At 32.3% G+C, this 66,480-nt stretch overlaps 2 protein-coding genes across 2 annotated transcripts; both read right to left on the bottom strand.

Annotated features, from left to right (window-relative positions):
- Positions 1-7,348: 7,348 nt before the first annotated feature.
- On the bottom strand, positions 7,349-22,325 carry LOC132713194 (uncharacterized). Its single transcript, XM_060695680.1, has 16 exons — positions 22,211-22,325; positions 19,637-19,722; positions 18,697-18,903; positions 17,993-18,229; positions 17,226-17,386; positions 16,982-17,098; positions 15,589-15,697; positions 13,256-13,416; positions 12,440-12,541; positions 11,813-11,881; positions 11,348-11,468; positions 10,672-10,796; positions 9,336-9,402; positions 8,714-8,826; positions 8,363-8,471; positions 7,349-7,923 (listed from the first exon to the last, which is right to left on the bottom strand). The coding sequence occupies exons 1-16, from the start codon at positions 22,225-22,227 to the stop codon at positions 7,775-7,777; spliced, it is 1,950 nt and encodes a 649-aa protein (XP_060551663.1). The 5' UTR covers positions 22,228-22,325; the 3' UTR covers positions 7,349-7,774.
- A 1,825-nt stretch (positions 22,326-24,150) lies between these two features.
- On the bottom strand, positions 24,151-38,921 carry LOC132713193 (uncharacterized). The gene is made up of 16 exons (XM_060695679.1): positions 38,822-38,921; positions 37,891-37,976; positions 35,487-35,693; positions 34,865-35,101; positions 33,765-33,928; positions 33,018-33,134; positions 32,541-32,649; positions 31,748-31,914; positions 30,873-30,974; positions 28,666-28,740; positions 28,179-28,299; positions 27,695-27,819; positions 26,795-26,861; positions 26,107-26,219; positions 25,702-25,810; positions 24,151-25,001 (listed from the first exon to the last, which is right to left on the bottom strand). Exons 1-16 carry the CDS (start codon positions 38,836-38,838, stop codon positions 24,856-24,858), a joined length of 1,962 nt encoding a protein of 653 aa, XP_060551662.1. The 5' UTR covers positions 38,839-38,921; the 3' UTR covers positions 24,151-24,855.
- Positions 38,922-66,480: the final 27,559 nt, after the last annotated feature.

The following is a 66,480-nucleotide window of genomic DNA, read 5'->3' as shown; positions in this document are numbered from 1 at the left end:
AAAATATCAGTTGTCTCATTTTTTTATCTTTTAAATGCTTTAAATAAGGAGTCACAAAGGGTTTACTTTTATCATTTTCATTTTCCAAGCATATCCTTGTGCGTTTCATCGCCGGATAGCCACTGATAAACACTACCTATCTTGATTACATGTTTATCAACCGTGAGTATCCGACGATGCATGCGTTTATGCTTGGTTTTTTTTGGTTCTTTTTTGTTGTTGATTTTTTTATTGTTGTTTTCAGTTTTTATATGATCTGACAAAAAATTTAAAAAAAGATGATGGGGGCTAGCATCATTTACCTTTTTTGTTCGCCTTTGATACGTTATTCTATCAATTTTTTAACTTTACTTGCCTGTTTTAATTTTTTAAAGTCTTTTTTTTTCAATTAATTAATTAATTAATTAATTGATTAATTAATTAATTATTTAATTAATTAATTTATTTATTAATTTATTTATTTATTAACTTACTTATCTTTATTTATCTATTTATTTATTTATTTATTTATTTATTTATTTATTTGTTTTGCAAATTACACCAAGCGAAAAGGGAGGCTACTTGTTTTAAAAATATAGATTGATCTCCCCTGAAAATTCAAATGATAAGAACGGACCAAAGGAGACTTCTCTTCATTAAAACAAGTATAAAATGATAAAAAAGTCGTTTTCCCGTCAGTTTACACTCCATTACCACTTGTTATTTTTTTAACTGATAACTCTCACACATCTTCTGCACTAACATTAACTTTTGGGGAAAATGACTTTCATAATGATACTGTAAAACTTCGAACAAAAGTAATAACATTTGGTTGTGAAAATTTAGCGCAAAAGGCATTATGTTTTTTTATATCAATAGGGAGAGAAGTCGCCTTTTGTCTTTCACGTCATTTCAATTTTCAGGGGAGGTTACACCGTTACTTAAATAAAAATGGTCGTCCTTTAGTCATACTTGCTTTGACAAATTCTTCTGCAATACATGAATTGAATTTAACATCAAAACAATTTAAAGGAACACACTATAGTCAAAATTGGTTTCTTCCTTTTTTTAAAAAGTATACAGAAACATGAAATATTTCAACCAATTTTAGGGTAGATTTAATGATTTTAATCTTTTCACTTAGTAAATATAAAAATATGAAAACACTATAGACCTAGTATCTTTACTTATAGAATCACGTTTTTTTTCAAGTATTATTTAAAATAGTTGACTATAATAATTATGTGTCACGGGTAAACAGAGGGTAAACCATCAAAGTTTTGTATACTAGTTTATATATATCTGGAATATTTTAAAGAACAACATTTGACATTTTAAATATGTCTTGTATCTTTGAAACATTTTTGCGTTTGTAAATTTTTCTTTAAAAAGATTTTAAAAATTGATTTCAGCTCTGGAATATTTAAAGTATCTCAACATTCTTAAAATTCTAAATAATTCTAACGATGTCCTTTCGTAGTTTGAAACATTAATATATTTGTTAATATTTGGGGGAAAAATTGAAATTAATTTGTGTCGTGGGAACTGCTTTACTATCTAAACGTCCATAAATGAAAAAAAAAAGCTTAGTTTAAATGAAGACCACTACTTGAAATAATATAACTTGTGTCTGGAAAATCACTTGAGATATCTTAACTAAACTTAAAATATCTTAACATTAGTTGAGTTATGAAGAATAATTGAAATATCTTAACTTAATTGTGTCTCAAACAATAAACAAAATTTGAGTTTTGGACAATACTTGAAATATCTTAACTTAGTTTGAGTCTGAAACAATATTTGAAATATATAAAATAAGCTTAAGTCTGGAACAACACTTGAAATATTTTATCTAAGCTTGAGTTTTGAACAATTCTTGAAATATCTTAACTTAGTTTGGGTCTGGAATAATAATTAAAATATCTTAACTTAGTTTGAGTTTGGAACAGTACTTGAACTATCTTAACTTACTTTGAGTCTGAAAAATACATGAAATATCTTAACTTAGTTTGAATCTTGAAGAATTCTTGAAACATCTTAACTGAGTTTGAGTCTGGGACAACACTTGAAATTTCTGAACCTAGCTTCTGTCTGGAACAATACTTTAAATATCTTAACTAAGTTTGAGTCTTGAACAATACTTGAAATATCTTCACTTAGTTTGAGTCTTGAACAATATTTGAAATATCTAAACTACTTTTGAGTTTTGAAGAATACTTCAAACATTTTATCTGAGTTTGAGACTGGAACAATATTTGAAATATTTTAACTTAGCTTGTGTCTGGAACAACACTTGAACTATCTTAACCTAGTTTGAGTATTGACCAATACTTGAAATATCTTAACTTCTCTTGAGTCTTGGACAATACTTGAAATATCTTGACTTAGTTTGAGTCTGAATCAATATTTGAAATATCTTAACTTAGCTTTTGCCTGGAACAACACTTGAACTATCTTAACTTAGTTTGAGTAATGAACAATACTTGAAATAACTTAACTAAGTTTGAGTCTTGGACAATACTTGAAATTTCTTAACTTAGCTTGTGTCTGGAAGAATATTTGAAACATCTAAACTGGGTTTGAGATTGGAACAATACTTGAAATATCTTTACTGAGTCTGAGTCTGGGACAAAACTTAAAATATCTTTACTTAGCATGTGTCTGGAACAATACTTGAAATATTTTATTGAGTTTGAGTCTGGAGCAACAATCGAAATTTTTTAATTTAGCTTGTGCCTGGAACAACACTTGAAATATCTTTACTTAATTTGAGTCTTAACTTAGTTTGAGTCTGAAAAAATAATTGTAATATCTAAGATAAGCTCAAGTATGGAAAAATACTTGAAATATCTTATGTAATCTTGAGTCTCGAACAAAATTTTAAATATCTTCACTTAGTTTGAGTCTGGAACAATACTTGAATCATCTTCACTAAGTTTGAGTCCGGGACAATACTTGAAATATCTTGACTTAGTTTGAGTCTGAATTAATATTTGAAATAACTTAACTAAGTTTGAGTTTTGAACAATACTTGAATTTTTTTTAACGGAAGAATATTTGAAACATCTTAACTGGGTTTGAGATTGGAACAATACTTGAAATATTTTAACTGAGTTTGAGTCTGGAACAACAATCGAAATTTCTTTACTAAGCTTGTGTCTGGAACAACACTTGAAATGTTTTTACTTAATTTGAGTATTAACTTAGTTTGAGTCTAAAACAATAATTAAAAATATCTAAAATTAGCTCAAGTATGGAAAAATACTTGAAATATCTTATCTAAACTTGAATCTGGAACAATACTTTAAATATCTTAACTTAGTTTGAGTCTGGAACAATACTTGAAATATCTTCACTAAGTTTGAGCATGGAGCAATACTTGAAATATCTTGACTTAGCTTGTGTCTGGAACAACACTTGAAACATCTTAACATAGTTTGAGTCTTGAACAATACTTGAAATATCTTAAATAAGTTTTAGTTTGGAAAAATACTTAAAAAATCTTAACTCAGCTTGAGTCTTGAACAATACTTGAAATATTTTAACTGAGCTTGAGTCTGGAATAACAATTGAAATTCCTTAACTAAGCTAGTGTCTGGAACAACATTTGAAATATCTTTACTTAATTTGAGCCTTAATTTAGTTTAAGTCTGGAATAATAATTGAAAAATCTAACTTAGTTTGAGAATTGAAGAATACTTGAAACATCTTAACTTAGATTGAGTCTGGGACAACACTTGAAATATCTTAACTTAGCTTGAGTCTTGAACAATACTTGAAATATTTTAATTGAGTTTGAGTCTGGAACAACACTTGAAATTTCTTAACTAACCTTGTGTCTGGAGCAACACTTGGAAAATCTTTACATAATTTGAGTCTTTACTTAGTTTGAGTCTGGAATAATAATTAAAATATATAAACTTAATTTGAGTCTGGAACAACACTAAAAATATCTTAACTAAGTCTGAGTCTTGAAGAATACTTGAAACATCTTAACTTAGTTTGAGTCTTGAAGAATACTTGAAATATCATGACTTTACTAAGTGTGAGTTTGGAACAATAATTTAAATGTCTTAGTTTGAGTCTGAAACCATACTTGGAATATCTTTACTTAGTTTTAGTCTAGAAGAATTTTGAAATTTTTTAACTTTGTTTGAGTGTGGAAATTTTTTTCAAAAACTTAGTTTGAGTCTTGGACAATACATGAAACAGCTTAACTTAGTTTGCATCTGGAACAATACTTAAAATATCTTACCTTAGTTTGAGTCTGGAACCACACTTGAAATATCTTAACTTGGTTTGAGTCTTTGAGAATACTTGAAATATCTTAAATTTACTAAGTTTGATTTTTGAACAAAAATTTCTTAGTTTGAGTCTGGAACAATACTTGAAATATCTTTACTTAGTTTGAGTCTTGAAGAATAGTTGAAAAATCATAGCTTAGTTCGAGTCTGGAACAATACTATTATTAAAATATCATAACTTAGTTTGAGTCTTGAACAATACTTGTAATATCTTTACTTAGTTTGAGTCTTGAAGACTAGATGAAATATCATAACTTAGTTTGACTCTGGAACAATACTTGAAACATCTTAACTTAGTTTGAGCTTTGAATACATGCATTTACTAATGAAGTGCAAGAAAGATCTGGTTTACATGTACTTTAAACATGCTATGCTCAAATCATAATTCATAAGAGCTTTCCGCTTAGGTAGCTAGATATTGTATGATGCAACACTTTTGTCTTTTATGCAGTTGATTGATATCATTGACTTTGTAAACAAAAACGATTTCATGTATTGTTGTATGCAAATTATTTTGAAAAACGATAAAATAGTACTGGAATTAAAAAGGATTTTTCTGAACGTGTTAAGTTATCTTTCCTCAATCTTTATTTATAAGATATCATATGATATGATATTTGTCAGATAGAGTAACCTCCCCCAAAAAAATTCAAATTATGTTATTTAATCTATCCACCGAAAATTGCAAATGGAGTGAGAAAGCATAGGGAAACTCCTAAAGAAAGAAAAAAGGGAAATCACAAACATTTCATGTTTAGTCAGATGGAGTAACCTCCCCTGAAAACAAAGGGAAATCATTCTAACCTTAAATTCTAAATCTTGAGAGAGTAACCTTAAATTATTAATCCTGATAGAGTAACCTCCCCTGAAAACAAAGGGAAATCACTCTAATCTTTCTTTATTAAACCAGATAGAGTAACCTCCCCTGAAAAAACAAAGGGAAATTACTCTTACTTTAAATAACTAATCCTGACAGAGTAGCCTCCCCTGAAAACAATGGGAAATCACTCTTACCTTTCATTTTTAAGTCAGACAGAGTAACCTCCCCTGAAAACAAAGGGAAATCACTCTAATCTCTTTATTAAACCAGATAGAGTAACCTCCCCTGAAAAAAGAAAGGGAAATTACTCTAACCTTAAATAATTAATCCTGACAGAGTAACCTCCCCTGAAAACAAAGGGAAATCACTCTAACCTTTCATTTTTAAGTCAGATACAGTAACCTCCCCTGAAAACAAAGGGAAATCACTCTTACCTTTAATTTTAAGTCAGACAGAGTAACCTCCCCTGAAAACAAAGGGAAATCACTCTTACCTTTCATTTTTAAGTCAGATACAGTAACCTCCCCTGAAAACAAAGGGAAATCACTCTTACCTTTAATCTTTAAGTCAGACAGAGTAACCTCCCCTGAAAACAAAGGGAAATCACTCTTACCTTTCATTTTTTAAGTCAGATACAGTAACCTCCCCCGAAAACAAAGGGAAATCACTCTTACCATTAATCTTTAAGTCGGACAGAGTAACCTCCCCTGAAAACAAAGGGAAATCACTCTAACCTTAAATTATTAATCCTGATAGATTAACCTCCCCTGAAAACAAAGGGAAATCACTCTAATCTTTCTTTATTAAACCAGATGGAGTAACCTCCCCTGAAAAAAGAAAGGGAAATTACTGTAACCTTAAATAATTAATCCTGACAGAGTAACCTCCCGTGAAAACAAAGGGAAATCACTCCTACCTTTAATTTTAAGTCAGACAGAGTAACCTCCCCTGAAAACAAAGGGAAATCACTCTAATCTTTCTTTATTAAACCAGATGGAGTAACCTCCCCTGAAAAAAGAAAGGGAAATTACTGTAACCTTAAATAATTAATCCTGACAGAGTAACCTCCCGTGAAAACAAAGGGAAATCACTCCTACCTTTTATTTTAAGTCAGACAGAGTAACCTCCCATGAAAACAAAGGGAAATCACTCTAACCTTAAATTATTAATCCTAATACAGTAACCTCCCCTGAAAACAAAGGGAAATCACTCTAATCTTTCTTTATTAAACCAGATGGAGTAACCTCCCCTGAAAAAAGAAAGGGAAATTACTCTTACCTTAAATTATTAATCCTGATAGAGTAACCTCCCCTGAAAACAAAGGGAAATCACTCTTACCTTAAATTATTAATCCTGATAGAGTAACCTCCCGTGAAAACAAAGGGAAATCATTCTTACCTTTCATTTTTAAGTCAGACAGAGTAACCTCCCTCGAAAGAAACAAAGGGAAATCACTCTTACCTTTCATATTTAAGTCAGACAGAGTAACCTCCCTCGAAAGAAAATAAGGGAAATCACTCTTACCTTTCATTTTTAAGTCAGACAGAGTAACCTCCCCTGAAAACAAAGGGAAATCACTCTTCATTTTTAAGTCAGACAGAGTAACCTCCCCTGAAAAAACAAAGGGAAATCACTCTTACCTTCCATTAAGTCAGATAGAGTAACCTCCCCTGTAGAAAAAAGGGAAACAACTCTATTTATTCTATAGTCTGGTCCATTGAATTTATCGAAAGATTTTGTTGTTGAAAAAAAACGGCGATAATATTGATGTTTATTTCGGCTGTTGCGTTGTTTATATTACCGTTGAAGTTTAAAATTGACCATCTTCTGGACCAAAGGATTATGTGAAAATATTGGAAATGGAATAAAATACATGGTGATTATGACGGTAGGGGTGCGGAATTTTTCCGGCGAACATTTTTATCTTGTGTATTATTATAGTTGTTGAAATATGATTTTTTTTCAAAACGGCATATATTAAGATTTTTTGATATATATGATCAGTACATGTCCTGGGATTGACAAATATGCATTTTATTTGGATTTTAAAGGCGTTTTGAGCTCCAAACCTCAAGTGTCTGTGATACCCTCATGGTAAGAATTCATTGCCATTGGTAAAATTTATGCTTGCTTTAACTGAAATTTGAAATGTTAGTACAACAGAAAATTTTATGTAATCTTCGAAAATCATGCTGTTTTAAGATCAGTAACTGTCGTATATGGAGATATTGAATCAAACCCTGCAAAAGTTTTTGATGTATTTTTTAATAAGTTTATAAGACACAATTTACTTGAGAATGATAACAAAGATTATCTAAACACAAAATAAAATGATGCATAATATTGTTACTGGCCGACTTCTCGTTGAAATCTCGTGTTAGCTGGTCAGACATATAATTCATGCAGACGCTCATTAATTTAAATTTACATAAAGCGTCTGCCACCATTACTATTTGAACAAATTTTCCACATCGTTGGAACAGATGGTTATTGTCTTGTGTATAGATTAGTTTTGATTGATGGACTATAACATTTTGTTTTAGCTCATTGTAATCTCTATTTTGTAGTATTTTATTCGCTGTTACATCCGTGACACATGTCTTTTTTAGTAACGTAGTAACGTGAAATAATACTGTATAATATAATTAAAAGTAAAAAATGTAAATTTTCATTAGCTAGAACTGTTTGTTATATCCACTTCATTGTCAAACTTTTTGGGCCCGAATGCCCCGCCCTGTTTTCTGTAGAACATGTATGTGGCGAACACGCCTATGATGAAAAATACGACCAGCAAAGCCACGCCCATTCCAGCCATTGCTCCTGGAAAACAAGTGAGAATTAGTTTGGATAGGCATTTATACGAAAACTTGTATTTCATTAAATAAATGCTTAATTAGAAGAGAGACAACCCTAGTATCAGAATGGTAATGCATGTATGTACTAGTTTTCTCCCTTTACAAGTTAAATTTTTCATCAAAATATTTAGTTTAAATAAAAACATAAATTTATTTTAACATTCCTCGTAAATATTATGAATATGTCTACTTGATTTGTATAGTTATATAAAATGACGAAATTAACCCTTTTATACTATTATAACAAAATTTTGCAAAATGAACCACGATATTTTGTTTTGTTTCGAGTAATGTACCCTTTTGATGGCTGCAGATATTTTTATATTTTTGGAATGTAAAACTGTAGAAGGAAATTATTTTGTGGTGTTCAATCTTCACAATGGAAAAATATATTTTGTACATACCACCGGAAACACCGGTAGTAGTCGTTGATCCCTGCTGCGTTTGCTTGTAATAGGCATCTTTCACAACTGTGCCAGGTGTAAGTGAAAACGGCCTCGCAACCATGGTTGCCTTAAAACAATTACAATTTTTAAACCTTATTAATAGAAGAGTTTTTTTTAATTTTATATATTGGCTGAATTTAGAAAAAAGTAGTCCAGTGAGACACCGGTGAAAATACGGAAAATATGTTTCACTGCAGTGAAAAGTATTTTTACTGTGAAAATACGGACAATAAAATACGCATTTTAGTTTTCAATATTTCTCGATATTTCATTGATAAGTATGTACTGACATGATAGATGTATACTTACTGTAGCAGTTGGCGACTGCAGACTCACAATCATCTGGCCGGCGTTTATTGCACCGGAAATAGATTTTGCGACAACGGCCAGACTGTTTTCCGGCTTTGGGTTGCTGACGTCACCTGTATAATTGACATTTATTCCTTTGTCTATTTCATTGATATTTAGGAATTAACGTTCTGGATTTAACGTTATAAAAGTTTACAAATATTTCCTACAACTTGTAAAGATATAGTCTAGTAAAAGAAAATCTGTTAATGTTGTAAATAATTGATAACTGTATTAAAGCTCAAATGTGTTTACAATTAATAGCTTTTAAAAATAATTTTCTTCTTTGAGTCTGCTTTCGTGAATTACCCGCAGTATAATCGTCATTAAGCAAAAAAAAAATGACCGTGACCTCTCCAGGGCTGAAACCAACAAGTTAAAATTTGAAAGGCGGACAGCTTTACCTGTAAGCCACCACTCCAGCCCCAAATCGTCACTCAAGAGAGCGTCTTTTATTAATAATATGTTTTAAAATACACCAAACTGATTCAAAAGGCATAAAAGAGCAAACATAGTTTTCAACACTATTCGGATACACCTCTGATATAGATATATTCTGTAGGATTGAAACAATGTGCATTACCTATTTGTGGTGCCTTGTCCAATAATGTAAATTGTACGGTTATATCGTTGTTGTCAGAGTAGTCAGTCTGCAAAATAAATAAAATTAAAATGTGTTATTGTTGGCAAGGATTTTTATGGTGGCTGATTTGGAACACTTTAGTGCGTCGTATTGTCGCTAGCGACAGCACGACAAATGGCCAAACGACGCGTTGTCGGACTTTCGTCTTGTCGTCCTGTCGCGAACGACGCAAGCCAAACGGTGCGTTGGCGTCCGACGTGTTGATGTAACATTGTCGCTTGGCTCGAATGATTGGCGACTTTGCGACAACGCGCCGCACGACAACACGCCGTTTAGCGTGCTTCGCTAGCGACAGGACGACAAGACGATAGTGCGATAACGCACCATTTGGCGTAATACGCTAGCGACAATACGATAACGATATAGGTTGTGTTATCGCTACCGACAATGCAACGCGCAAAATGTACTAAATCAGCTACCATAGATTTTAGTTCCATTTCTAAACCTAAATATCTGTCATGCTTTTGGTCCGGATAGCAAAATCCGTCCCGAGGATGTCCCGGCATTGGGCGGTAACGCTACTAAGGCTGGTGCCCTAGGGACGGATAGTCCGATCTGAACCACAAAGCTATCTCAAATATTTTTATTGCATAGTCTACCATATTCTACGGCATTCTAAATAAAAATTGTCTCAATTAAATAAATTTCATGGAAATCAATTCCAGTTTGTCCATATATATTTTATCATAGTAGAGTATGTATACATGTATATAAGTTCATTAATAACGGCGAAATGACGTTATCCTAGGCACACAGTTTCAGTCTAAAAATGGTCGAAATGACGTCATTTTAACGTTCTTCCTTCAATGACGTTATTTTAAAGTAATTTCCGGCACCCGTCCTAAATGCATTAAAAGAGCACAAAACTCTTCCCGGATTCTGACCTGATTAGGCCTCCTTGTTTAATATATAATTTAAACAAAGAATTACTAACTAATTTCAACTTTATGAAATCACGATTTCAACTTCACGAATTCAACTTCGTGAATTCTTGGTTTATAACTTCACGAATTTCTGATTTCTACTTCACGAATTCACGATTTCAGCTTCATGAATTCACGACTCAAACTTCATGAATTCACGATTTCTACTTCGCGAACTCACAATTTCAACTCTTTGAAGCTGAAATCGTGAACGCATGAAGTTGAAATCATGATTTATATATGTAGAAAATGGAATTCAAATTCAAATTGTGAATTCGTGAAGATGAAATCAAGAATTCACGAAGTTGAAATGGCACTATCGGTCTTTCGTAGGAACTCGATGGAATACTCACCTGCACATTGTTAATACGAAGCATAGACAGTGGGATTTTGTTGACAGTTCCCGCCTTTACGATAGCTCTGATGATGGCGTAACGGAACCCTTCCATATTTCCATTGACCGTTTTTCGGTAACTTCCTGCAACAAATGAAACACAATTTTGTTTATTTAACTTCATCTTTTTTGTTTGTTTCATGATGTTTATATTCCTTGTCAAAAAGAACAATCATTATGTAGGTCGAGGGCATTCTATACTCTACTGTTCACAACATATGAATTACAATCCACAATTCAATAATTACATAATTAGGTTATATATAGTCACATGTTATTTAATCAATAAGGAACAAATAATATGTTTTTGTCTAATTTCATGAAATGTCCATAATACCACAAAAGGAAACTCGTTTGGAATTATACGGACTGCCTTAACTATTAAAGTATTACTTTCGCAATAAACTAATAGATGGCCCAAACATTTAGCTGCGTTCAACCCGAATCACACCGTCACGCATGCGCATTTTAACTTCAGTTGTCCACTCCCCAACCCAGCTTAGATGAAGCGAAATAATCAACTTAAACAGTTGGGAAATTTTAAAACTTTCAAAAATCATCTTATGCTTAGTATGTTAGAAATTGAAAAAAGTTAAACTTTCGTAAATGAAATAAATATTATAAAATAAATGTACCTGGCAGTTTAAAAGAAAAGTCTTTACGTTCAGTGTAGTTAAAACAATTACTGATGTCATACGACCAAATCATTGGTCGGTTTTCTTGATAGTTGTAAATATTGTAAACATAATGCTGACCCTGAAAGTAGAAATGAAATGGTAAAACTTCGTTTATTTCCGCCTTTCTTCGACCTTTTCCGTAATTCTTCCGATGAATGAACAAATTTACGAAACATTAACAAAAATACGTCTGCTTAGGGCTATTTATTGCTCGAATCTATGTGAAATTATTTTTTGTACTTTAAACTTTACTTAATACGTGAATAAGTTAGCAAGTTAACCAAAAATTATTCACAAAAGTATATTAATCCTTATAGTTTAAACGGCGTTACAGAGTCACGTTATTTATAAATAGACGCTCATTAAAAATCAAGACAACAAGCGTCTAAAGAATATTCCAGAATATCACAAAATTTTACATACCAGTCCAGCATCCAAAACCATTCTTGTCGGGTTACCAAATGATGTTGGTGCATTAGTTGTATAGTTCCGCTGAAAATAGGAATATCCGGGTGACATGACGTAATAAAATGCAAGTGACGTCATGAGATATTTAGATATCAGTCAAATAAGACTTATAAGCCCGCAGACACTTGGGGTTTGGAGCTCAAAACGCCTTGTGTCTGTGTTATGTATTACATCAAAACTACCTTTTTTCAATTTCTGAATCACTTTAAATATTCAAAGAAAAAACTTAGTAATGTAATTACAATAATGATACCGTACGGTAGCTAGCTAGTCTTTTTTTAAAGTTCTTAAAACAAATACTCTATTTATTTTGAAATTCATTGAGATTTTCTATAAAAAATATATGTCTGCAGGTTGCAGGTAGCAGGATAGTTAAGCTTACGGAATTAAACGGAAACATACGGAAATAAACGAATGGCAAAGGCCACCCACAATGGCAAAAATGGAAAATGTTGAAGGTTTCGATCTTAACGAGCTTGTTTATCGACGTTTACATAAATGTGAGCTATCGTTCACGTCCCCCGCCAATCCCACCCCACCCCCTCCCTCGTCCGCCTCCCACGTACCATCTAAATTACTTACTTTCGCAAAATACCATTCCCACGTAGAATTAGCAGAGTTCGGTCTAGGCCAATCGTTTCTTTGAGCTATCCATACGTCACTGGTAATACTACGGACAAGTCTCTGAAAAACAAGAAGATATCATTTTCTTTGAAATGACATTATGGTATTTCTTTATTTTTTGCTATCTTGTTGAGTTGAATTATTAAATTAAATATATTTCAAGAGATTGACTTTTGTGTAACGGTGATTGACCATTACATAATTATAAACATGCTTTTGAATGACTTATCGGGTATATATTATTAAAAGACTGACCAACTCTTAAAAGAATCAACGTTACCGACGTTCTTGATGGTTTTTGGTCACGTAGTTTATTGATTTTTTAGATAGAAAAATATAGAATTGAACACAAAACGGTCTTGTGGTGAACGTGTACACAGATTTTTTTTAATTTGTTCAATTATACATTTGTTAGGTTTTATGCCATTACTATATTTTGATGTCATATATTTCGCTTTATGTAACACCGGCACTTTAAATGTCAGCAACTTATCCAGCCTTACACCTTGTTCAGGCACTCATTAAGTCTTTTACACTGAGTAGAACGATCGACCTTCCCTTAGCGAGTCCCTTACAGGTTGGTGAAGTTTTCATGTAATTAGAAGTCACCAAACTTAATCATTCTGGACATGGAGTCACAGAGTAAAATGTTTGACATTTACGGAAAAAAGAACCAAGTAGACAAGAAATATACCGTAAATTAGTAACTTAAAATATATTATATTTATCAATAAACTGCTATTTAAAGTTACATGTATTCAGAAAAAAACGTACCTGTCCCTCATAGATGTAAGAGGCTTTGTCGAAGTAAAAGAACTCCTTTGACGTCCTTATACGCACGTGCGTAGGATCTGCATTTCTGACGTCAAATCCAGTATTAGCAATTGGCGTCGCTGTGCAGTTCCCTCTCAAAGTATCAATAACGTACGCAACACCTGAAGACAAAATGTGTATGAATGTTTTATATTAATTCTGAGAGATGCCCTGCTTTAAAATGTTTAGTATATGAATGTTCATGTACATTTAATTGCTTTGATCTATTCTTTAAAGAAGTAAAGTAATCATAAGTATATATAGGTTCTTGGAAATAGATCAGTATTTTGATCGATGTTTAATAAAAGTAAAATAAACCTAAGAATATAGGTAGATATACATATTTATTGTTTTCTTACTTTATTTTTTTCTTCTTAACTTGAACCAAACAATAAATTAACATTTATATCATTACTGTCAATTTACATATACATTGTCCATGTTTAATACAGTTCGGAAAAAAGTTCTATGTTGGAATCGCAAGTATTTCGTTACGAATGGTTTTGCTTAAATAATGCCGTAACATGTTATGGAAAATAAATTAAAATAAGCTATTTTATACTCATCAAATCTTTACACTAATGGAAGCATTAACATTTTGTTTTGATAGTACAATATGGAACGCCGTGACTGTCTTATGCTATCAATGTTTTTGCTATCTTGTAAAATGATGATATTATTTTGTCATTTAAGCATATTAACATGTGCAATGTACATCATATCTTGTCAAAAGACAATGCTGACTTGTTCAAACAGCATGTTAACTTGTCAAATAATTATCATGACATGTGCAGACAGCATGTTAACTTGTCAAAGTATCATGATGACTTGTGAAAACGTTATGTTAACTTGTCAAAATATCATGATGACTTGTGCAAACGACAAGTTAACTTGTCAAAATTTCATGATGACATGTGCAAACGACATGTTAACTTGTCGAATTATCGTGATGACATGCTCATAATACCTTAACAAGTTAACATGTGTTTTGTACAATCAAGACTTTTTGACAAATTAACATGTTGTCTGCACAAGTCATCATGATAATTTGAAAAGATAACATGGTATTTGCACAAGTCATCATGATACATTGACAAGTTAAAATGGAGTTTGCACAAGTCATCACGATACCTTGACAAGTTAACATGCTATTTGCACATGTCATCATGAAATTTTGACAAGTTAACATGTCGCTTTCACAAGTCACCATGATACTTGGACAAGTTAGCATATTGTTTGCACATGTTTTCACGATGATTTGACAAGTAAACATCTTGTTTGCACATGTCATCATGAAATTTTGACAAATTAACATGGCATTTGCACAAGTCATCACTATACTTGGACAAGTTAACATGTCGTTTGCACAAGTCATCATGATACTTGGACATGTTAACATGCTGTATGCACATGTCATAAGGATAATTCGACAAGTTAACATGCTGTCTACACAAGTCGTCATGGAATTCTGACATGTTAGCATGGCGTTTGCACAAGTTATCATAATACTTTGACAAGTTAACATTACGTTTTGACATGCTAGCATGATACAAGATAACATGTCATTTGCACAAGTCATCACGATTATTTGACAAGTTCACATGTTGTCTTCACAAGTCATCATGGTAATTTGACATGTTAACATGCTGTTTGCACAAGTTATCATGATACTTTGACAAGTTAACATGCTGTTTTCACATGTCATCACGATAATTCGACAAGTTAACATGTCGTTTGCACAAGTCATCATTATACTTTGACAAGTTAACATGGCGTTTGCACAAGTTATCATGACACTTTCACAAGTTAACATGCTGTTTGCCCATGTCATCACAATAATTCGACAAGTTAACATGTCGTTTGCACAAGTCATCATTACATTTTGACAAGTTACCATGTCATTTGCACAAGTCATCATTATACTTTGACAAGTTAACATGTTGTTTGCACAAGTCATCACGATACTTGGACAAGTTAGGATGTTATCTGCACATGTCATCATAATAATTTGACAAGTTAACATGCTGTTTGTACAAGTCAGCATGTTCCTTTGACAAGACATGATGTTAATTGCACATGTTAACATGCTGAAACGACAAAATAATATCATCGTTTCACAAGATAACAAAAACATTAATTACATAAGACAGTCACGGCGTTCCATAGTACAGACTATTATTTATTTATTCATGGGCACACTAAGTTACTGTTCAAGGTACCTTATATTTACGTACCGTGATTTTTTTATGTCACGTGAATAATTTTATAGTCACGTGAGAACCAGGGAAGCTTACCTGTAGTAAAGTCGTGCACCTGTGTTAAAGGTAGAGACCCGTATTTTCTATCAGCTCCTAGAGGATCGTAATCGTAACGTACAAGGTTCATGTCGCTGTCATACCATTCCTATAATGATCAAAGTTTTTAACGTTGTTTAACGTTAACGTAACGTAACGTTTAAGCGTACCATATGCCTGTTGAGCTGGCTTCTAACTTGCATCACAGGGGTGTACTTTATTTAAATTTGAAACTGAATGCAGATATTCAACGACTGAATTAGGAAACAGATATATCTATTTTGATTGAAATGTTGTAGAATAATGCACGGTTTTGCGTTCAAATGCGCAGGAATATACAAATCATGGAGACTGACATGCCTGAGTGAATAATTACACAGCTAAGTATTTGAACGATCAACCGTGCATTATAATATATCTATTTCCTTTCAAACATGCTAACAAAAAAGAAAATCGATAAAAAATTACTGAACTACATTGAGCCTAAAAGTAGTATTCCTTAGGCCATTTGGTTTATTTACGTTATTTTTAACGTCATATGGCGTGTTAACATTATTTTTTGTGCTGTGCATATTTATATCGTGCACTTGATAGCCCTATCTGTTAGTGTGAAGCTTGTTAAAATGCAATATCACACCGTACATGAATAAAGTTATATTTTAAATGAACAAAAAAGTTTTACTCTTTCCTAGTTACTGTAGCAGAAAAGCGCTGAAAATTGTTTCTTTGAACGGCTTTCAGCGTTATTCATTCTTGCCGATGAATTGCTGTCGATGTTATTATTAAAAAGAGGCGAACAGCTGATGACGTTACTAAAATTTTGATGACACTCAAACTTAAATACCTTATAACTTTAACAGAAAAGCTTTTTTGAAGGTATGGTTTGGAATATTTAATGACGAAATGTTGACGTTTACGAATCGTATGAAAAAAGGATTTATCATGAGAAAATGTACGTTTTTGTGACTTTAAACTAAAAATTACGCATCTCATCGGATATTGTGGTTATTTTCAGTCAAAATTCACGTGAAGTAAAGCTTGCACAGGACCAGAAATTTGTTAGCATGCTCCTTTGGATGTTGACTATGATTCCATAACATTGATTTACTCGAACACAGTTTGGATATGTTAAAAACAGATGAATACTTACCGTACGTCAATTGTATTCCCTGCGCCGACATGTATATACTGGTACAGCTGTCGACGCTGGAACAGCTGTCTGCCCATTTGATTGTACGGTGTGATATATTCATCGATCAAATGAATATTGTATTCTGCGATGAAATGAATGTATTCGAATGATGAAATACATAATTATATTTGGTGATGGAATCTATACGTTGGTGATGACGTCACTTTTTACGTCATGATAAAACACAAGGATTTTATTTACCTTAATGCGGGAAATAGACTGTCCGTAAATAATCTCGGCGGTGAAATGAAAAGATGAGGTAGGTGTCGGTAAAGGTTTAATGTTCTTCGCTCTTGGACAATAAACTCCGGTGGGCGTCTGAAAAAAAAAATGATAAAGTAAATAAATGTCGATGATAATTAGCTTTTTTGCTTGTGTTAAGTGATTTCATAATGCATTCCTACAACAGATTCAAGGCACCCTAGGATAGGATAGTTTGATTTACCTCAAACGCTGTCATATGTTTTCTTGGACTTGTGATGAAGTCAGCAAATTCATACATATGATCAAATGTTCGTCTTTTACCATTGGACATTAAGGTATTGCCGTAAACATGCGCGCGCACAGGTAATTGAGGCGTTAATCGAGCTGTTTGCCAAAGTGGAGCTGAAAATGAAATAGAAATGAATAAATAAATAAATAAATAAATAAATATAAATAAATAAATAAATAAATAAATAAATAAATAAATAAATAAATAAATAAATAAATAAATAAACAAATAAATAAATAAATAAAAAGATAAATAGATAAATAATAAATAAATAAATAATAAATAAATAAATAAATAAAAAAATAAATAAATAAATAAATAAATAAATAAATAAATAAAAATGAATAAATGAACGCATGAATGAATGAATAAAGTAGATAAATAGAAAGATAAATAAATAAACTAATAAATAAATAAATAAATGAATGAATGAATAAATAAATAAATAAATAAATAAATAAATAAATAAATAAATAAATAAATAAATAAATAAATAAATAAATAAATAAATAAATCTAACACTCCTGGTGATTGAGTTACAATACACAATTAGGGACTACAATGTACATGTATATGAGGCTATTACTTTTTTCTTTCTCCGATAATATAGTTTACAAACCTTTTAATTTTTGAAGCAAAAATAATAGCGCATTTTTATTTATTTATTTATTTCCGTTCTTATTAACCTGTCCTTTAATTTTGGAACAAACTCAGCTTACCACTAAAGTACCAGTCAACTACCATGGTAGATTTCGTGCTATCCCAGTACAGACATGACCGCCATAAATTGCACGTGATCCCGCGCACTACTGTTTGGTTTATCCATTTCTGTTGAATTCCGGTCTCATTAAAGTGAAGAACTTCACTGGGCGTTTTCATGACCGCTTTATCCCCGACTGGTGTTCCAAACAGGAACAACTGAGGGGAACGTAACAATGGTTGAACCGTGCATATACCTGGAACGATGAGTGGGTATCTCTTGTTTAGCATAAATCATGAATGCTTACAAAATATACCAGACCATTTTTTATGTAAAGGATCAAACAGAGGCCGTTATGTTTTGGTTTCTAATATTATATATGAAAAGCTTAAAATACGAGTGGCGTTTAAGACAGAATCAAGAATGACACATCTGTTCCAACAAACAGAAATTTATGAAATATAGATATGGAAGCGAAAAACGTAATTTAAACAGTGACTTGTTTAATGTAGAATACAAAAATAAGATCAATCTAGCTTTGAATTTATATATTTTGATAAAACTGTTTTAACAAATGATTATCATTGTTATCATCATCATCATCATCATCATCATCATCATCATCATCATCATCATCATCATCATCACTATTATCATTATTATTACTTTTATTTGAGACAAATGAGTTGAAAAACATATACAAATGCACACGTTATCCCTTACCATTGTCTCGATCGACATGGAAAAACTCGTTAGTATCGAATCTGTAGAGGTCCTCGGTATTCGTACCGGCGTTGTCGACATGAGTGGCCACCTTGTTATTGACCTGGTCGTAATATATATGGTAGCTGGTAGTGTAGTTACGGTTGTTAATGTTAGCCTCAACGTGAACCTCAAACTGGTTTGGCAAGCTTGGTGGCAGTGGTGGATCTGAGAAATGAGAGAGAAAAAAAGATTTTTACAAAAAATTCGGCATATTTCGTCATTTTTCGGAACATATTCCGTCACTTTCCGGCATATTCTGCACCTCTTAAAGCATTGATAAGCGTTGATTACATGGTTTAAGGACAGGAATAAAACAGAAACTGAAGATATTTCTTTGTATAGATAAAAATGATATATGTTTTACATGTCAGGGGAGGTTACTTCAGTTATAACTCTTAAAGTAGTTATAATTTACACACTGAGTTACTTCCCTTTTATACTTATAATCTCCTTTTAGGATTTTTTTTCTTTCTGTCTGTTTTATATTCAGAGACGTATTCATTATTCCTACACACATGATAGATAACGTAGACTGTAAAATGTAAAATTCCAATCAGATGGTTTACCTTGAACAAGCGGACACCTGTGTAGAACCACCGACCTTGGTTAAGCTCTTCGGACTCCATATTTAAGTTATTGAGAGTCGCATTATAGCTACAAGGAGAAGGTTATTTAAAATAAGTGACTGGTAGTACAATCGGCATGGAGGCCAGAGTAACGGCTCAAATTCACATATTACTTCAGAAATGAATATTTTATTTCTTCTTGAGAAGGGACAAATATATTAATAGTCAGTAACGCTGAAGGTGAAATTATTTTGTTGCATTGTAGGCCTTTTAAAACGGAGTATTTGCGTGAACTAGCCCTAGAAATCTTCTAAGGATAAGGTAAGTCTTACCGTTTGGCCCTGGTATTTGGCCAGTGCATACTGTAGTGTCCATTTGTGCGCCTGTCAACGCCAGACAGGCGGACAATATTATTGTACTGAAAAACAAAACGTTACACATTCAACTGTAGTTATCTTTCATTGGCGGATATGATAAAAGTCTGCGTACGTCCTTCTATCTGTCCGCCCATAGCTCGACCTTTCTGACCGGGTGTAACTCAAAAACTATTTGAGATAAGACCTCAAAACTTCATAGGTGGATAGACCACATTTAGAAGGAGTACCATGCAGACAAATGATAACTCTGCCCTTCAAAGTTTTTGAGTTTCATGTATAACTCTTTGTTGTTTCGTTATGTAAATAATATTGAAAAAAAGAAGAAGAAAAGAAGAAGAAGAAGAAGACAAAGTAGGGAAAGAAGAAGAAGGAAAAGGAAAAGATCAAGTAGGAAAAGAAGAAGAAGAAGAAGAAGGAAAGAAGAAGAAGAAGGAAAAGGAGAAGAAGAAGAAAAAGGAGAAGAAGTAGAAGAAAAAGAAGGAGAAAAAAGAGAAACCTAGAAAACTGTAGTTTTGATTAATTTGCTGTATGTTTCTGTTCTTTTATTTTATGCATGTATTTATCTTTTTTTTGTATTAGATCTCAAGTAACACCGACACTGTAACTATATATTATACGATTACATTTTATTTTCTCTGGCGGAGGAAAACCTCCGGTGCCTTACGTAAATTATTCTAGGCACTCGCAGGCATCTTAGAAGAAGTAAAAGATTTCCAAATTATAAGTAATTATAATTTACAGGTTATATGGCCCTGTGTATATGTAAACGGTTGTATCGCAAAGATACAAATAACCGTTTATATAAGACCGACATATAAGTAAATTAAAGAATTGATCAGACAGCACGCAACTTTTTAAAGAGAAAAAAAGTGAGATTTCTTCATAAACCGACAGCCAGCAGCCGTGTTTAAAAATCTACATGTATATGTCCAATGAAAAGCAACGTTACAAACAAGCAGTATTATATATTATTGTATGTTAAAAGCGGACTGTCATTTGTAGTTAGATGTTAAATAATATTGTTCCAGAAAAAAGGTCCTTCTTTAAAATAAATGACAAATCAAATTAAGTAAAATAGTTAAAAATGGGCACTGCGGATAACAATCGCTGTAAATTACAAAAAACACGTGACGCTAACAAGGGAGAATACTAGATTTACTGTGAGCTCGTAGTTTTGACACAGTTGGCTCCCTTCTTACACGTAGCATAATAAGATCGGCAATGATGAAAACCGGGATATTTCGTAAATGCTTATTAAATGCCGCAAAACAGATAAATCACGTGTTCTCGAACAAATGCCAGAGATAGTAACTCGTGAACTCTTTGTATAGAAAACACTAGCATTGCTAGTTCGTTTCTCAGAGACAACGATATGGCTAAGCTTTTGGAATATATATCACTATTGCCGGTGAATTGTTTCCTCTGTCCCCATCCCGGAAAAAGCGGGAAATGTGGAGAATGTTCACCTTCTGGCTTCCCCCGATCTGCCGGTCAATTTTTCGGTTTCAAAAGGTAGCTAAATGATTACGGTACTCTCATGGCAGAGAAATTTATCGAGAAATTTACTATCTGACTCACCCCCAATGCCCACCACAGGGTAGTGCTTTTACGGGGCTTTTACAATTCGGAATGTATAGTCCCTTCCCCGGGATATTTGTTGTCTGTGTGTCACAGTTTCTTATCAAATGTTGGATAACATAATGATCAACCTCCGCCTCCCCATTTCCAAAGGTAAGTTTCGCTTAATCAATCAATTACATACTCGGGAAAAAGTGAATAAAACATATTTTGATTTTTGTCCACTAAATCTCTTCAAAACTAGAAAATAATTGACTTATTTGATACTTTTGACTATATTTAACAATCATTACTGATTAGACTGTGTGTCAATAATTATCATAATATATCAATTTATCATACTTTATGAGATAAAGTATTGTTGTTAAATTAATATCGACATGGACTCGTTTATCTTATCTCATACACTGTATGAAGTCAATTCAAATGTTCATACATGCAGTTATAAAGCTACATGTACCCAAGGGTGATGATCAAAATATTTGTCATTCATTTAAAAGTTCATATCTTAAATAAATGACTGTAATTTATGCAAATTCAAGAAACATCTTTTTTATTTTCTTTTATTTTAATAATTTATTTCAGGAAGCGTTTTATTGACAAGATGTAATGTTACTCTTGGTCAGCTGACGTTGATATGAACGGAAAGAGACGAAGTTTTCCGAACTTTTCCGAACTAGAGCAACACTTACAAGAAAGTCGTATTAATGAGGGGAAAACGTGCGCCATTTCGAATTGTACATACATATCTAAACCCTGTAGATAATTCTTCAACATTTTGTCAAACGTCCGTCTAAAATTATTTAAAACAAATAATAAGCATTTTATACATATAAACTTATCTCGTTCAATGCATGTTATAGATATAATGTATCCATGGTTTTAATTAATTTATTTAAGAAAGTATATTTAAAATGAAACACACATACAAAAAAATCTTTAAACACTTACAATATAAAATCCCTCATTTTCAATTCTTCACTACTCAATGGGCATTGTCCGTCTGTACGCCGTATCGATCATAAATTAAATATACATGTACACGTATATACATATATAGAGATAGATATATGACCGTATCTTCTTTGTTATGCACTATTATCGAACTTTATCAAAAAGGTCGAAATTATTCACGGTAGATAAATTATTTTGGTCGATATCAAACTGAATTTTATGAATATATGATTAAAATATTAAATATTGGCCATAATGGAGGTTTTAAACTTAATCACTTTTAAAAAAATACATGTATCTAATCCGGGCATTTTATGATTATTATAGAGACATTTTGCCTGTTCTAAAAATAGACATGATTCCTTAAATAGTATGTGTTTAAGATACAATATCCAAGGGGTTTGTGGATCGGCCTCTCACCCAAGTTTTTAAAGTTTCGAAGTTTCGAGCACTACTCGGACCAAAACAATAGTTTCTATATGAACACCAGCACTTTTTTTACAACCATGCAGGAAGCGTACTAGAAAGTGTTCAGTATAAGTATAAAGAGTACCTATTTCGCAGTCGATCTCAAACAATTATGTTTAAATGAAAACGATCTGATATGTACTTTCACAGCGGATGCTCACCCGGTTTTCCTTTTAACAATAACGGTTCCGACTTGTTAAAATTTTACAAAATTTTGAAAATGACGATACAATGTCAACTGTTATAAAAACTATATCAGTCATACAGTTTCAAGGAGGCTGTCTCCTTGCACTTTCTATCAATCGACAAAGACTTTGTAGTCAGGAAAAACAAGTTAAAGAAAAAAAAGAACATTTTTTTATTTAGGCACTCACAGTTTAATATGTACATGTACATAGTACGAACAAATATTGCACTTTTTCATTATAATTTCCAGTTTTCTGACACACTTTTAAACAAACAAATAAATAAAAAGTGGCGGAAGAATAATAAACAAATTCTTTTATTTAAACACTCACTGTTACATGTATGTACATAGTACGAACAAAAATTGCACTTTCCCAAAACAAACAGATACAAGAAATTACATGAAAATGATATACACTCTTAAAGCAGCATGCCTCCATGTTCGTTTTAAGTAAATAGAACTTTTGAAAATTAATTAAAAAGGAAAATATTGTGAAATAAACGAAAAAAGTAATCAGAGAAGAGCAACCAACACTTACAGTCCCCCTCAATTACCCAAAAATGAGGCGAAAATATACAAAAATAGCGATTGACTGCGTTAGTCTCGCAAGTAGAAATACGGTGATAAATTCTGAAAAACCGGTCATTAATTGCACAAACATGCAAACTATTTCTTGAATCTTGAATCATCTATATATTGTTTTTGAAATCCTAGTTCATTTTTCTTAAGTTTGTGTTTTTATGTTATTTTTGCTCACATGGAGGCATGCAGCTTTAACAGAAAACAAATAAGAAGTTGTATGCATTACACCAGTAAGCGACCTTATTTTGTTATATTAACTTTTTTTTCATCATTACATGTCTTTTTATAAATTTTTCCTGATGTAAAAAAGAAAGAGAAATGACCTCCCTTTTCCCAATTTGCAAACATTTTGAGAGTCAGTATTTCTAAAATTATAATATAATTGACAAAACATGTAAAAAGCAATAATCTTATCTTTAAGCGTAAATTTTATAAGAAAAGACCTGCAGGAGGGAAAAAATCTATGTGGGGAAAAGATATTTCAAAACTGAAGTGTATAAAGCTATAAAATGTACGGGAAGAAAATCGAAGAAACGGTATAATCCTATTTTCATACAATTATAGTCATTAAGCAAAAAGAACCTTTAAGAAAGAATGTCATTTTTAAAAACTGAAGTGTATAAAGCTGTAAAATGTACGGGAAGAAAATCGAAGAAACGGTATAATCCTATTTTCATACAATTATAGTCATTAAGCAAAAAGAACCTTTAAGAAAGAATGTCATTTTTAAAAACTGAAGTGTATAAAGCTGTAAAATGTACGGGAAGAAAATCGAAGAAACGGTATAATCCTATTTTCATACAATTATAGTCATTAAGCAAAAAGAACCTTTAAGAAAGAATGTCATTGTTATTTAACGCATATGTATAAATAAGTTTATTAGAATAAAACATTTCCTGATAAAATACATGTATGCATTACAAAAGAACCCCTGCAGAGCCTCCCGGCTTGGAAGATTTTGGTTGTTCCTCTAAGGTGCCACACCAGAAGGCAGAATAAATTGTAAAATCTAAACTTTGGAGAGAAATAATATACATACTGCTCTTTTAAAGAGTCTAGCGTCATATAGAGGGTCATTGAACTGCAAGTTCCATAACAGCGACTTGAACGATGAATCTGCACAGAGGCATACTCAGTTTCTTCAAAATTAGACAACACCATTCTTTCAAATTCGCTTTCTTTGGTATGCAGACAAACAGTTTTGTTTTTGACCACATATATATAATAGTAATCACAGCTTCGTACCCTTTTATCACCGGCTAAACATTTAAAATGCAACGCACTTTTCTAAGTTACGTTACTTAAACATGTAAAAATCAAAACTTCATTCATTTCTTTATGACGAAACACACTAACGGCATTGTAAATGACGTCTCACAATGACGTTGTAACGTTGTTAAGATGATTATGCGTCACTACTTGTAATATCCTCCGGTGCGAAACTTTTTGGTCCAAAAGCCCCGCCTTGTTTTCTATAGTAGAAGTATGTTGCGGCCACGCCTACGATGAAGAAAACTACTAACAAAGCCACGCCCATTCCCGCCATTACTCCTGTAATAAAAAAAAGATGATGAAGACCTTTTTATTCATAAAAAAATTTTCATTTTCAAAATACACTGCGAAGTATAAATGATAATTCATATAAATTAAACAAAATCCAATTATTATGTGAGAGCTTTCCGATATTTCAACGAACTCAAAGCTCTTTAAATTGATGTTAAGTCATTATTTACTAAAACACACACATGTTCTTTATAACATCAGATCTTTGTTTGAAATGATTTAAGAAATCAAGCATAAAACAGTTAAAAGAAAACAGATTATTCACGCATTTCTGAAAGGTAACTATATTTAAAAAGCATAGAGACCGGAATTGAAGCCTTCGAGAAAAAAAGAACAAACGGAAGAAAAGAAGAAAAATCAAAAAGAAAAAAGAAGAAGAACCCCACGCACCAAAACAAACAAAACAAAACAATCCCAAACGAAAACGAAAACATGCTATATGTCGAACAGATTGATAAATTTGCAGGTTTATCCAAGTCATTGTTTAATTAAAATTCAACCTTAAAATTCAAGTTCATCTTCATTTCCCTGAACATATTTCGATCTTCTGTGCTACTTTAAACTTGTAATAATTGATTGCAAACTATCCACTCAAAAAGTAGATTTTAATGAATTTACCCATCTCTGTCTGGATTACTTAGTACGTGTTTAAGTCATGGGACCAAATGAATGTGACTAAAATGCTTACCACCTGAAACACCGGTTGTTGTGGTGCTGCCCTGTTTTGTTTGCTTATAGTATGCATCTTTCACAATCCGGCCAGGAGTCAGTGAATATTTTTTGGCTACCATGTTAGCCTATTAAAATAAGGAAACATTTAAAATGTGTAGCAAAGTTGTAAAACTGAATAAAGATAACTGACAGTTTTTTGCTTCAAATTAGTGTCTATGAAAAATACAATGAATACCGAATGTTACGCGACTACAATACATGTACGTAATAATTTCCGCCCCAAAGCGATTCAAAATTTGACAAATTATTGACCTATCTACAAAAAAACGATAATGTTGTCATACAAATTCTTCATAAATAGCTCTGCAAGAATAATTAAACGAAAGCACGTTGTATAATCATTTTCTAAAATAAAACAAACCGTTGCTGAAGGAAGCTGCAAGCTAACAATAAGTTGACCGCTATTTATAGCACCGGAAATGGCCTTGGCAACCACAGGGAGGCTGTTCTCCTGTTTGGGATTACTGACGTCACCTGAAAAAAAGGTATATTCACAAACCTTCATATACAAGGGTTAAGAACATAAAATAAATATTGCAATGAAGGTCTGTAATTATTAGCGGTAAATAAATTTCGAATAGTGATATTAAATGTTTTTCACGTATAGGCCCTAAAGAAATGGTATGCTCCTTTAACAGCAAATTTGAACATTCATTAAAGACCAATTATATTATAAACATGCGTGTTTATCTTTATTACTTAAAAGTTTTTTATTTTATGATATACTCTAAAAGTATTCAAAAAGGGTACTAATTGGCCAATGACCTGAACTCTTTTTTATCGTCGCTTTTGGCAATTAGTTAAGTTATAGTTTTTTTCGTTTTTGTATTAAAGAGAAGATACTATTTTGATCGCATTTTTGTTATACTTGACAAATATAATTAACATTCATAAAAAGACACACATCTTACATGCTCAAATGTAAGCATTATTCAGACATTATAAAACTCAGTTTTCCTTTTACTAAACAGGATTTTTTTTTCGTTTTCAAGGCATAATGTGCATATATACATGTATATCTTGTAAACATAAATAAACAGATCAGTTACCAATTTGAGGGGCTTTGTCCAATAGAGTAAATTGCACGATAATATCATTGTTGTCGGCAAAATCAATCTGTAATATATATATATATATAACAAGAAATTAATCATATTTTAATTCATTGTGCAAAATGCCATCCCCTCTTCCTTAAAAAAAATATGATCCGAAATTTGACGAATAGTCACGAGCATTCTGTTAGAAGAACGTACTCTTCTTTCGGAGGAAATGAATGTTCTTAACATAGAAGTATGCTACTGTAAAGTTCCCCATTATATCAGAGACATATATAATGTTATCTCCATTCTCACAAACACTTGGGGTGTGGAGCTGAAAACGCATTTTAATTCCCGCGCTTTGAATATGGGAACCAACATATTACCGGATGACACCGACTATAGACAGACTGGTTTTCACTTTCAAAGCGCGGCACATTTGAATACGGCAAAGCAGGGAGCAAATGTTGAATTTGTCGAAAGATTTTGTAAATGGAGTAAAACGATGATAATGCTAATGTTTATTTCGCCTGTTGCGTTGTTTACATAGATGTCGTTGTTTAAAACTGATAATCATCGTGGAGATTATATTTTCTGTGTCGATGGACTTAAGCATTATATGAAAATATTGGAATTGGAATAAGATACATAAGGATTCTGACGGTAGGTGTGCGAATGTTTTAATCTTGTATATAAAAATAGACGTTGAAATATGGATTTCAAAAACGGTTTAGATTAAGTTTTTTTCCATATATATGATAAGTTCATGCGCTAGGATTGACAAATCTACATTTAATTTGGAACTTAAATGCGTTTTGAGCTCAACGCACCAAGTGTTTGTGCCAACTCTATGCTTTCAGAAGCAATTTACTTTTTTTTCAAGAAAACAAAAAATGTATATCTTAGACTTACCTTAATATTGTAAATGCGGAGAGATGAGAGCTGTAATTTGTTGACAGAACCAGCGGCAATAATTGCTTTGAGTACGCCGTACCGGAATATCTCCATGTCACCACTCACCAACTTCCTGAAGTTTCCTGAAAAATTCACTTCCGGTTAATAGTCAACTTCCGGTAACGGCTAAAGATATTTACATATTATATAATCATGGAACGTCGCCATAATTATTTCGTCGCTATCCGTTACAGTTAAATTAATTAAGTGTTTTTTTTAATAATTTTTTTGAGTGATACAAATTGCCTGTTTAAACTTAAGATAGTCAGTAACAATTTGGATTATTTCCAGGATACACAGCGTAGAGCCATATGCTTGTTATACAATGAATATTTGTTGAAATTTACCATTATGTTGATATCTCTAGAGGGAATCAATTGAATATACAAAATGCACGTGCGTAATTGACGCAAAGTGTAACAGGAAGTGACGTCATACAAACCTGGTAATTTGAAAGAGAAATCTTTCCGCTCAGTGTAGTTGAAACAGTTACTGATATCGTACGACCAGATTGAAGGACGTCTTTCGTCATAATCGTAAATATTATATATATAGTGCTGACCCTGAAAGAAAAATTGTCGGTGTTTTCCGTTAAAATCCGAGCATGAGATTTGTGCCAATTGGTAATTTTCGGACATTTCCGTACAATAATACGGTAGAGTTAATTGAATGAATTAAATATGCCTGAAACACGGAATATTTTTACTTTCATTATGTTTTGCTGACTTTGTGAGAAACACTCTCTCATTCCGGCCAAAATCATTTTAAAGAAAACGTGCTATCATAGGCTAAAAAAATATCAAAAGTTTGAATATAAAACCAGATTTTTATCTTTTCTTTAAACGAAAAAAATGTAATAATTTTTGTGGCTAAATGTGCCTGTAAACATTTTGAGACGAAAGACAATGTTGTAAACAATTTTCACTTACTAAGCCTGCGTCCAACACCATTCTAACTGGAATTCCAAACGACGGTTTCTGTAACAACATCTCTGTATAGTTAGGCTGAAATACAAAGATTAATATAATAATCAATATTAAAATCAATACAAAATTAAAAAACAAAACAAACAAAAACAACAAAAAATCAATAAAATACCTATACAAAATAAATTTGAAATCAATTTAATATGAAACTAATACAAAAATCAATTCAATATGAAACCAATAATCAATATGAAATGATGAAAGAAACACAAAATGAATATGAGGTCATCACGAAAATCAGTACAAAAAATCAATATCAAATCAATAAAATATTAATACAAGGATTTATATGAATTCAATACAAAAATCAATACAAAAATACATATAAAATCAATAAAAAATAATAGGAAATCAATACAGAAAATACATATAAAATCAATAAAAACAATAGGAAATCAATACAAAAAAAACATAAAAAATCAATAAAAACAATAGGAAATCAATACAAAAAATACATATAAAATCAATAAAAACAATAGGGAATCAATACAAAAAATACATATAAAATCAATAAAAACAATAAAAAATCAATACAAAAAATACATATACATATAAAATCAATAAAAACAATAGGAAATCAATGCAATAAATACATATATAAAATCAATAAACACAATAGGAAATCAATACAAAAATACATATAGAATCAATAAAAACAATAGGAAATCAATACAAAAAATACATATAAAATCAATAAAGACAATAGGAAATCAATACAAAAATACATATAAATTCAATAAAAACAATAGGAAATCAATACAAAATAATATATAAAATCAATAAAAACAATAGGAAATCAATACAAAAAATACATATAAAATCAATAAAAACAGTAGGAAATCGATACAAAATACATATAAAATCAATAAAAACAATAGGAAATCAATACAAAAATTTATAAAAAAGATCATTATAAAATCAATACAAAAATCAATACAAAAATCAATACAAAAATCAATACACAAATCAATATAAAATATGCTGGAACCACAAGTGATAAAAGTAAGAAGCTAAACTAGACTTAAGTCTGTTGTACTCTTGGTAGCTTATTTATTCTTTATCTTGTTAAAATTTGAAATCCTTTGAAAACATGAATATATTGTTCCAAATTTAAGATTTGGCACACACTGTTCACATATCGATGTATGTTAAGTGTAGGTGATTTCAGAAACTTGAAGATATTTCACGCCCCCATCCAGCACCCGTTTAACAACGTACTTTTCGAAACTACTTAAGACGCCCCAAATTAATCTCCACGCAGTGATCTCCCCTTAATTCTTCGGCTTAGATCTATGCACCAAGGTCCCGATATATCAGAATTTCTGATATACTATATTTTTTCAAAAAATGTTTTATCTACTGCTTTTATCTATCAGATAAGTTTTCTCACATTTATTTAACAATGTTTATGAATAAATAAATAAATAAATACAATGTTATATGAATATTTAGAAATAATTTTAAAATTATGCGATTATTTTCTACCGAGACGATATTTTGATATATTTTATGTTTTTTAGCTTTTGAATTTATTTTCCGTTATTTTGTATACTTTTGATAATTTTTGATAAAATAAACGAACAGGTAAAAATAAAACAGAAAGAGAAAAATGACGTTAGATTTTCTAGGTAACGGTCGATGTTTATTTTTGATTTTCGACGTTACGTCATGTGACTTTTATCATCATGTGACGTCTGTGAAGGCAGTGATTATAAGTGAGACTAAAAAAGGATTGGAGCAACACACTAAATACCGTATTCCGGTATATACCGGACAAAACGCTTAAATGATAAAATGCTAAAATCTTGCCTTGTCACCCAACGGAATGAATTTAAAACGTCTAATTCATCTTTTCACACCGATTTATGTATAATAATGAATGAAAAATGTAAAAATAGGCGAAAAAAACGATATTTGTCTTTTTAGTGATCATGATTTCTGCACGGGTTTATATGTAATATAAATCCGTGATTTCTGCAAGCGTCTACAGGTTCTGCTCAAATCCTGTATTGAGTTTAATCCGTGATTATAATCTGTAAAGGTAGGTAATCACTGTGAGGAGTTTTAAGTCGTCCCTAGAACCAGATGACGCTTCCTAAACTTACGGTAGCTACCTTCCGAACACCAAAACGATCGGCTAAACAACTTACCGTAGCAAAATACCACTCCCATGTCGAGTTTGAAGAGCCAGGTACCGGCCAATCATTTCTTTGGCTGATCCATACGTCACTGTTTATACCCCGTACAACTCTCTAAAAATAAGTCAATTTTTCTGTACAATAACATATTTTTAAAAAAGTGTCAGTCTATAATTTGAAAAACATAATTTGAATCTTTATAAACCTACGCACTTATCATTTCATGTTTTTTTTTCAGGCAAAAGTTTTGTAAAAATGTTTCGTTAAATTTGTAGGGCTGTATTTTGAAAAAGATGGCAAGAAAAAAGACATATCTAATTTTACAACATTCCACCATTTTGTCACTAGTGTCAAAGATTAACCAAAATACTTTAAGAAGTTTTAGTGGAAATTATTGTGTCGAAAAAAAGAACCCCTGACTTTAATGTTAGTGTAATAAGTGGTTAAGTCAGTTTGATACCAATCGTTAATTTTCGAAAGTTTTCGTTAGATAAGTAACATACTGTTCCTACGAGACATTGTTTATATTTAATCATTCGAAGATAATAATGCTTTGAAGCATGTTATATAGTTAAATTGTTGTTGTTCTTGCTTGTATCATTACTCCTTTATCTTAAACATATTATCACTCATTTGTTCTCCAGTCGGCAGGACGGCAATAAAATATTCATTAAAAATCACGCCCTCCTGGTAAAAGAGGCAGGACTATTAATCAAATTTGCATAACTGCATGCCCTCCTTTCAGGAAAAATAGACAAGTCACGCCCTCTTACTAAAAATTAAATGTAATTTGCATAATTGCATGTTCACCCTGCAAGGAAATGGAAATGGAGTCACGCCCACTTGAGGTGGAACTATAAATTAGACTTGCATAATTGCATGCTCACCCTTCCTTCGTACATGTATGAGGCCTTGTCAAAATAGAAAAACTCCTTCGAAGTTCGAATTCTCACATGTGAAGGGTCATTTGCGTTTTTTCTGACGTCAAATCCGGTGCCGCTGATAGGTGTCGCTGTACAGTTGCCACGCAATTGGTCAATGACGTAGGCCACGCCTTGAAAATAAAAATTATAACATATGAATCAATTATCAAAGGATATTCAATTAGCATTAGGTAGCTGAAATCAATAAATATATTTTTCAAAAATATCTTTGTCCGTGGAAATAAAACATATATATGATTTTTGTTAGAAAATAAAAAATGTTTGAAGTAATTTGAAACAATAAAACTAAAGATAGACTGGAAATCGTGTATTGTTTTTTTTCAGCGGTTGAGATTAAAAAAAAAAAACCGCCTCGCTTTCAAAACTGTGAAAGCTCGCCGATGATTGGCTGAACCGGTGACAACAAATTGGTAGTCATCAGATCCTTATGAGAAGAAAGCGTTATTTAGGAGCTGATTTTAATCAGATTGCCTAACGCGTTTGAAATTATGCAGTGCTATAACTATTTAGTCATCTTGATTCACTACTTTCTTTTTAGAAAGCTTATGATGATTAAATTTAAATGACACAATATAAATGGTTATACTTATGCAAGCAAACGGAAAGTCTGTATGTAACTTGGGTGCGTTTAACATAAGGGTATGTGGGTGCATTGGTGGGGTACGCTAATTCTAATACGTCGTATACGTGGAGAAGGTGCGATTTATAAGTTGGTGAAAGGTTTATGCCACTTTACCTGTACTAAAATCATGAACTTGCGTCAGGGGTAGGGAACCAAATTTCTTTTCGGATCCAATTGGGTCGTAGTCGTATCGAACAAGGTTAAGATCGAAGTCGAAATATTCCTAAATTTAACCGGAAATAGATAAGTTCCACCCGGAAATAGTAATGATCAAACCGGATATAAAATATCACACAAGAAGTTCATTTAATTCGATCGATTGAAAATACGAGTATAAACATAACGTAAATACGTTCAATAAATGAGAAATATCGTTTGGTTATGAAGTTTATCTTTAATAAAATGACGTCATATCTTGAGAAAAAAGGTGATTCTAGCCAATCAAACAAGCCGTTGTACTTTTGATGCAAACTTATTACATTTTTCCAAAGTAAAAAATGTATTTTTAGTAATCAAGTGTCGTTTTTTACCGTAAAAGAATATTATACATGTATATGATGTTAAATATAGATGCAAAGAAATTCAAGTTACCTTTATTCTCGAAATAGACTGGCCGTATATGATTTCGGATGTAAAATGGAAGGCAGACGATGGGACAGGCAATGCTTTGGTATTCTTTGCACGGGGACAATACACACCGGTTGGTGTCTAAAAAAAACGATAAAAGAAAATAATCGTGAAATTATTTTTCAACATATTGGAAGAAAATATCTTAAATAAATAATCAAACATATGAACTGATTGTTACGGCAGACCGGTGGAGACATTTCAACAACATAAATTCCCGATTTCATATTCATGAAATCACAATTTTAACTTCGTGAATTCACGTTTTCAACTTACGTAATTGAAGAAATCATGATTTCAGCTTCAATAATTCACAATGTGAGCTTTACTCCTTCACAAGTTCATGAATTCACGATTTCAACTTCACGAATTCACAATTTGAGCTTTACGAATTCACAATTTCAGCTTTACGACTTTATAATTGCACCTTCATTCATGAATTGACGATTGCAAATTGGCAAATGATTTGTAAAAGAGAGTGAAAGTTGTGCTTCCCTGTCAACAGTGGAATGGTACGTTTAAATCCCTTTCGAAACAGGGTCATGCTTCCTTGTGCGACACTAATTCAAGCTTTATTATGGAAACGGACTCGACAAACATATATAGTATGTATGAAGCATATTATCTAATTCTATATACTTAATACGAGCTAGCCCTGTAAATAGAAAATTCAAATCGTATCAAATGCAATTTTATGAGTCGAATTCGTACCTGTAGATCGTACAGATGAACACCTTGTGGTTGTAGGTCAAGATAAGAAAATTCGTACATGTGGTCGAATTTGCGCTTTTGTCCATTTTTCATAACGGCATTCCCAAAAACATGAGCTCGAACCGGAATTTGATCCGACAACTTTGCATTCATCCAGCCAGGAACTGAAAATATCATCTGTTCGTTAATCATCGTTAATCATCGGCACATTCCGTATTTTATTTATACCAGTATAGAGCATAGAAGTCTGCACATACGTTCCCTGATGGTAGCTCAGTTGGTTTGTTTTGAATTTGAATTCCCTAAAACTTTGAATGGACTGTTCCGAATTAAAAATAGGGAAAGTCCGTTTAAAAAAATGAAAAAAAAAAAAAAAAAAAAAATTGTTAAGTCTCAATCAGTGTTAAACTAGTACAATCACTGTTCATTTCCGCTGGGGATTAAAAGAAGACGGTTTTTGTTTTATTTTTGAAATTTGTTTATACCCCAATACCCCCCAAAAACCCAAACAAACATGAAGACTGTTTGAGGGAGTATATTCAAAAGAGATAATGATAGATTCAAGCTCTTTTATACGTGCATGAATACTAGACTGTGTTATAATAATTATTAGCACATGGAAACGTTCTTGAAACCGTTCCTTGAACCAATAAGTGTACTGGGCAATGAGTGTAAAGTTTCTTTATCCTGGAAGCAATGGTTTGCCTCTGACGGGGTTTAAACCCAGCCAGCCTTAAATCACTAGTTCGATGTGTTAACCACTCGGCCACGCCGCAATATATATTTGTTTTCATGAAAAATCCGCTCCTAAATAATATACGTATATCATGTACTTTTGCAAAACAGTTGGGTTCGAAGCCTGTGTTTAATAAAGCTATTTTTGTCGATCGGAGCAAGTCTTTGAATCATCTCAGTCTAAATCTTCGCCATCATTAAACCCAATAATTCCATGTTGGGAGCTGAATACTGTTTACGCCGGTGCTTTGGGGGTAGGGGGTGGGAATTTTGTTGTAATCTATTTAATTTATTTTCATTGCCTTACAGTGCCCCCCGCCCTTTTTCATAATTTTGAACGTCAATATGCAAATGGTATACATTACCGCTAAAATACCAATCGACTGCCATTGTGGAATTCCTCTTAGCGTTATAATAGCATGACCGCCACATATTGCATTTGATACCTCGCACCACCGTTTGATTGATCCATTTTTCACGTACACCGGTCATGTTGAAACGTAGGAACTGATTTGGAGTCCTTATCGTGGATACCCCAGCGTTTGTCATGGCAAAGAGGAAAGCCCGTCTGGCCGAGTTGATAGGGGTCACTGTACAAATACCTTTAAACACCAAATCAAACAGTTTATCAAAAATAATAAAAATAAAATAAATAAATAAAAAAGATAAGAAAACAAAAACAACAACAACAACATCAACAAAACACTGAACAAAAAAATAAGAAAAAAACCCCCCAAAAGCCACAACAATAACAACAGCAAAAACAACAACAAAAACAATAGACAAAACAAAAAAACAAACAAAATAAAACAAACAAAAAAATAAGTAAATACCCCCCGCCCCCCCCCCCCCAAAAAAAAATAAACACAGAAAAAAAACCCCAACAAAACAACAACAAAAAAAACCCCAAAAACAAAACAACAAAAATATACAAAATAACAACAAGAACAACAACAACAACAATAGACAAAACAAAAACTAGCGTACCAGTGTCGCGATTAACGTAGTAGTATTCATTGGTGTCGAATCTGTACAGCTGCTCAAACCTGTTACCCGCGTTCGTTGTATGTGTAACAACTTGGTTCATTGTCTTGTTGTACCACACATGGAAGTCTTCCGTGTAGTTCCGGTTGAAAATGTTAACCTCTACATGAACCTCGAACGCGTCCGGAAGTGACGGGGGTCCGGGTGGGTCTGAAAAATAACGTTAAGAGTATAGAAAAACAATGCATTGTCTCTTCTGTACGTACTTTAATTACTGCAAACTCCTCTCGATGATTACCTCCCTTTTGCAGATTGTAATCACTGCCTTGCAGATGTCACATCATGATGAAAGTAACATGACGTAACGTCGAAATTCAAATGTAAATACCGACCGTAAAATAGGAAAATCTAACGTCATTTTCACTTTCTGTTTTATTTTTAACTTTTCGTACCTACGTTCGTTATAGTTTATCAAAAAAGTATCAAAAGTGTGCAAAGTAATGAAAAATGAACTCAAAAGCTAAAAAATATATAAAATATCAAAATATTGATAAAATGTTTGTGATGGCAGAGATTTCTGTACTGATAAGGGAGATCATTGCGTGAGATATTTAAATTACCGATTATGTTGTCTCCCCTGTACAAACTTAAATAACCGATTATATTGTCTCCTCTGTACATATCTAAATTATCAATTGTGTTGTCTACGCTGTCAACACTTAAATAAACGATTGTGTTGTCTCCCCTGTAAGTACTAAAATTATCGATTGTGTTGTCTACCCTGTTAGAACTTAAATTACCAACTATATTGTCAACCCATGCTAGTGATAAAATAACCAATTGTGTTGTCTCCCCTGTTTGTACTTAAATAAAAAATTGTGTTGTTTTTCCTGTTAATACTTAAATAACCGATTGTGTTGTCTCCCCTGTTAGTACTTAAAAACAGATTGTGTTGTTTTTCCTGTAAATACTTAAATAACCGATTGTGTTGTCTCCCCTGTTAGTACTTAAAAACATATTGTGTTGTCTCCCATATTAATACTTAATTAACCGATTGTGTTGTCCCCTGTTAATACTTAAATAACCTATTGTGTTGTCTCCCTGTTAATACTTAAGTAACCGATTGTGTTGTCTCCCCTGTTAATACAAAAAAACCCGATTGTGTTGTCTCCCCTATTAATATCTAAATAACCTATTGTGTTGTCTCCCCTTTTAATACTTAAATAACCGATTGTTCTGACTCCCCTATTAATACTTGTATCATAGTTTGGAGACCTTTCTGTTGAAAATGTGTCAGGGTTAAATCGTATACATATACATTCACAGTGCATTAACTGGAGTGCGGGTATTAGTTACCCGCACTCCAGAGCACGCCCATTGATTGGATCATTTTTGCTGGGGTTTACATATTTCGATGGCAGAGAAAGGGAAAGCGACAGAAATATCATATTCAGATGTTCGTTCATTGGTTCATTTTTGCCGGGGTTTCATATTGTGACAACAGGGAACGTGTTTTTATGTTTGACTATGATACAAAAGAGAAAGAACACCAAAACACTCGGTAATCTGATTAATACTCGGGGGCTACGCCGCCTCGTACAAATCAGATAACCTCGTGTTTCGGTGCTCTTTCTACATGTTCTATTACTTAAATAACAGATTGTGTTATCTCCCCTGTAAGTACTTAAATATCCGATTGCGTTGTCTCCCCGGTAAATACTTAAATTACCGATTGTGTTGTCTCCCTTGTAAGTACTTAAATATTAACAAGAGGTAAACAACAACAACAACACTAGTAAAAAAACCCACTAAAATCAAAATAGACTGTATCTGTATACAGGTATTTGCGAAAGATCGATAAAGTCACACTTTATAGTGTTCATTCTTTCAGATTCAGTTCTGGGCTTTAAAAATTAATACGGTCTAAATTATTAAAATAATCTATAGATTTAAACATTTGCATGTTTTTTTTCTATCTTTATTTATAAAAAATCATGTATTTGAAGTTTTATATTTGCTATGGTAAAATGGCAGTTGCCATGGGATAAAGCTATTTTGCCATGAGATAAAGCTATTTTGCCATGGGATATATCTATTCTGCCATGGTATATAGCCAATTCATTGTTCACATGGCAATGTGTCATTTTACAGATTCATAGTAAGGCAGATTCTCCTTATGCGTGTTAAAACTCATTGACGATATTTCTTTATATTACTACCCTTTTTTGAAATATTTTGTAGATTATTCTAAACATAAACACAGTTCTGCAAGCGTGCTGCTTAACTTTGTTATTTTGTACCCATAATTGGTTTTAATCAAGCCCTTTTCAAAATATGACTGTGGACATTAATTCTGTTCGTGAAATTCATTACAAAACATTGCAAGTTACTAAAACTCTATAATCACCATTTGCGCCAGGGGTTTCTCCCGTACAGACGGACGTGTCCATCTGTCCATGTATATGCCCAAAACATAGTGCCACAACAAATACCCTGAAAATAAAGACAATTTTTCCAGAGATATGGTAATATAAATTTCATTGAAACTTATGTGTTAAATTGAATTGTGCTTGGCACCTACAGCCCTTTTCAGGGCTACATCTCCTTTTAAATATTATCTCTGGTTTCATATATGTTTTAAATTCTCATTAGGCACCGTATTGGGCACCTACTTTTGGCTCAAAATTCCTATGTTTGGCTTGTACCCCGCGGACATTGCATGGTGGCAAGTTATCACCACTTTGTGTTTCAAAATTAAGCCTTTAAGGGAATGACTGGTGATAAATCCGGGGTCCGTGTTCGACAGCAAAATCTGCATATAGTGCATTAATTGGCGGACGGATCTACACAAACCACATACAAACAGACAGAAAAGGTAGGAGAAATATATCACAAAGTAAAGAAGTTGGGCCTAAGATGAGGCGTGTACAGTAAAGTAACAAAACTGACTATATGCATAAAAGAAGTTGTGCCAAGCAAGAATATAGCTACATTGTACAGAAAAGTGTATACTAAATGCTGGGAAAATGCGAAAACGTCAATTGGATGACGCTTCCAACGAAAATGTTTCAGAACTTGTTAAAATTTGTCTTTGATGTGATTAAAGTAACTTTTGAAATCCAAAAATGGGTTTATTTTAGAATGAGAGCCGTGCTAGTTTTTAGACGACCACTTTACATGTATATAGTTACTATTGATATATGATCGTATCGTTCAAGAAAATCAAAGAATAACCGTTAATATGAGATATAAACAAACATGAGTGAAAGATACGGCGGAGAGTATAAGGAAAGAAACTTATTGTGAAAACATTTGGGAAGAAATAAGAAATTACTTACAAATATTTGTCCGCCATCTTAAAACGTTAAACCTTTGCGAGGAACGCCTTACATAAAGTTATACGTACTAATTCTTTTTAATCATCAAAATTAAGGCCAAATAGAAACTTTTATGGGTTGCTAGTCATAATTAAAAAGGTTGTATCATATACCCGTGCCGATTTCACGACCCCGTAAAAGCGCTATTGAACGTCATGCATAAATTTTGACGTGACGTCATTTGCGTTATATAAACATAGTGTTAAATGTTACACGAACAAAAAAATGATTATTTTAACTGTAAAAAGTTCTAATGATGGTAATGTGAAAAACAAAATATTGTATTCTTGTAGATGCAATATTTAATATTTTGAATTCATTCAGTAAAATAATATACTTGCATAATATAATTTTTACACAACTCGTTCAATAAATTCAGTATTGAATCAACACTCATTTAATATCCTCTATTTATTTACACTTTTAAACCAAATTAAACAGTGTCGGTTTGCTCTATCTTATTGTTTTCTCTAAATTAGTATGAAATTTCAATAACTTTAATGAACGTTGGTGATTAAAGTATTAAATAACGGTTTAACAGATAAATACAAGTCAGGACGTCGATTTAAAGATTTATTTTACCGGCCTTAGATAATTTTAATAATTATCTTATATATGTGTACATCATCCAAATTATCACAATCTTTATCTATCACAGATCTTGTCTGCGTGATTTTGAGTGCAATAACCCTAGGGTATGATAACTTTAAAGATATACAATGCTCAAACTTAATATTATAAAATATTGATAATTGCTACACAGCCTCTTTGTAAATATAAAATAAGCATATTTTGACTTCACATGAAGTAGATATGCTAAGTTTATTTTTTTACAAAATATAGGTGATCAAACAATGAAAATAGGGTATCATTGAGAAATAACTGACAGTTTCTTTTAAGAAAGGACCAACTGTTTTTGACTCCCTATTGGAAACGCAGCTTCCTATAAATAGTTTATTCATTCGTTATTGAAATGAGACATATCACGTAAAAATTCAAATTCATAGTTTAAATTTATAGATTTCATAAAATTTCTCTGATTAAAATATTTGACTCAAGGATGAGCATAGTATATCTTTAAGTACGTTGCTATCTTAATATTTAAGGTAGTTGTTCACCCAGTTTTATCAATATTTAAGTAAATCGTAATATAAAGTTATTAAGGTATAGCAGATGTAGTTCGTGAAAGTTCGACAATCTTCGTGTATTTTCGATTCTTATTTGTTGTTCTGTGTTATTAGCGATATTCTTCAGCACCAACCTCTCAACTTTCGATTTCCGAAGATATTCTTGAAGTTCATTTATATTATACTATCATATTTCATACACGTTTAGATAATTCGCCAACTTGTAACCTTCCGATCAGCTGGTATAAAGCTGCATGTCTCGAGATGAGCCGAAATGTTTCAAGAAAATCAAACTTGACAACAATATAATTAGAATTTAAGAAAAGCAGATTAAATATTCAAGTACATGTAATAAGTGAAATGTTATGTGCGGTTTAAGACTGATTCTACATAATTTAATTTCATATTGCTACAAAGGTGTCCCTTGCATATTTTGACCAGACAACTCCGTCTTGTAATTTGCGTAGCTTGTTAGTGCCGTTTGCAATATGTAAATTACTTTCATTGTTTATGTCACATTTTTTTCTTTAGAATACATTTTCAAAATGTTCATGAAAATTAGTTTGAATCTGGAGGCATGCTGCCTTAAATTCGAAATTCGACACGCTTCTTCCAATACAATGACTACAGCAGCGTTTATCTTTTATTTGGCTTTACGTCGCACCAACACAGTATAGGTAATATGGCAACTTGCCAGCTTTTCTGTGCATGATTTCAAGCACGAACGGGCACCTGAGGAGAACCTACCGACGCTGGATAGCTTTCCACAGCGGTTCAAACCAACTTGTTATTTCGCCGCCACAAGATATTTTTTTCATGGGAACGAGATCATAATATCATGGGAACGAGATAATGATATTGTGGGAACGAGATTTTACATTGTTTGTATGGGCTCTTAGCGCAAGGTCTCGAGGTAAATAAAAAATGCAAATGAGCCGCGTCATGACAAAACCAACATAGTGGGTTTGCGACCAGCATGGATCTAGACAAGCCTGCGCGTCCGCGCAGTCTGATCAGGATCCATGCTGTTCGCTATCAGTTTCACTACTTGTAATAGGGTTTGTAAGCGAACAGCATGGATCCTGATCAGACTGCGCGGATGCGTAGGCTGGTCTGGATCCATGCTGGTCGCAAACCCATTATGTTGGTTTTATCACATTGCGGCTCAAATGTCAATTCTGAGAATACCCGTTATAATATCGATGTCTTGTCTAAAATTCTTAAGTGCCTAAGCGAGAATGTTTTCACTGAATAATTTAATGAGAAGACAACATAAGTTCAAACGTATCTGATTAAAGAATGCCATTTAACATGTTTCTTCACAAAGGGGAATTTCAAACAATGAGCAATATGTTAGTAGCATTTATAAGTGAAAAGTACAGCCGTGTCACAAAAAAATCAAAAAAAAAAATCTGATACTAAACAATTATAGAATATTAAATACAGTCATTAGTTTAGTGTCAGCAGTTGGTAAAATATTTCAATCTAGTTATTTAGTGGGCACAATAATACAGTGTCCTGCAAATTATTATATAAAAAAACAACTTTAGATATTTTAGATTTTAGATTTATTTATTAGATTTATTTTTTGAATTATCTAACCAAATATCAAGTATTCCACAAATACAAAAAAACAAAACAAAAAAACAAAACAAAAAAAACCCCCAAAAACAACAAAAAAAAACAAACAAAAAAAACAACAAAAAAACAAAAAACAAACAACAAAAAAAATTAAACAATCAAACTGAATGACTTCAAACACACTACAGCATAACAGTGATCATCCTTATAAATAGGTAAATACTTGTTCTCGTAGGCCAACTAAATCTTTACATCCTGAAAAACATATCTGGTCCTAAAAGGTCAAATGGTTCAATCAGAATTCCTCACATATACATTAAACACCTATCATTTCAAGACGTTATTTAGAGACCACCGCAACTATCTAACCAATGAGTTGTTTCGGCTGGAAGTAATTAATACGAAAAACCGGTGGGGACATATCAACTTCATGTATTTCATATTTTCAAATTCACGAATTCACAATTTCAAATTCATGAATTCATGTTTCAACATCATGAGTTCACGATTTCAACTTCATGAATTCACGAAGTTAAATTCTTGAAGTTGAAACCGTGAATTCGTGAATTCCGTATGCTGAAAACTGGAATTCAAAATATTGAATTCATGAAGATGAAATCGAGAATTCATGAAGTTGAAATGTCCCTACTGGTCTTTCGTAAATTCATCGTGACTTGCGCACCATTTAGTGTATAGTAGGTCTTGACCAATGACTTGTGTGCAGCATTTCATATCATTCTCTCACTCCGTTTTTCAAGAATTTGTAGAGTCATTTCTTTTGCAAAAAATGACATAAAAAGCAAAGCAAACGTTAACACATGCTTTTACTTAAGGTATTAGGACCCTAATGGGCACTATCAGGAACTAAAAAATTGACATCATAAGTCAGATGTATACCTTAAAGTACACCTGTATGCAAAATTTAAACAAAGTTTACCGTACGGAAATCAAGTTATGGCCACTTTTTCTAAACTCAAGCTAGGATGTTATGAGGGCCCTTTTTTAGAAAGTAGGAACCTTTAAATAATCTGCAATAACATTCTAATGAAAAATGTTTTCCCATTAATTTTTGGTAAGAAACAAATAGTACCATTCAGCTAACAATCCAAATAAGCAAAATTATGGTTTCTACATAAAATTTATGAAATCTGTATAAAAATGTTACCCTACCCCACCCATTTTTACCACGTTTCTGACCATTTTTCTACTTAGGGAGCCTAATTTAAACAAGAGCCCGGTTTGAGCCGGGAGATGCTCCCCGAATAGGTTTTGGACACAGGAAAGTACACCTCTTGTAGTTTCAGAGTTATGTCCGTGGAAAAAGTTCAAAGTGCAATAATTCTAAAATTAGGCAAGGCAGAGTTACAGTTCTTTGCACTGCACTTCTAATCAATGTGATCTATCAACCTACAAAGTTTCTTGATGATATCTCTTATGATTTCCGAGTTATGTCCTGGACAATTCAAAAAGTAAAAATAAACAAAGGGCAATAACTCCAGAATTAGGCACGGTAGAGTTATGATTCTTGTGCACTGCACATCTACCCATTGAGATTTATCTACCTACAAAGTTTCATGTTGATATCTCTTATAGTTTTACAAACTATGTCCTGGATAAGATTTTTTCTAAAAGGGGAGATTATTCAAAAATAAGGCTTAACAGAGTTTATGGTTCTTTTGCACTGCACCTCTACTCAATGAGATGTATCTACCTACAATGTTTCATGTTGATATCTCTTATAGTTTTAGAGTTATGCCCCGGACAAGATTTTCTATAAGGGGAGATAATTCAAAAACCAGGCAAAATAGAGTTATGGTTCTTTGACACTGCACCCCCCTTGATGCCCTCTACCACTGTATGAAGTTTCAACAAATTATCTCCAAGGGTTTCAAGTTATGTTCCGGACAAAGTTCAAGTTCAAAGTATTAAAATAAAAAAGGGCAATAACTCCAAAATTAGGACAAAAAGAGTTATTGTTCTTATGCACTGCACATCTACGCATTGAGATCTATTCACCTACAAAGTTTCATGTTGATATCTCTTATAGTTTTAGAGTTATGCCCCGGACAAGATTTTTCTATAAGGGGAGATAATTCAAACACCAGGCAAAATAGAGTTATGGTTCTTTGACACTGCACCCCCCCCTCAATGCCCTCTACCACTGTATGAAGTTTCAACAAATTATCTCCAAGGGTTTTCAAGTTATGTTCCGGACAAAGTTCAAAGTATTAAAATTAACAAAGGGCAATAACTCCAAAATTAGGACAAAAAGAGTTATTGTTCTTATGCACTGCACATCTACCCATTGAGATCTATTCACCTACAAAGTTTCATGTTGATATCTCTTATAGTTTTAGAGTTATGCCCCGGACAAGATTTTTCTATAAGGGGAGATAATTCAAAAACCGGGCAAAATAGAGTTATGGTTCTTTGACACTGCACTCCCCCTCGATGCCCTCTACCACTGTATGAAGTTTCAACAAATTATCTCCAAGGGTTTTCAAGTTATGCTCCGGACAAGACAACGGACGGACAGACGGACAGACGGACAAGGCGCCGACTATATGCTCCCCCGAAATTTTTCGGGGAGCATAAAAATTCTTAAAATTTACCCAAATGAGTGCCTGTTTTCAAAGTTTCCCTAAAATTTTAAAAAAGTATATTGGTTGATCTTGTAAAATATGAAATACTTTTACCGTCTAGTTTTGATTATATTACACTTTGAAAATATCAGGTACCATATTTATTACTAGATTTAGCATTATGTAGCCAATAAATACGTATATAAATTAAAAAATCAAAATTCAACACTTTTTTCTTTCCAAATGGGACATGAGAGATACATAAATAATGTTAAAAGAAAAAAAGAAAGAAAAAAAAGTTGACCCTTCTGGGGATACAACCCATGGCCCTCATTTTCAATATAGTTAACAGTAGTTCTAGCCTATTTGAATACTCTTCAAAGCGGAGGTAATGCATTAGGGTGCTAATACCTTACAATTGAGTCGATAATTGCATAAAAAACGACTTTTCTATTTAATTCTGAGAAGATCTGTAAGTAATATTATCATTTGCACATTTTCCATTATAAGTACACAGATACACTGAAAGTAATGTGAGACTGACATATATTATGAGCTAGGTAATGTTTGAATACAATTAGATCACATCTGTGGATGTTTCCAAACTCAAAATTTGACAATTTCATGTTAAATATTAAACTCTGCTACAGTCGGTGCTAGCGGACTAGGACCGTAGCTTGCACTTTCCAGTATTGTTAATGAAAGGGGTCCATGAAACTGAGCCTGCAACATTTTCAACTTTGCAGATTTTGACATTTACAGGGGATATTATTTTTAGCTCGACTATTCGATTAGATATAAGTAGAACTATTGTAGTCACCCGAGCGTCGGCGTTGGCTTCGGCGTAACCATTTATGTTAAAGAATTATGCCCCTTTTTCAACTTAGAATTTACATTTAGGTTTGCATACCACCAGGATATTCTTTTGAAACAAGTTGAAATTTTATACTCTTCCTTGAGAGCATAATAGGACTCTCCCCAAGGCCTTTAACTGTAACATTGATTTAAAGAAAAATGTTGTCCTTTTGTTATTAATTCAGAAAATTTTACATTATCAAGGCTCTTTTCCTATCAAGCACTAAGAATAGTCGAGCGTTGCTGTCCTACCGGCAGCTCTTGTTTTTTTCTAATCTACACTTGCTGTTGATGTTTTTAGTGTTTTACTTTTTGAAGCAATTGATATGACTGTGTACGTCATTTTCGCGTGACAGAAATTGCAATTTATGATGATATGATCAAAGCATTCTGTGTCTTGCTTCATGAACAATTAATTTGTTTTGTGTCTAGGTTTCTGCAATACCAGACAGTCTTACACGTGTATGAAGGAGTGTTTCTAATTGTTATAATTTTGTTCATGAAAACAGAGGGGCAAAAGAAAATAAAACCAAGGAAGAATGACAAGTTGGTGTGAATAAGTAAGCGCATAAGTTCGAACTTTTCGTGTCAATATATTTTAACGCATAATTTTGGCATAAAATCCCACTTTTCTTGAGACCATACGCTTTACTGAATTGACTTGCATATAGGTGTCACAGCAATTTCATTATTATCGCTATATGAACATATTTGCGGATGTTTTCTGATGCTTCTTTCTTGTTTTTGTGCTGATTTTTCTTAATCCGGTGCTAGGGAGCACGAAGAGAAGCTTGACTTTGTCGCTTGTGTTTATGAAAGGGCTCACATAATAAGATCGACCTTTATTTACTCCTGCGTGATCCATCATCATTTGATCACTGCAGTGGTTAAGTGTTTTATTCAGGACTTCTAACTTACATATAAACCAATGAATCTTTCTGGTTTCTAGCAGTTGAAAATCATCTCCGCCTTTTTTATTCTATTTGCTGGATCAACTGCTAGATCAACTGCCCGCAAACAGTATTACAAACAAAACCGTCCCTTCTTGTTTTTGTAAACCAGGTCATCAAAAGGCCCAGAAGCATTAAGGCAATTTGAATAAATCTGTAAACACTGGCATGATCTATTATTCTGTGACGGATTGATTTTCAATAACGAATTATTTTCTTCTATAACAAAGATATTGAATACATTCATCTCATAAGGTCTAGCGTATATAATACATATTTCCCGGTTTATGTTACAGATAAAAATTAAGTTATACATTATGATTATCGATATGAATAACATTACGTTAAACGAAAACTTTCCAGTAAACCCTCGTATCTCTGCGCCATTGAAAAACTGAATGGAATTGTGTAAACAGATAAACCGTTATTCTGGTTATAAGCATATTAGCCATCGAGGAGCCAGGTCAGCATGTGCAACAATACTGCTGGCTAAACAACTTTTATATTTCAATTTAACTTTGATAATTTAGAGAACAGAAGAAAAGAAAATGCACCAATAGGCAAGCATGGCTTTCAGGTTCGCGTGGAAACTTTTCGTGTGTCTTGTTTTCATCTATTTAGCACGCTCGTTGTATTGCATTGAAGTGTCAACTTCTGTTTTTAGGGTTTTGAAAAGGAATAATCGAACGAGACAATGTCCAGGAAGTATTGTAAAAGAGGTAACTCTTTTTTTTAATCACTTGTAACAGCTGTTTATAAAAAAAAGAACACACATACGATAATTTTAACATTTACGTTGATAATAGATAAAATAATATGTCTGTAAAAACTTTTCCATGAAAACGTGTTGTCGGAGATTTAAGGCTAGAGCATATAGAAGATTTTAAATGAAGAAAAGAGACACATTTTTTTTAAATAGAAAGAAAAATGGAAAAACAATAATAATTATAAAAAATAAGTAACTGCTTGGGTAGTGCTTCCCTATAAATGCATTATTTTCGATATTAAAATTAAAATTGTATTAGATATAACCAGCATTTTTTAAAAGTATTCTAATGTATCATTCTGTTATGCTTTAAATCCTTCAATTCTAAATCTGTTTAACAGCTTCCTCCAAACATATTCAAGTCTTGTGTTGTTTTTTTCTCTTTTATTTGCCAGTATATATGTTTCATTTCGAGAAAAAGATAATGTTTTTTGTGTTTCATAATTATTTGAGTGAAAAAAATTATCATAAATTTAATTCCTATGTCTATAAGTCATTTAAATGGTTAACTCCAGAACATTTCTAACATTTGGCAGTCCCAAAACAGATGCTCTTTTCTTTCAATATTCCTATTCAGCTGGCTTACTGAACGTCGGTGGTTCTACTCAGGTGCCTGTTCGTGCCGGAAACACGCAAGGGCACCTGAGGTCTTCCTCCACAAGTAAAACTTGAACGTCACCGATAAGACCTATACTGTGTCGATGTGACGTAAAACCGAAACAAACAAACAAACAAACAAATATACAAACTTTCAATATTCATACAGCAAAAAATCACTGGAGACTAGATTCGGTTTGTTAACATCGAAGGAGAAATTTGTTTGAGCAATGTTCCTGTGTAAAACAATAACAATATATTGAAAGTTTTGTAAAATATTAAACTTTGCCGTGTACAAAAAAGGTTTTCTTATATATTTTGCCATTGAAATTCCTTTTGTGGAAACGTTTTCTCCGTTTTATTTTCAATTTGTTCTGTTTAGTTTTACTAAATCTCATTTGCTTTTGTTTCAGTCTTGAAATCTTGAAAATATTTTTTTATTTAATAAATATTGTGCATTTCCAATTTTTGGAAATATTTAAGATCCGTTATTTTTTTTATATATGAATTTTGATTTTTTCGCATAGATTTCGATGCTTTTATTTTTTTTTACTCCATGACAGTAGTACTTAGCTCTTTTCAGAAAGTATTTTCGATTTTTAATTTCAGTGTATAATCTTTATTAAAATTACTTTAAAACATTAAGAATCTTTGAAAACGATACTCGGTCGAAGTGAAACTGGTAAACATGCAAAATTACGTTATTTCTATGTTTCTAATACAATGACAATGACAATGACAATTTATTCATTGATATTGGCCACCGGCCCATAACAACAATAAATACATTAAGATATAATTTCTTGACTGGTGTCAGTACAGATCGATGTAATTCCTAATAATGTTTATATTGAAACACACAGAACTATTGTTGAATAATTTACCAAAATGCGTGTCGATCTTAACGAAAAACAAAACATAAGATCTTCACTTATGGCTATTCATTGCAAAATAAGAAAAACAAACTATAGCCTTAACATAAAAGGCAATAGTGTTTTGATCAGTCTTAAGCTTTGTACAACATTGCCCGAAATGAAAAGTAAATCCATTTATCACACACCCGTGCCAATTTTGCGACTCCGGTATTGCACGGATGTGCATATATTTTGCCGTGACGTCATTAGCGTTACACAAACACAATGTAAAGACGTGCTAAATGTTAGCGTTATACTATAGGCGCGTCAATGAAAAATGACTCTTTTTCACTTTAAACGGTCTTATTTTGGGTATGTGATAAATAGAATATTAAATTCGTGTAAGTTCATTCCTGAATTTATTGCACTCTTTGAATCAAATAATATTATGCTCGCCAGAGGCTCGCATAATATAATTTTATTCATCTCGTGCAATAAATTCAATATTGAACTTACACTCATTCAATATCCTCTATCTATCACATCACTGTACAAACGTATTCAACACTGAAGTTTCAAAATTGAAAACAACAAACTAATCAATACCTAAAAGTAACATTCATGATATTATAAGCATATTCTCAAATATTTTATAATAATAATTTCAAATTTAAGTATCTGTGTTATAACATACAAAATGATTCCAAGAATATGATCTAAACAATATAGTAAGTATATCCTAATGATTTCTAACTGTCAGTATCTGTATTACTTAATATCTCATTTCTCTCCTTGAATGCATAATATGCATACATAGCTAAATATGTTATAACGTTATCAGAGCGAGAGCACATTAGAACATTAAATTTATGATTATTAGGATAATTAAAGAATTGTTTGTAAATGTATCTTTCTCTAATCAAAGACAACTTTTTACAAACTAAAACAAAATGATATTCATTTCCAATTGCTTCGTGACATAATTTACATATCCTTTGTTCTCTTAAAATATTCTGGTATCTACCTTTTTCAATTTCTAAATCATGGGAAGACAACCGAAGTTTGGCAAGAGCATTTCTGAATTTTTCTAATTGTCACTTCTGTTAAGTAATATTCATGTTCTATATTGCATTTAAACTGTCTATACGCATACAATTTAGAACTATCATTTATAATTGTTTGCCATTCTTGTAGATATTGGTCCTTTAATTTTTGTACAAAGGAATTTATGAAATAGTCTTCATTATTGACTGTTTGATTATACCAGATGTAGCCAAAACCATTTTTACATAATAAATTACGAATACCAGTACACCAATAAGTTTGCCCCGTACTATCCAAAAACATCTGCAAAAAAATAGCATTTTTTAACTAACCTGTCGTTACCCATTTTGAGTATTTTACACCAATATCTTACAGCTCTTTTAGCAGAATTTATAAACATAGGAAATCTCCCACAGTCACCTAGGACACCTGCATTAATTGTTTTTTCTTTCACACATAAATATCTTTTACATGCATAGTTATGCACTAACTCCGGCTGTACTAACTTGTGTATACCTCACATTTCTGATTCATAAAGTAAAATAGGACTAATTTTTGTGTCAAAAATATAAAAAAATACTTTTTGGGGTAACTGTCCGTAGTCATATAATTGCGTAAGTATAGAAATAAGTACTCTTTTTGCTTTAGACGCTTGTTCACTAGCCATTCTGTTTAAGGACAACTGTTGTGTTAATGTCACACCTACATAACTAAAATTGCTTACAACTTCAAGAATTTGATTATCATAAAACCATTTCTCGCCTTTCGCTAATTTCCCACCATTCCTAAAAAACATTACTTTTGATTTAACAGGATTAACTTTTACATTTTTTTCATCACAATTTTTTTTTACCAAATTTAATAACTTCTGAAGGCTAACAACAGTATCTGCAGCTAAGGCCAAATCATCTGCAAATAATAAAGATGATAACTCGGTTGTATCTGGGATCAGTTGGATACCTCTTATTCCATTATTTTCAATTCGTTTAATCAATTCATCTATAAAAAACTAAAAATAGAAAATGCGAAGCCATGCAACCTTGTTCTAGCCTATGGGATAGCTGAAAAATTTAATAAACCCTTCTTCAGTTCTTACACAAGCTTGCACCGACCGATATATACTAAATATTGCATTATATAATTTACCTTTTACACCGGCTTGTTTTAAAGCTTGCCAAATATTATGTCTATTTATCAAATCGAAACATTTCATAAAATCAATAAATGCTACATAAAGTTTACCACCTGGCTTTGATAACTGTTTGTCAATAACTGCTTGAAGTACATAAACATTATCAATTGTCGAGTAACCTTTTCGGAATCCAGCTTGTGGTTCACTAATTTTATTAAAGATATATTTTGTATTAACATAAAAAAGTTAGTCTCCGTGTCAAAATACTAGTATAAATCTTGCTAAATATATTTAAAAGAGAAATACCTCTATAATTATGCCCCCATTTCGAAGAAAAGGGGGTATATTGCTTTGCACTTGTCGGTCCGTCGGTCCGTTGGTCCGTCGGTCCGTCGGTCCGTAGACCAAATGGTTTCCGAGTGATAACTAAAGAACCCTTAGGCCTAGGAACTTCAAACTTGGTATGGTGATTGGTCATGACCAGTAGATGACCCCTATTGATTTTGGTGTCAAGGGGTCAAAGGTCAAGGTCACATTGACCTTGTAAGCAAAAACGGTTTCCGATCAATAACTAAAGAACCTTAAGGCCTAGGAACTTCAAACTTGGTATGGTGATTGGTCATGATCAGTAGATGACCCCTATTGATTTTGGGGTCAAGGGGTCAAAGGTCAAGGTCACATTGACCTTGTAAGCAAAAACGGTTTCCGATCAATAACTAAAGAACTTTAAGGCCTAGGAACTTCAAACTTGGTATGGTGATTGGTCATGATCAGTAGATGATCCCTATTGATTTTGGGGTCAAGGGGTCAAAGGTCAAGGTCACATTGACCTTGTAAGCAATAACGGTTTCCGATCAATAACTAAAGAAGTTTAAGGCCTAGGAACTTCAAACTTGGTATGGTGATTGGTCATGATCAGTAGATGACCCCTATTGATTTTGGGGTCAAGGGGTCAAAGGTCAAGGTCACATTGACTTCTTGGGTAAAAACGGTTTCTGATCAATAACAAAAGAACCCTTAGGCCTAGGAACTTCAAACTTTGTATGGTGATTGGTCATGACCAGCAGATGACCCCTATTGATTTTGGGGTTAAGGGGTCAAAGGTCAAGGTCACATTGACCTTGTAGGTAAAAACGATTTCCGATCAATAACGAAAGAACCCTTAGGCGTAGGAACTTCAAACTTTGTATGGTGATTGGTCATGACCAGCAGATGACCCCTATTGATTTTGGGGTTAAGGGGTCAAAGGTCAAGGTCACATTGACTTTGTAGGTAAAAACGGTTTCTAATCAATAACGAAAGAACCCTTAGGCCTAAGGACTTCAAACTTGGTATGGTGATTGGTCATGGTCAGTAGATGACCCCTATTGATTTTGGGGTCAAAGGTCAAGGTCATATTGACCTCTTAGGTAAAAACGGTTTCTGATCAATAACTTAAGAACCCTTAGGCCTAGGAACTTCAAACTTGGTATGGTGATTTGTCATGACCAGTAGATGACCCCTATTGATATTGGGGTTAAGAGGTCAAAGGGCAAGGTCACATTGATCTTGTAGGTAAAAATTCTTTCAAATCAATAACTTAAGAACCCTTTGGCCTAGGAACTTCAAACATGGTATGGTGATTGGTCATGACCAGCAGATAACCTATTGATTTTGGGGTCAAGGGGTCAAAGGTCAAGGTCACATTGACCTTGTATGTTAAAACGGTTTCCGATCAATTAACTAAAAACACTTAGGCCTAGGAACTTCAAACTTTGTATGATGATTGGTTGTGACCAGCAGATGACCCCTATTGAGTTTTGGGTCAAGGGGTCAAAGGTTAAGGTCATGACCAGTAGATACTTGATAACCCTTATTAATTGTTTGATCACCTGGTCAGACGTCATGCATAATAACCTTATCACATGACTAATTGGCTGCTGATAGGGGGCATACATGTTTTACAAACATATCTTGTTATCAGTGGAATTTATATTTCCTTTTTTATGTATAGTAACAATAATACAAAAAGAAATCATGTAGCTAAGAAAATACCCATTTTGTAAACAATGAAATATTGATATTGATGATTTTTCAAGCAGTCGAGATCTATTCAAGGTGTCCCTTTTTATTGTTTGTCTTTACAAAAGTTTTAATCATTAACATAAATACATATATTAACATAAATTAACATAAATATACTCATTCCTGTACTTTATTGTAGAATAGTTAGAGCTGTCCTTTACATTTTATTTTAAAATGACCAATGAGATTCACCGACTATAGTTTGTATTTTTAAAATGGCCAATGAAAATTCTTCTTATATTCAGGCCTTTCTTTTTAATTATACAGGAAGTCAAACTGATAACAGACGGACTTCGTCCGGCAGAATTGATTTGACCTATTGTTTATAAATTGTAAATTTCTCTTTATTTTCTTTCCATAATCCATGGTTATGTTAATCAAAATATTCTTTATATCCTGCTTGAATTTATAAAACAATGAAAATTGGCAAGTTTATCTTATCCAATCCTCTATATCTAAAGTCTTGTACACTAATATCTCTTCTAGTTTCACAAAAGAGATAAGCTAGTATTTTAAATATGATTTTAAATTTAAAAATTCAAATTCACTACAGATAGATCCATGTATTAAATGATATTGTTATCTCTAGAACAGAAATAAAATATGTACCCGATGTTGCATACATTATTTTATCTGGAGTCTGTGGTTGACTGGCTAAGAGCGTAGATTTTAAAATACCCGTCTGTCCCTCACTGGCGTAGAATCGTATCCAGCCAGGACACAGGCTCCTGTTTATGTTTGGAATAATGCACAGAGGTACACCTGAAGTCTATCTCCACCAGTAAAGCTAGAAAATGGCCTCATGACGTTTACATTGATATTGCGACGCAAATCCCATCAACGACAAAAATTATAAGATATTTTCTTGTATTTACTTTAGGCAAAGTTTGTTGGTTATCGAGTACCAGACGGGACCGGCAATTTCGAGGGTTTGCAGAGATCTTGGTTATATCACAAAACAATTGAAAGTGGATACAGCTATGCGATACGAGAAAGCTACTATATCGACTTCAAGGAACCTTTAATCGTAAGTATAAATGATGGGAAAGTTTGCTAAAATAATAGCTATGGTATCAATATTTGTTTTGTCCCGGCGTACTGGTTTTTATATTTATTATTCTAACTTTTTTAAACATTAAAATCTTCGCCTCTAAGCCAACAAAGTTTAGAAGAATGGTTTGTTACCGATTCTTTGCAAAGTCAATATTGGCACTGCAGTTATTGACTCCCATAGCAACCACTTTATCCAATAGAAACCGTTAGTTCTCCATAGAAACCTGTAACTTTCATAGTAGACAATTGACTACTGTTAACAACCACTTATGTCCAATGTGATAATTGATTTCGAATACCAACCTCCTACTTCTACAGTCACCATTGACCTTTCATTGCAAACGTTTACATTCTGTATTAACCAAATATATTATTATAATCCTTAACTACAATGAAACTATTACAGGCTTTGCCTTTGTGTTCATTAGCAACCGTAGGCTTTAAAATAGCAACTTTTGACTTTCTTAGAAACAATTCACTTTCCTTAACTTAAGACTAAAGTCAACTTTTGATTTTATCATGTAACCAATGCCTTCCAACTGTTGACCTTTTTTTAAAACCATTGATTTTTATAGCAAATATTGATATTTCTTAGCAACAACAATTGACTCCCATAAAGTTCAATAAAAAACATGATTTTCGTACTTGTCTAAACGACTACAGTCACTATATTTCTTCGAAATGTGTTACACGAACAACGATGATTGTTTGTTGATAATGTACACACTATATAATGCCAATACATTTGTTATTAGTTGACCACAAATTTTTACCAAGTGATCTGCTTATTTGTATTCAGAGCTACAGCTTTGAGTGCTGAACATATTTTGACTCAGAAATAAATTTTGATAACAGTTGAACTAGATTTATGTGTAATACTTTCTAGCGTTTTCAGTTCTGTAATTTACACCTATTTTACAATACGAAATGCCATTGAATTTTGATACCGTGTACCAAGATTATGTCTTACGTCGTACAATTTCCATCTCATTGGTATTATTTTTCTTGTTGGCTTTTTCAGGACTTTTTACAAGAAAGAGACCGGTTTATTCCTGGAATGATTGTCAACGGCTCCAGATTTGATGTTTCATTCTCTAATCCGGACTCGGGAAATGAAAAACAAACGTAAGTTATTTTGAATTGCTGATAATTTCTTAAATATTAAAATATGTAATTACAATAAAGGTTGTTCTATTTTCGTCTATTTTTCTGGTTTTTTTTTTTCATCAAATTTAAAGTACTGTTTTTTTTTCTTATTAGTTATGGCAAAACTTGCATATCCATTAAAACACACACGCGTTCATCGTTTGTCGTCCGATTTTGACCACATTTTCTGCAAAAAAACCCGTTTCTTCCTTAACTTTAAAAAATGAAATCTTTAAATATCTTCGAAAATTCTACAATGTCGAGAGCTTAGATACATTGGATATAGTATCACGATATGGCACTGTTTACAATTTACATAAATCATGCGCCTTTGGTCAAAATGAACACCGCTGTAGGGTCATTGCTATTAAATAGACTTATTTTGCTGTTTTGGACTTTCTTTAGGGGTTCTTATTTTCTCTATTTTATCGCCGCATCAGCGTTGTTTGTGTCATGTGGAGGCTGTAAAAAGTCGACCCGTTCATTTTATCAGAGATGTTTCATTTCCGATACTTAAAGATCATTCTTCAACACGACATTATTGTTGTGTTTATGGTATTTTTAAATTTCAACTATTTGGCTTTTTACGATTCGGGTAGTTCCAATATCCCTACTACAATAATGTTGAATCACCCTAAGGATATGTTGCCTGCTTTTAAACTTTGTCCTTTGCCGCCTTATCTGTGATATGCAAGGTTCATAATCTCTGATCCCCTTTCAAAATTCCATTTTATTTAGTTGGTTTCTCGTTTAGGCCACACGCTTTATAATAATCGGGGATCATACGCCGCTTTTAATGGAATGGCACGGAAGTGTCATATTGAAGGTTCATTGATAACCGCCGTATGAACACATCTGCGGATGTTTCTAATTTCAAAATTTTGCCATTTCGTGTTTAAATGTTGAATTCTGATTATGCTGGTGCAAAAGGGCGTGGATCAAATCGAGCCTTCAACATTTTCAATTTTGCCGTTTGCACCTTCTTTAGGGTTCTTATTTTCTCTATTGTATAGATAATAAATTGACTATTGTATAGATAATACATTGAAGTCTTTTTTGTAAAACATGAACATTGCCTAGTAGACATATACAAAACTTATGTAAATACATGATACTAAATGTCCCGCCCTAGGGTCACTAAGTGTACGTAGAGATGTATCTAAAAATACTAAAAAACAAGAATGCTATGATGACTATGAAGCATGGTTGAAGAGGAGAGGTCATAAAGAGCTTTGTTCTAATTTGAGTTATGTTGGCACGCACAAATATATCAGAGAGAATAAAATTACGGAAGGATGAATTTGTCAAAAGTACAAGCATTTATACAGGAAAATAAAGCAGACGCTAGGAAACTTAGTGCCAAGTCTGACGAAATATAGGACAGCAATGTCGGGGAAACGGAGAACATTCTTCACTCATTCGAAGAAAAGCAGAAAACCATCAACAATCTTTACGACTACGTAATAAAACTATTTCGCAGGACAAATGAAGACTAGATCGAAGATTACAAATACATTCTACGGTCTACAATTAACAAGATTAAGTTTCAATTGTTTACTCAATTATTTATTACGAAAATAAAGTTAAAACTTGCTTAAAAGAACATTCTTATTGCATTATATAAGGGCAACTGTAATATAAAAATGTATCTGCAATTCCACTGTTTATAGCCTTGGAATGAAACAGTTGCTAACATTGGCATGATTGGTTTATCTTTTCTATTTTAATTTCTACAATAATAAAAAAACATGGCATACAAAGGCATGTAATCTGTTTCAATAACATATTGGTCAAAACCATTATTGCTAGTATGTTACATGATGTGGTGCATCTGCAACTCCCATGCATTCATATATTTAGAATTGGGTCATATCAAAAAATAAAAATGACTCTGTTTATTCCCTATGTCGTGCATGTAAAATAAGAATCTCTAAAGAAAGCCCAACATGGCAAAATTGAAAATGTTGCAGGCTCGATTTGATTGAGCCTGTTCATGGACGGTACTGTCAAGTGCAAACTAACGTACACGCCCACTAGCACCGGCTTAAGCAGAATTCAACATTTAAAATGAACTGGTACAATTTTGAATTTTGAAACATCCGCAGATGTGCTCATATGGCGGTTATCACGGAACCTTCAATGTTACACGTAAGTGCCATTCCATGACAAGCGGCATATGGTCCCCAAGTAAAAAAATGGCCTAAACGAGAAAACAATGGGCGGAACAAAATAAAATGGAATTTTGAAAGGGGGTATGAGGTTATGAAGCCTGCAAGTCACAGGTAAGACGTCAAAAGACAAATTTAAAAAGCAGGCCACATATCCTAAGGGTGATTCAACAGTATTCAAGTGTATACTTGAATAATATTCCAGTGAATACTGGAACCACCCAACAAGAAAATAGCCGAATAGAAAGAACTAAATAACCACAAGCACACAAATTATGTCATGCTGAACGATCTATAAGGATCGAAAATATAACACTTTAATTAATAGAAAATCTCAATTTTCAAAAATTGTACAAATTGCACATAGATCCAAACCACATTTTGTCACAGAAATTACTCTGAATTTTTCGTTTCACTCGAAACCTTTAAAATCAAATCTATTAAACCATGATTGTGATATGATGTATAATGCGTAAAGATTGGTGGCAGGAAATAAGACCATTTGAATCCAATAAATCAAAATTTTGAAAAGGGGAAGCAATGAAAACAAAATTATATATAGAAATTGAAGTCTGTTCATGAGAGATATTATAAAAGGATCTCACTGGGATATGTAGGGCAAGAAAAGTTTATGATTCATAGCAGGTTCATCCAAAATCTTAAGTTCATCGGACCAAAATATTCAGAAAAGTTCAGGATTTCTAGTGGTTTTATCCAAAATCTCAAAGTCTACGTCCCTGTGATGGTTGGATATTATTGAGACATAGATATTATGATATATAGATCTCCAAATACCCCCTTTATAACAAATAGATAAATAAACTGTACCAATAGAAAATGACAACAGTAAAAACATGGTTAATGAGTTGTCAAGTACTTAACTTCAGTGTTGTTATTTTTTTCTGGTCCTCTGTAATCATTGATATCAGCGTTTTTAAGAGTTGAAAATCGAGTACAGCCTAAGTCGGTGCTGGGGGGGGGCGCGTGAGGGATGTCGGTCTTTTCATTATAATTGCTTATGAACAGACTAAATCAAGCGAGTCTACAGTTTCCATGTAATTTTGTTGTGATTAATGCTTACATTCACTTTGAAATTCAAAAAAGTACTCTGCTTTGGAATTACTGTTACTCACAAGTTTCTCTAAATGTGACGAACTACTAGACCTACCTGCTTTCAAATAAGCCGTTATAGACAAATGACAATTAGACACAATGTTCGAGATATAATTCAAGTCTGAAACAATGTTGCTAAGAATCTTGTGCGCTTTCTCCGTTAGATTGTTTAGACGTTGATGAATTTTGTCTTTGGTCTTAATTTTGGTCCTAAATTTGCTTACGTGTGTACTAGTTCATATATGAAGATTGTGTCTGGTCTTTAAGTCTTCCGTCTCCACATGGTAAAAATAATTAAATAAATAAATAAATGAATCAAGTTAAAAAACAACAACAACAACAAAAAAACTGGTAAATACTGGTCTGTGTAAAGCCATTAGAATTAACATTTTAATACAATTACATCTTTTTTCCTAATCTCATAATATATTGCGTAACTATTACAGTAGCCAATTTAAAAAGGAGGTAATTGATTTAACATGTTTCAACAGTGTTTCGGAAGAATCCAGAGACCCGGTACGCACGATATCTTAAATCAATGTTCGTGAATGAGCTGGTCCTTCAAGCTAGCGTTTAAATCGATATGCTGGTCATCATATGATTTTATTAATTATGCCACAAATCGCTACAAATAACAAAATCAAAGCAGTTTATTCGTATCCGTGTATGTTTGATACGTTCCTCTATTGCGTGCTTTTCGGATCACAATTCACGATATTGCTCTGTACAATTACGTGGTACTAGAAATAATGAAAGAATTCCGTAATATGATAACAGAAGGTATATTTCGTTGATGGTTAAGCGAACTGTCTGTTTTTAGACCAACAAATAAATAGAGAATTGGTATTTCAAAGTGTCATTTCCATTTCTTTATATTATATAATGTGTTTGAAGAGGAAATTTGTAAAAGTAGTGAGACGGCAGTTTCTGTTATCTTCTGGAGGCATTCATTGAAAGAGTGGTTTGTATCGTTAAATTTTAATTATGTTTATTGGACTTTAAGGTTACTTTTCCTTACAAAATGGTTTTGTTTTTCAAATGTCTTTTTACTTTCAAAATGTATAAAGTATGCCTGTGTTTAACGACAAAACGAAATGTATTGCAGGAGACCATTCAACCTGTGTCTGACGATAAACAGTAACCCAATTATCATGGTTCGGTAAGTACATTCTTGTTTTAAAAAATAAAAAAAAACAAAAAAACAAACACTTTTTGTGTCGGAAGCCTACATCCATATAAAGTACATAATAGATTTGTAACTTTTAGAGTTGAACCAGACAATAGAGTGACTGCTCCCTAACCCAAAAGATCGTGACATCGAACCTTATTGGTCATGCTCATGTTTCCTCATAACGACAACTAGTAAATTCCAAAAAGAAAAGGAGTCGAAAGTTATGAATAAAGTAACGCTCAATCAATGCACACCGCAAGACAAATTCTGGCTAGTGTGTGCTGATTTCACTATAACTTACTTATAAATAAAGTACATGTATATAAAGATATCTGATACACGTTTCCTGTAATTTGAAAAAAAAAATGTTTAAATTTTGTTAACAAAATAATTATAAGATACGTTGACACAATATGTAAGTTTATATATTTTCTGATGAATCAATTGAGCATTAAGGATATTATTTCTTCTCTGTTAAAGTCCCACATGAAAGGCAGCACATTTTGCTTCGTTTACGTACAAAATTCAAATGGGTCATGTTATAGAAACATTCGTCATTATAAATCATTTGTTTTGTCTAATGACCTCTGCATTAAGTAAATTTTAACTTATATAGTTTTTATCAAAAGTGTTTATTATACCAGTTAACCTTATTCAAGGATGATCAAACCAGGATTAAGATTTATACATTTCTTTATCCTCGAACATTATCTTGAATCTTGTACAGATATACAAGTACTTGTAATTTGTCATTCAACGCTGATTCAGAAATAATATTGGATTAACAGTCGTTTACTTGCATGTCTGGTTACTTCACCCTTTTATGGGGATGGAACAAAAATTGTGTAAAATCGGCGTAAAAAACATTGAAACAAACAAACTATTATTAGTAATCGGAAATAAATGGAAAAAAAGTTTATAAAATTAAAACAAAAATGTATATGCATTAAAGGGAAATTAACAGTTTACCGTTAAACATAGTGATGAATTATTTTGAAATAATCTAAAAGTTTATCAAACACATGTTAACAGGTTCTTTGAAAACAATGCAATTGAAGCCTTTGAAGCTGGAGGCACATTGTACCCGCCAATAAAAATGCCACCTGCATTTTTTACAAGGGATATTGTAAAGTTTTCAATGGTTGTTCAACCGAAATCTGTAAAGGTATATTTTCTCTATGCGAAACACCATTTATCATTAGCATATAGAATGTAAAATGAATATATAAAAGAATATAGATAAAACTACACAATTTTAGCTTTTGATCTATTTTGTATTCTAAAAAATGTTTTAAGTTTGTGGTTTCATTCATACAATCACTGTTATGGTGATATCACGTCTTTTAAATAAAATACGATATCAATCGTTTTTTTTTGGCACGAGCGCGCACATAGGTCACACAAGCATCCTTCCGAAAAATACTTGAACAATCTTCTCTAGTGAAAGACATTATACCCTGGTCTGCATTCGAACAGATCATTCTTTCTACCATCGTTATGCTTTGGTTGTTCATAACCTTGGTTTTTATTAATTTTTACGCTTAATTAATGACAATTTTGTTCCACTCTTTCGTCCTATTTTATTTGTAGCAGTTGAGCATTTCCCCTTTTTCAGGTTCGTAACAAGACTTTATGATGTTTTGATAATGGGCACTATCCATTATTTTAAAATCTTGCTACGGAATGTCGGTGATACTACTCAGACGCCCGTTTGAGCCCGAGTTACATGTAATATAAATTAATTTGTAATATACAATACTTCTTATAAAGTGGGAGTTGGTATCAGCGGTTGAGAATAACATATTAAACCTTCCTGGCATTTTGTAAATTCCATTAACTTCATTTGTAGCGTGAACCCGTTTATAATAAAATCATTTTCAATAAATATTGTTTAAAAATCAAAAATGCTTTTTTTTCATTTTTCAAAGAAAGTCTTTTCCCTAGAATAAACATGGTATTAAAGCTTGGTTATCTTTGATTGTATGTTTCCTATATGTCAGTTTCACTTCTTATGATAATATTCTTCGTAAATTGAGTGATCCGCCCTACGCCATGTTTAACTTATAATTATGGATTTACTTTACTTTAAGTGTATTTTTTTCCCCTTTTTTCCAGTTGATGATTAACGACAAGGATATATGGACGTTGCCTCTCTTATATTATTCACTGTCTCGCGACTATTCAGGTTTTTACTTTGAGGACTACACTATCGGCAGTGACTACAATCACATTTCCATTCATGGCATCCGGATAAGCTTTGCTTGAAGATTATTTTTTTTCAAATAACTTGTTTCAATGGCGGTGAATTAATAATTTAATATCCATTTTTACACAAAGGCTAATGCACCTATTGATTGCAATAATTTTGTTAGAGATTCATAGACAATACATTGAGTAAATTTCAAATTCAATTTTATTCACTTTAGTCTGATGAAATAGCTACTGATACTAGATACAGAATTTACTTTAATATTGCGATGATGAATTAAAAATAATAAGACTTTCGTAAAATCCATAATTCTTTCCTCAAAAGTTCTTTACAGATACACCTAATTGTGATGAAGAAGATTACCTTTTCATACGCAGATATATGTTTTTTAAAACTAATTTGAGATATTCTTCAACCGCATTTAGGGTTTATAGAACCCCATAGGTAGACCTCTATGTACGCATTTGATTCCATTTTCGCAAATTGCTTTGTATGTCTAGCATTTTTGACTGTATCATTGCACCTCTATATCCAAACATTTGATTTAAGATTCTCACTTTAAAATAACAAGTTTACATATAGATCTAAGCAACTGGCCTTATATGGAAAACATAATGACAGGAAGGTAACATGATTACTTCTTCTTAATTCATTTTTATTTTTGTGGCATTGCTATAAAGCTAAGGAGGCAAGCGTTTATTTGAATAAAAAAATATTGAAATTGATTTGTAAACAAAGGTTTGGAGGGCAAACCGTTTTATTCTTACCGAACTTGAGAATATGGTTTCCGAGAAAAAATGGTAAAGTTTGAAATAAAAAAATTCAGACATCTAGGAAATTCATTTTTATTTCTAATGCCTTCACAGAAAATATAGGAATCTTTCATTTCATACTAAAAGTATGAAAATTGTCGAAGAAATACAAATGTTAGAAGGGGTGCCATGTTTTCCTTCAGTTTATTCAAAAATAGGGAAGAGGCCACGGGTTAAAAACCTGTTCGTAACAGAAGTTTTTGAATACTCGGTCAAAGAGGGGGCGGGACTTGAAATGATTTCTAAATCTAGTTTTGTAATTTTAAGCTTGTTACTTTGTAAACGTACTCTTGTTGTTCTGCAACTTGAAACACGTTCATTTAAAGTCTATTTTCTGTATTTGAGTTTTGCATTTAAGTTGTGTATACATTTGTCTTATTTCAGGTATAGATTGTTATCCATCAGTGTGCAAATTTACTTATGTATGTATGAAAGATTCGAACTTGTAAATTTTTGTTTGTTTGTTGTTTTCCATGTTATGTCAGTTGTTGAGATATATATCAAAATTGTTTTTAAAGACGAGAGCATTCAATTCAAAGATTGCATTAGGAGGCATATCATTAGCATATAATTTACAGTGCACGGATACAGTAAAAAATGCAAGAAATACACGTTCATATTTTCAAAAGGAACACTTTATATGTCAAAACGTTCGTCAGTTCTAAAAGTACAAGCACAGTCAATGAAAAGATTAACTCATGTAAATAGAGGTAAACTGCAAGTGAATAACCAAATAATTACGTTAAAAGTTATATAAATAATACTTAATGGCATATTATCTTCGTTTGACAGTATATGATAGTAAGTAGAACCGCTTACTAATATGAAAGTGAATAAAGCTAATTGTCTCGAAACCTGGTGGAAATTGTTACATTTTTTATCCAGTTTGATTTTTCTTTTCAAAAAATAACTCACTGTCTGACAAAATAGATATATGATTACGCATATGAACTAAAAAGATATTGGTTTTTGTCTCTCTTAAGATTTGTTAAAATATTCATACATTTATAAAAAGAAATGAAAACAAAATAAAACATGAGGTAGTGGATTAAATGAGATGAAGATTAAAAAGTAAGATAAATAAAATAAATAAACCAATAAAAAACGCATTATCATTTTATAATTTCGTACATGAAAGAGGAAAAAACAACAAAAAAAACCTGTTACCCTTCCGCCATGGAGTTCAGTTCTTGTGAATTTAGTGCTCTATCGATTGAGCTATTACGACATTTATTACTTTCTTTTACAAATATCAGTCAAACGTACAATCATAAAAATGTGCAACATTTCATTTACCTATATAGTTATAAGATGGACTGTTCAGTACTATAAATATATATGAAGAAACTTCTGTTTATTGTACTCGTGTTGTAATCTATAGTTTTGAATTTATTGGTCTATATATTGGGAGGACTCTAAAACAATAAATAACTATGCTAACAATGTTATTATTAGACGCAAAAACTATACTATGCTCATCCTTGAATAAAAACTTTTAGTCACAGAAATTTAATGAAATCTATGAAATTCTAACTGAATATGTCTAACTTGAATAAAAAAATGAATAAACTAAGTATGAGAAGTTGCATTCCCTATTACAATACAGGTCGAGCAAAGTTTGTACTTTCTTCAAAATAAAAAAAAAACGGGCAATTTTTTAATGACAATTTATATTCAGATTGTGACCACCTATGTTGTGTAGAGTTTAAAACAGAACATATCTTATTAGTTTCAAGTTAGAACATGTTAATTTATATTTTTACAAGGAGACTTTGTTACAATTATGAATATTAATTTAAATTGAATATCAATTTTGAGCATAATACATTATCTATCATTTTATGCAATTAACCATTCTTAATCATAATTATGGAAATTTTAACTATTTTATTTTATAGGAAAACGTCTTAACAAGTGTTACGTTCTATTGATTTTATAAATATCTAAAACTTTTATAATATGTTGTGCCAACTAGAGACCAGTCTACTTTCATGCGTTATTGTCTAATTAAGTGATACGAAAAGTGTTCGTTCTTTTACGTATAACCCTAAAGCATATTCTAATTCGAACAAGATTTTTGACATTTTAAAAACATACTATGTTGATCTTTGGGTAAAATACTTTTATTGCAGAAATTTATTAAAATGTAGTACTGTAAATACATTCTGAATATGTCTAATTTGAATAAGTGAATGATGTATGCACTATGCTTTGCAAGCTGAATTCTCTGATAATTTTCAATTTTTTTTATTCTAATGAAAACTGCCAGTTTTTTTAAATGACGATATGCAATCAAATTTAACCATAAATATCTTAAATAGATACATACTAGACTAGACTATAATCTAATTGGAGTTTGTGCTTGCAAATGACTAATGAAATGTATAAATATGAAAGTGACATTATGATTTTTAGGCGTATAGTATCAAAAGTAAAACTTATTTTTCATTTTGTCGCTTTTATTTTAAATTGTGTATTCTTCTATGTAAAAGTAAACAATATTTTACTTGAATGACTACTGAACAGTTCTAGAGATATCTCTTAGCATGAATTTGTAACGTTATCTTATAAACAGAGTGGGCAAGTCTTTTTATGTTTTAGGCAGTTGTATCATTTTATCATAGCCATTTCTAAGCCAATGACAATTATAATAGGCGGTTGAAATATGTCACTATTTAGGCTCCACTCGAAAGGGGAAAAAATCATAAGGTCACTTTAATATTATGTTGCTTCAATATATCTCTTGATATGTTTTTATCTTGAAATCTAAAATCTGAAATAAATGTTGCATTCAATACTGGATTTTTTGTTCCTTTGCATCAATGAATATCCCCCTTTAACAGATTCTTAGTTAAACAAATTCTGCCGTTAATTCAAATGTTAATTAAAAGTTTAAAAACCCATTAAGTTTTTACTTAATTTATTTTGCTGGTCACAAAAGCCCCATGTACAAATTCTTCATACAAGTCAAATTGTATATTTTTTCTAGATGGATTGCAGTGTTTGCAGGTTATTTATTTATACAGTATGGTATTGGTATAGTATATAAAATGTTAAATAGTATTGGTACAGTATATAAAATGCTAAATGGTATTGCTACAGTATATAAAATGCTAAATGGTATTGCTACAGTATATAAAATGCTAAATGGTATTGCTACAGTATATAAAATGCTAAATGGTATTGCTACAGTATATAAAATGCTAAATGGTATTGCTACAGTATATAAAATGTTAAATGGTATTGCTACAGTATATAAAATGTTAAATGAAATTGCTCCAGTACGACCATGCAACAAGGAAATGAAACGGATGTTTTACTTGGGTTAGAGCTTCGAGTATATCATATTTATGTTAAAAAGATCCTCCGAATTTGTACAAAATCGAATCCGCAACGAAATCAAATGAAGTAAAAGCAGTTGGTCTAAGAAAACTTTTTCTTTTTTTCGAAAATTCATGAACTTTAGATACAGAAAGGAGAAATCGTCGGGGTAAAATACGACATACTACGCGGAAATCTTATGTACATTGTGCTTTGGTTATGCTTTTCGACGTTATATTGTTATTAAAAAGAGATCATGACTGAATTGCTGAGACGTTGTGCAAAGAAAAGGATGTATAAAATCGAGATTGCAACAGAATCGGACAAATTATGTTTAAACGGTTTGCTGTAGAGTATGAAAATCAATGTTTTTACGAAATTTCCTAGACTTTTTTCTTAGATAATTAATCACCGGTCCAAAAAGCGACAATTTTATGCGGCCTCTTGCTATCATTTCCCTTGTGGTAGCTAATTCTAGAGCCTTTCATTGCTGTGAAGAAGACCCTCTTAATCATCACAATCTATTGATCATTCCAGTTTTTTTTGTAAGTACGCAGCGTTCATTTTACAACGGCTAACTGTGCATGACGTCAATTCCTGAAATAAAATGCCCTAAAGCGAGTTTTCCTCACAGACCACTAAATAACATTCTTATTAAGTTGTGATTGATCAAAATTATGTAAAACACAGTTTCAGTAAGGTTTTAATTTTGTCAGTTTTCAGTAAATCTACGGTTATATCGAAAACATCAAATCGCTGGTCCAAAAATGGCAGTGCGGAAATCTCCCGGACATATTGTTTGGGTTAGGGCTTTAATTCTCATATTGTGCATAGAGGACAAAGTTGTACAAAATGAATTTGCAACGGAATCAGATAAATGGTGTTTTAACGACTGACTCTAGAATATGGTATTTTTTATACACTTTATATAGACAAAGAACAAATCGTCGTTCATAAAATGGCCATGTCACACGGAAATCTCTAAGACATATTGTTTGGGTAAGGGCTTTGTGCTCATTGTTTACAAAGAAGACCCTCTAAAAAATTGTAAAAAAACGAATTTTTCACGGGAAAC

The sequence above is a fragment of the Ruditapes philippinarum genome, unplaced genomic scaffold (assembly GCF_026571515.1).
Source record: "Ruditapes philippinarum isolate M1 unplaced genomic scaffold, ASM2657151v2 ctg4731_1_1_1_1, whole genome shotgun sequence".
Classification (NCBI taxonomy): Eukaryota; Metazoa; Mollusca; class Bivalvia; order Venerida; family Veneridae; genus Ruditapes; species Ruditapes philippinarum.
Note: the sequence above shows the minus strand (reverse complement) of the source record. Positions and strands in the feature narration are given on the sequence as shown.

Coding starts and splice junctions, on each gene's coding strand:
- LOC132713193 (XM_060695679.1), bottom strand. Junction 27,820..28,178: donor TTTCTCTTTCAAATTACCAG/GTTTGTATGACG, acceptor TGAATTTTTCAG/GAAACTTCAGGAAGTTGGTG. Junction 26,220..26,794: donor GGACAAAGCCCCTCAAATTG/GTAACTGATCTG, acceptor CCTTTTTTTCAG/GTGACGTCAGTAATCCCAAA.
- LOC132713194 (XM_060695680.1), bottom strand. Junction 18,904..19,636: donor CCAAATACCAGGGCCAAACG/GTAAGACTTACC, acceptor CTCATTTCTCAG/ATCCACCACTGCCACCAAGC. Junction 10,797..11,347: donor CTTTTCTTTTAAACTGCCAG/GTACATTTATTT, acceptor CATTTGTTGCAG/GAAGTTACCGAAAAACGGTC.